This window comes from Ischnura elegans, chromosome 6, assembly GCF_921293095.1.
Source record: "Ischnura elegans chromosome 6, ioIscEleg1.1, whole genome shotgun sequence".
Classification (NCBI taxonomy): domain Eukaryota; kingdom Metazoa; phylum Arthropoda; class Insecta; order Odonata; family Coenagrionidae; genus Ischnura; species Ischnura elegans.
Window position 1 is genome coordinate 3,017,081 of NC_060251.1, and position 61,422 is coordinate 3,078,502.

A 61,422-nucleotide genomic window follows, 5' to 3' on the forward strand; every position below is an offset into this window, starting at 1 on the left:
GGCCATCCATGCTGAGGATGCAACTGGCATGAATGGTTCTGTGCCATTTGGATACTGTTCATCGTCGGCCTTGGCCAGTTCGTCTGCCTTTTCAATTTCTGTAATACCTGCATGTCCCGGTATCCAGAAAAGTTTTTATTTACTTCAGCTACCCGAATTATTAAGTGCCTTGTAGCATTCAGCTAATAGCTTAGACCTACACAAAGGTGAGTTCAGGGCTTTTCGAGTCACATGACTATTGGTGCATAAATGGATCGGTTTAATATAACTCATGAAGTTCCCGAATAAGTCTTATCTCTGGGTTTTCAGATGATGTCTGTCCCACTCTTCAAATACCAGATTGTTTCCACGATCGAGAATGAATGCCCATCATCTATTGTGCATGGGACACATTATATGCACTGATCCGCAACGCAATGCACTAAAATTTAAATAAATAACGCAATAAAATTTTCGGGAAAAGGAAAAACATTTTAGGTACAGGTTCGTCCGGTGAGGTTCAAATATTTCACCCCCTACCACTCTGGTGCGGCTATCGCCCACGCGCCATTGATATAATACCATATAGGTACTCATCTGATGAATTATTTCCTTCTTCCTGTACTTTTACTGTAAGCTGCCGGTAGATATTTCACTAGGCTTAAAAGCCTATTTCTCTCGGCTATTCCAAGTCCATACGGGATTGTGCAATTAATCGTAATATGATATGCTTGGCTGCTGATCGAAAGGTCCTCGGTTCAAATTCCGGGGAAAGCCTTTGGACACCCGGAGTGGGGGCTGGCGTACCATCCCGCGGGCTCGGGTTCAAATCCCGGCAATGGCAGAGAATGTTCATAAACAGTCCGATCCCTGCTTAAATGTTGTGTGGAGGACATTTCCAGCGCAACACACCGTCCGTCGGATGGGACGTTAAGCCGTGGACCTCTTGGCGCCGTTCTTGAGGAGCAGGCAAATGTCGGTGTATGGTTTCCCTCCACATTTCCTTACCTTCACTTCCCTCATGGCGCAAATGACCTCAGCTGTCGGTCGCCTCCTCCAATTACCGTATCATACCTTTTGGACATCCCCTAATAAAATCCTTGGGAGTCTAAGATGGCCGAGAGAAAGGAAGTGGCTTCCGGATACCCTGGATGTATGATGTTCACACGCGTACGGCTTAGTATGGGTTGAGCTCTGCCCTAACATATCGAAACCAAACCTCTAGTTCAACCACTTAGAGTATGATTGTAAAAATGGTGCTCACGCTGAATGGGGAAGTAAAAAAAAATCACTGTGGTGGTGCTTGAATTTGATCGGCCACTCATAACATTATCTTTCAATGTTCGCCTTCAATATTTCAAGGAGAAACTCTAAACTGAGGATGATTGAGGGAAGACTTGAATTATCCAGATAATATGAAGTACCACTCCCCTGTATTCCTGCCATACAATCTGTGTATTTCCTTCAGCGTTGCGCGAGCCACATGTAATATGTACCCCACAGTTGATAATTCGTCCGTGAAGATGCAGACGGACCATGCGTACTAGAGGTTCGCTGAAGTAGGTGCGCAATTCACTGCGTACAAGACGTAAGCTCCTCACAACGAATTGATCCACAGGTTCCCCTGGAAACAAAAAGATAATAGAAAAGATTATTTAAGAATACCATTATCATCCAAAAATTGACACACTTAACAACAGGTTAATATTACGCATCTTAAGTCACCCAATTACTTATCTTTATTCAGGGATACCACAAAAAAATGGTGGGGTTTTGAACATGATTTAAAGGAAGACAGAATTACTTACAGGTTATGTTTTTTTAAATTTTCGTCTCGACAGTATTTTTGCATAAATAATAAATTTCGAGACGTGCGCCCTCAGTCGCTCGGCGAGGAAGAAACCCGGCGTCGCTATTGGCCTACTCGTAATAAAAGGCACCAAGGGGATGACGACTTAACGTCCCATCCGACGGACGGAGTGTTGTACTTAAAGTGTTCTCGTCGAGGCACTCAAACTGCGATTGGCCAGCCTCTGATAAATCTCTGCTTCTCTATCCCTACTACCTTTCTATGAATTACTGAGGCTGCGCCATTCTTTCATGATAACCCGTTATTTTAAGACACGGATTTTTATTATTGATAGGAATACATGAGTACATTTTTGAGCCTTGGCGGACAAGTTGTGGTTTAACGGGTTCACTGCACATCCTATAATCAATGCCATTCGCGTAATAAAGCATCATGTTAGGGATTGTAAAAGTGAATCCTTATTTCCCTTGGTGAAATCAATTTCAATTATTTACTTTTTGTTTAATTTCAATGTTTGAAAAACATATCTTGAGGTAGCTAAGACGGAATATTCGTAACAAATAGCCGCTACTCATTTCGATGAAAATAGATCATGATTCGTTGCAAAGGCACGGAAAAAACATTCGTGGTCTGACGAAACGCACGGATCAGGCACGTTGAGTGGCAACAGACACAGAAGAAACATTGAGTGGCTAGTTATACCAAATTTTTAAATTCCCCGACAACTTACCAATTTTCCTGACTGATCACCAACTATTGGAATATTTTATTCGTCTTTAATAAAACTAATTTTACCTAGAATCACAAAAAAATGTAAAATCTTTCTTGAAAATTTCCCAACTCTTGCCTCGTAATAATTATTCTTGGCATTGATAACAATTGTCGAACATGTGGCGAATGACTCTCGATCATTCTGAGGAAAGGGCTTCCATTGCAACTCATAACTTAGTATTCCTTTTCACTCTAACGTTCAATAATAACAGAGCATTCCTCCTTTGAAAGGTCGTCAATTAAAGACGTCGATGTATGTCAAGGAAACTATAAGCTGGAAGACCTCTCGTAATTCCTCAATTATGCCGAGAACTCCTCTTCCATTGCGGGATAGAATTTTACTGGATAGATGACCCCAGGACAACGCTGACTTAATTAGTTTATTTTTAAAAAATCACTCGCAACTGGACTAAAACGCATTGTTTTAAGAAAAAAATGAGACGAATGTGAAAATTATAAGCAAGTGGCATTATATTATCATTTAAAGTTAATTGGGACATGATTGATTCTACCGGACCACCAGATCGCCACTATTATATCGAGTGCAATTCAGCAAATCCCGAACAAAGGGAATCATACATTATGACGGAACTTTTCAGGAGCCAAGAGAAGCTGAGGTAATTGGTTTCCACTCGCTTATCACAATCCAATTCCTTCTCTACGTACGACCAAATGCATTAAAGTTAGTGATTTTTCGCCGTGTCACGAAGATAATGCATTCTCTTAACCATAATTAGAGATATCAGGGTAAGGAGGGGGAAGGGAGTTCATTCGTGTATGTTAAGGAAAAGATCCGCAATCAAATATATCTCGAATAACATCATTAAAAGCGCGCCAAATTATAATTCCGATAAAAATACAAAACGTCTCCACCAATCGTATACCCCCTCTGCCAACCACCAAATAGAGTTCTTCCCCCACCCCTTCTCCTCGGGAAAGGATGACGGAACGGTGAGGCTGGGTTTGTGGTGAGGGAAGAAATAAAAATCAAGGAAGGTAGGAGAAAAAAATAGTAAAAAAGAAGCGGCTGTTCCTTCAGTGCTTTAAAAAACTTTTAGCAAAAAAAAAACGCTAAGAAAAAATAAACAAGCGAGGGAGGCTACTGCGCATTTGGGAAGGGGCAGAACGGAAGGGGAACTTCAGGGGAAACGTTTATATACTCCAGCGGATGAGAGGTGCTGGCTCGGTGTCTCATCAAGATCTCTGCTATCCGTGGAAGCAAAGGGTCTTCAAGGAGAGCCGCTCTCTAGTCCTACACGCCGGCATCCTACGAGGGACGATTCGCCAAATAGTGGCGGATATCTATTCGGAGAGTTTAGCCATCATTTTGGCTGAAGCCGTGTCCGCGAGTAATCGGCTGGCAGAGTGTTGACCGTGACCGCATTTTCGTCCAGCCACTTCTTCTGCCTGCAGCAAGGAGAGAAAACAAGATGAAGAGCAGAACGGTCGCCGCTTTCTTCTGTCTGGCGTCTGTGGTCACCATCACCTCGGGTGCCAGGATACCGCTCCGTAAGTACTCCATAATGCCCTGTGAAACGCGAAACGCACCTGCTATTGACAACCGTATAAGGAGACTCAGGAGAAGAACGACCCGCCCCCGATGGCGATCGAGTGCACGGAGAAAATCGGAGACAACAAAGTGAGAAATTAATTAAGTATTCTTTCTTTCCATTCAAGTGTAGTTTCACATAGACTAAAAAGTGAACTTTGTTGTAATGTACACAGTATTTATTTAAAAAACTCAACTAATTTCTCAAGGATCTCAACTAGAACTCAAGGATCGATTATTTTAAATCACTTTCAATGCAGCTGACTCCATCGGCAGCTTGCATAAATCGAGAATGAGGAAATGCCTCGCCTCCGGTGTCCAATAATGTCATGTCCCTTCGATATAATGTCTCACAGACAACGGAACAAGTGCTTTCCATCAACCTTACTCGACGACTTTGAGGATGATGAGCGATAGTGCGTTAGGTTAGTATATAGCCGGTAAAATGATGGCATAATATATGACATTGTTCCATATTTAACACTAGAACCGCGGACGGGACTTCTTTGTCCCATCGCCCTTTGCAAATGTTTGCCATTCATGTACGAGTGGTTTCACCTCTTTGAAATGTACTGACTTCTACTCATTTTTGCTCTTTCGAATGGTCATATCAAAAATATTGTACGATGTTTGGTTCGCGAGAAAAACGACGATTTACCTAGAACCGCGGGATGGGACTTTTTTTGTCCCATAAGGGGAAAACATACAATTTCAGTTTTTTTTGTACACTTATTTTGTATTTGGCATAATAACAGTTTATTAGGAAGGGGATCGATGCACAGATACCGTTATTCTGCCAGTTAGAAGCGCAGAAGGGAATAGTCTGTGCACTGCCGTCCGTACCGTCAATAAAACCGTCAATTATACCTAAACATGACAAGATCAACGTATTTTGTCAATGGGACAAAAAAGTCCCATGCCGCGGGGGTGGTGGTGGGGTTGGAAAGTTCAGCGGTTCTAGTGCTTATGCTCCAATATTTCTTTTCATTGACAGATTGGCAGTTAATACAGTCTTACCTTTTTCCCGAATTCTTACCAGAGTATAGATACTATTTTTTTCAGACTTAAGAAAGTAGTGATCAGTGTAAAGGTACTAAATTCCTCAGACTATTGGCAATGGTAAATATAAGGAGGTAATGAGCGTAAAATTCAATAATATTGGAGTATTATTACGTCGATATCATGTTATCTACACCACAGGCTTCACATCTTAAAATTTGAAACCAAGCACACATTGATATACTGTTTTTTATTTAATTTTGCTCCGCAATTTGAGACTTATGCACTAGTTAATTGCGACAAAAAACGAAGGCATATAGATAGCAATTTTTCACATCTTATTTTGAGCCGTTATCGATAAAGAACAAACAAATACTTTGGAAACAAAGAAAACTAAGTTTTACGACTCTAAATTTTAACAGCATTCTGTTGGTTTTAGTCAGTAAATTTTTCGTAGCAAAAACGTCAACTGATTTATCGGTCATCCCCAAAAATAGCAGTTGTTTTCATGCGAAAAGCCACCTGGAAATTTAATCTTTCATAATTAACAAAAGTATACATGGCATTTATTTCCCCTTTCATCGGCCTCAAAGATATTCAGAGGGATACATAATGCATTAATATATCTAGAAGTATGGATAAATTCCATGGCTTATGCTAGTAGCCGCGGGGAATTCTACTGTAATGTGGCTTCCAGATGGATGGGAAAGACTACTTTTACATTAGTCCCGCAAAATCTTTCAAGCTCAAGGTTTGCTGCAAATGCTGTTATCCAAGATTTTCAATGGCAATAAAAGTACCATATAGCTGAGCTAAAACCGCATTACGTAATACATATATTTTTTGCTACAGATATTCACACAGTGACAAAAATTCCAGAATTTCTGTAGCGAATGTGTGAAATTAGGCATTTATGTATACATTTCCAGTTATTTAATACTTAATAAATATCGCATATTGTTGCTTTAAATTCTAATAAAACTGTTGAAGAGATAGAGACAATGGTATGTAGGACATTAAAAATCCGGAAATATCGCTTTTGAATAACAGTAAATTATTTTCAGAGGTATTCCAAGGTATTGAACTGAATCAGGTCATTTGTTGTATTTTAGTATAATTATAAGCAATATATTATTAAGCATAACCAAGTTCGAAATACCAATGCATCGAAGGGTCTTTTAAATTAAAATCTGTGCCACCTGAGGAAGGGACATTTTTGGTGCTGGAGAATTGAAAAGGAATTGGAGAATTTCCCACAGGTAAATGTAAGGGAAAAATGTAACACTTCTTACATAAAAAAGGACGTCACCTCAGATCCGAAAGCATCGGATTTCCAGCTCACATCGGTGGGATGATTTGCTGGGAAATCTAGTGTGTAGATACACATGCCTGAATATTCGAGGTAATTTAAATACTGCTGCATTAACGGCAGTAAAATTCGTAGACAACTACGCTTTCCAAGTTCCTTAAACTCCGAGATAATTTCAAAGAGGATTGTACGTTCCGGTGACTTTTTCCCGTGGGAAACTCGCTGATACAAAACGCATTCTTTTAACACCAAATTAGAGATCACAAACTGGAAGAGAGCAGATTTAATGGTGGAGAGGTGAAATAGGGTGTCATCAAGGATGATTGCGAATTTTTCGCGGGATCTTAATGCCTAAGCATATCCTATGATTACGGATAATTTATGGATGAGCGATTTGTAGAAAAAAATCCTTCTATTTTAAACCAAGGCAGATAAAAATGACTGATTATTCCTTTTGTATAATTTCACCATTAAGATGCGAACGTGTAGCCGCATAATTATTGCCGCAGAGCTCAATTTCGAGTGAGATTCATCCCAAGCTCCACCTAGAGATATCAATCCACGATTTAAAACAGAAAAAGCGGGAAATTTTGTCTTTCAACGAGTAGGAACGCAGAGGATTAAACCTCAAGATCATATTTATAAGTTTCCAAGGTGATACGCTCAATTCTGCTTGGCAATTCACAAAGTATCATTTCATCTCTTGTGAAAGTAATTTATTAAAAATATAATCTAATTAAAAAAACATTTGTAGTAAGGGTGAAATTTAACACTGGAAAAGACATAAAGGTCTTCATGAAAGAATATCAGAAATAAGTAAACCAACCTGGATTTTCTGTCACCTGTGACCTGACAAGAATAACAAAGTATTGCAAACACATGCATAAAAACCCAAACATAACTCATATAATTTTTTTTACGCGTAACGTATTCAATATCAATAGCCCGCAGCACAATCAAATCAATCAATAATGAATGTGGTCTACTGCAGAGGGAAATAAACGTGAGCCGTTCTAACAATCGACGGGAGGAAACCCAAAAATAATTCTTTTCTACACCGCAATATTACTGGGGAACAAATCGGAATGATTTTTTAAAAAATTCCATGTTAACTATTCTTAACCGTTAATATACCTTGGACGGAAGCGGTTAAAATTTTCTAGAATTTCTTAAGCCAAAAACAATTGCGGAGTAAATATAGAATCCTTACACATAATAATTTATTTCTTGTCAATTCCATTCCCTTTTGCATGAACAAGCTGAAATTATTACAGAAACGTAAGTTGGAAAAAACACTATATCTCCCTTACATACACCTAACATGAGATTCGCCATGAAAAAGTAATTTGGATTGCCGGTCCGATACGCTATCAGTTACATCATCAAGCCATCTTCTTCCAAAGAGAATCTAAGGCTGGGTTTTACTGAACAAGTTGTTGCCTTCATCTACCTTCATCATTATCGGCCAAAGACAGCCTACCGTCTCCTGTCCAGCTTATTTCCACTCATTCCCTCGGTTCCATCTCCACCACTCCTCCAGAAGTGTTATCTTATTTGTATTCTTTGCCCACGGTGAAATGAACTGGTTCCGATGACATTAATTAGTTCATTATTTCTCAGTCGTACATCTACCAGTGATTTCATTTCATTGTTAACAATCTTCAACATGTTCTTTTCATGTGGAATTTTTCCTACTCAATGGAAAAAATCAAATGTAACCCCCATTTTGAAATCTGGCCCTAGGGACATCGTTTAGAACTATCGACCCATTTCAATATTACCAGTTTTATCTATTATCTTTGAACGTATTATCCATAACCACACGCATTATTTCACTCCCCCTTACACATCGCCTTCTCAGCATGGCTTTTTTCCTGGTGAGTCCTTCCTCACTAATCTCTCTATAATGCACCACCATACAATTACTGCCTTCAAAAAAGATCCCAGTAGTATGTCTGTTACATTGACCTTTCTAAAGCTTTTGATTCCGCCCATCATATCCTCCTCACCCACAAACTCCAGTCACGTTATAATATCCACGGCACTCTCTTCTGTTAATTCTATAATTTCCTGACTTTCCGCAACCAAAGAGTTCGAACTGAAGGTATTTCGTCGAACTACACACCTGTTTCTTCTGGCGTGCCTCAAGGCAGTGTATTAGGTCCACTACTGTTTACTCTCTACGTCGACGACATTGTTGAAGACATTCATCCCTCTAGCTGTGGTGTTCTCCTCTATGCCGACGATTGTAAAATATTTGAAAGGGTCAACACCGCGGCCGATTTCCTGGATTTAAAAACTGCTCTTCAAGCGGTGAATACTTGATGCAACAAATGGCAGTTGCGTATGAATCCTGGAAAATCCACTGCGATGTCTTTTTCGCTGAAGAAGAGCACTATCAACTCAGCTTATACTTTAATAATCAACACATTCCCTCTGTTATTTCCCACTCCGAATTAGGCGTCACTTAAAACAAAAAAATAACTCTCTACGATCATTTAAAAACCATTTTTAACAAGGCTATAGCAGTGGTTGGGACCCTATATCGTCTGAACGAGATATCTGAACCGAGTGCTTTAAAATCTGTCTTCATTGGATGTGTGCAACCCATCCTAGAATATTACTCTCGCATTTGGTCAACTGCTTTTCCCACCACACTAAAATATTCAATTGTCCACTCAATTTCTTCATAGCAATAGTACGACGTCACATGCCTCACCTCAGACGCTCTTCTCGTGAAGAAATACCACACTCACCTGGAATATTACACCCCACCCGCCGCCAATTGACATCCGACATCAAATTTCTTCGCTGCATCATGAATGGGTCCTTCGGATGATGATCTCCTGCCATTTTTTTCACTCCACGTTCCAGCAAAACCCGCAATACTGAAACTCTACACCAGCCCAAATACCGACTGTGCGTATCCTTTTCTACCGTTTACCTTTTCTTTTCAATTCCCTCTCAAATACTACTACTTTTCTTGACTTCTTTGCCCCCCGCACCAGTTTCAAAAGCCAATTTCAAAGACTTTCATTTTGATACCCACCATTTGTATGCATTTGTGCTAAAAATGTTTGTCATATATGAGATCATTTTTATACTTGTTTATATTATAGGAACAAAATACATTTTTATATATAACTCAATGTAAAGGCCTTAGTGCTATGTACGCTGTTATAATATTTCCTTGTGGCCTATGATATGCAAATAATGTAAATTACATCAGCACACTGTTCTCGTGGAGGATTTTTAATTTATCACAGTCGGGGATATGAAAAAGTAGAGTCAAGAATGCTGCCCGAGAAATTATTACCGGCATCAACTGCATGTGACTTATATGATGTACAGTTAATACAGTTAAGTGGAAAATCCCTGTCGCTGGCTATGAGTGAAATTTTTTGCCACTAGAAGTTTTATGATTTTTCTGTCGCATTGGAAATACAAATTTTCTTCCGCGCCGTGCCAGAAAGGGATGATGATGGTGACCGATGATTACAGCACTTCGGTGAAAATTGTTGACAGTCTCGAAAATGGTAACGTGGTGAAATCATTCGAAACCACAGTAAATTACTGAATATCCATCGCTCTACATCGATACATCGCTTTCCCACACACCGATCGGGCATATCACCACAGCCCAAAGGCGCACAAATTGACGTTGCGACGCGACGGCGGGATCACCAACCTCGTACGAATGCATGGCTCACATTCAGATGAAAATAACGAATACTAAAATTTAACAATTAAAAGTTTTAAAAAAATAATCGAAAAGTCATCGCTACCGGAGATTGGATTGCTTCAACTTCAATACTGCCCATCACTTATCTTTCTATGCTATTTTCCATTTTATGTAAAACCGCCATTGCTTGTTTATTTCCAGCAGATAAATATATAAAATAGCATATTTCTGGACCAAAACTTTTGAAAACACTGCATCTCAATTCTGCCTGACATCATTATCTTTTTGGTGGCTATTGACTGGTATATACATGTTCGCTGTATTTTATGGAGCTGTATTATCATTTTTCACTTTAAAATGTTTAGGATCATTAAAAGATAATACTGATTGTAGATAATTTTTGGCAAAAAATATGTACTATGCATACTTAATTCATTTTTTCAGCCGATTTCATCAAACCCTGTTCCCGGAACGACCCAAAATTGAATGAATGTGTCAGGAAGCAAGGACCTGCGGTGATTCCAAAGTTAAAGGATGGTAAGTGAAACTAAATGAAAGGGTTTTCCTACCAGTCACCTAATTAAAACGCTGCCACGCCAGTGACGGCCCTAAAATTCGCCGTGGTTGAACGAACGGTCTTCTGAGAAACGTACGGGGAAAAAACTAGGCACAATGCGAAAGTTTTTTGCTGACACCCTCGCGCAGTTAATCAACTTTTTGGAAACACGAGAAAAAAATTGTGGCGCAGCCCAGAAGAAGCCAGGGTTCATTAAGCTTGATGTAGGAAGATATCTGGACGAAAAAGTATAACAGAAGCGATATATCTCACTCGTAAGGCTAATTATCGAATATGCATTGAGCATATGGTGTCCGGCGTAGAAAGGCAACATCCGTGAACTTTATAAAATACAAAGGAAAGACGATCGATTCATGAAAAACTGCTTCGGACGAACAGAAAACCAATTCCTTTCCCCCCTAACGATAATGGACTTAAATACGTAAATGCTCGGCTGACCTTCGTAAGAGCAATTCCTTATTTTGCTGTCGATGAGTTTCTAAACATTTTGATCAATTATTTCTGTCGTTTAAGAAGTTGTTTTTTATACAATTATAGAGCGTATTGATTGGAAAATCGATAAAAATGTGTCAGAGTATTTTTGGAATCTTTACAATACTTATGGGCCACCATCAAAGTTGATATGTCAGTTACATTTTTTTAAATTCATAAACCATATATTTATGGTAACTGCATTGTATTGTTAATTAAGGACCTGAAATTCTGTATACTATACACGAAAAACGATTTTTTGCGCATAATTATTTGCACTCTCCACTTAAAGTTTCACATTAAGAAATACGCTTTTGAAATATAAATTATCAAGAGTCAGAGCTAGCGTGGACTTTTCGAGTAGCGGATAATTTTTCTTGTCAATAAATGCAATGCGACGTTAAAATTGATGAAAGAAAAAAGGTGCATCTAGCGGGCAACTATTTCAATTCTTTCAAAGAGTTTTATTTTTATTGTAAACTCGTCATGCCATCGTCAATGTATTCATTTACGAGGCATTTTTTGGAGGGTCAATGATGTAGAAATCGAATATGAAAACTGACTTCTATCCTCTCTTGCTTTATCCAATCAAGGCATTCGTAAATATCGCATCCCAAAGTTGGAGCCGCTGAGAGTTGAGCAGATTAAGGTGGACCAGGATGAATCAGCATCTGTGGGAATCAACTTGATCGCAAACGACATCGACCTTCACGGAGTATCGCAAGCCCAGCTGAAGGACATCGAGTAAGAACATAACCTACCGCAATTTCAACTACGCTGCTATTGATAATAAATAAATAATAAACGGCGATAAAGAGTTGTCTCCACAGCCGAACTGAAAGTATTCACTTCTCTTTACTCCATTGAATGGTTAAGGTTGATATTAAGCGTAAAAAGTCAATGGTTTAATATACAAAACATAATGAAATTAACACTTGCAATTTTCCACGACTATAAACATTTATTCCGACCTAGATTTCGCTGTTACTACATTATCTTCAAGGTTCAAAATTGTTGAAGAAAAGGAACCATTTTGTACCTTGAAGATGATGCAGTTAAATGGAAAATTGTGTTTATTTCTATCCGCAAAAAAATCCACTCCATCGCGCATGGTTTTCTGATTTTATGTACGTACGAAACAAGCCAAAAACACAGTTTTGATTAGACATTTAAACGCTAAAAACCCTCCACCACGAAAAAAATCTGCTATTAATAATTCAGGGTTAATCAAAATAATTTCAGGTACACATTCAGTAATAATAGCTATTGAACCATCGGTAATCAATTGATCAATACCAACATCCAAGTTCTTACCAACTAATTTGATATCAAGTTTGTTTTACGCGCTCAAATAAGATTAAGCTTTTTACTTGGCGGTTGAGCTAGAATAATAATATTTTTCAGGAGTAGCATAGCTCTTTTTACATAGGTACTATCTATAAAATGGAATTCAAAAACAAAATCATATTTTTCCTATTAACATGCTCAATGTTTGAACAAAAAGGATGCATCAAATGGGTAACTATTTCATTTATTTCGCCAAGGGTCAATGATGACTTCATCAGAACGTGAATCGGAACGAGGAGAGGTTCGTGGTCCATTTAATTGAAACAGTTAGTAGAAACACTTATTCTGTTAATAGCGATTTTGCAATCTATATTTCTAAGCACCCGAGCACTTCGACGTCGGACAACCATTGTTAATAAGTTAAAATTACACAAACACAGTTGTGCGTGAATTCTAGTGTTTTTAAGAGGCATGTCATTGCGCATGCCACGACCATGTCACACTGTATGTGCATGCCTGCCTCTTCGCAAGCGCAATGACGCTGGCAAGTGTTTTTTTGTTCCTTTCCAACAGCATCCACTTGACGCACATCACTCACCCCGCAGACACCCTCTCTCTGATCGCCCCTCAGCAGTTTCAACTCCCCTCCACCTTCTACGCCCACGATTACCTGTACCTTTCTCCTCTCTGTCCGCAATGCCTTCTCTTCTCTCACGCATTCCCGTATCTATATCACATTGGCTATGGAATCGTATTTGGTGGAGGCGACGGAGGTTATTTGGGTCACAGGGAAGTGTAGGGGAGGAAAGAAACCCCGCGACCCTGCTCTTGACGAAAGGCGCCAAGGGTACCACGGCTCAACGTCCCATCCGACGGACGGAGTACTTGCCCTCCACAAAGATCTCAAGAACATTCACATTAGTTTTCACTCAGTAGGTTTTAGCAGGTTTTTCACGTCCCCCTCCCTATGTGGGCGTTTTCCCGCAGTGGGTTTATTCCGATAAGGACGAAAGTCAATATCCTTGTGTTTATCCCACGTTTTTCACATATTTTTACACTTGCTAAATGTACCTTTGTTCACTTCGCATTTTTGTTTTTTTAAACATACTTCTAAGTCTCTTTATTTATAAGTTGACTAAATTTAACTTGAATAATAACTTGACACTGTATTCCTCCGAATGCATCACGAGGGGTTGGATGGGACTTTCTAGTCCCAATCTCGCCCATTAAACACGAATTATTATTATTATAGGAAGGATATGACAGTCTCCAAAAAATCCCTGACACCGCCGAGATTTGAACCCGGACCTGCAGGGTGGGAGGTCGACACCCTGGGCCCTAGACCAATCCGATCTCCCAACGCCTTTGCCCTTGCCTTCCTATTCCTTGCGTCCGATCCTTGGCTTCGGTCCTTCCTACTCTGCGACCACGTTTTGGCCCCGTTAGGTGCTATTCTCTACATCAGACTCTTCATTATGTTTTGACAAGTAAACTATTACGCGGCTACACCCTACACGAATCTTCATTATTCAGAAAGGATTATAGTTCCTTACTCTCATCTAATCCTGAAATTTCAACTGCTTCGTCCATCCATTACGCTGTACAAATACCTTAATTATACTACATGCTCAATGTTGTGATTATCTATCATTAAGACAAGCCTGAAATTAATAGGTGTCTAACTCAATGTAAGTCTCTAAAATGGGAAATGACTGGCGAATAACCTTTGCATTATTAGGTGAGTCCTGCACTCTCAGGGACACCTTAAAAAGCAAATGTTTTTTTTTGTTCCGTAGAGACGATCGTATCAACAATAATCTTTCCTGCCCCACTCAAACATAGATTTCAACTTTTTCTTCAGCATCCAGCTGGACCCTCCAGTCTTCAAGATGAAATTTTTATTCCCACGGGTAGAGTTGCTGGCCAAATACGACATCAACGGGAAAGTATTGATCCTCCCGATCCAAGGCAAAGGGGACGCCAACATCACAATGGGTGAGCAAGCCAACGACATTGAATTCAATTGAAAACTGGGAATATTTTCCCGGCTATAATAAATTACATTATCCACTGATTTAGATTATTTGTGGCATATTACTGACCTTCAAGAGTAGAAATAAAAAGACATTGTAATTGAAAGGGTAATAATTTGAAGAATTTAAAACGTCTGTGAAAATACGACCAATGAATTTATTTAGAAAAATAATTGCATTACTATCGGAACGCACCCTGTATAAAAATAACTATTATATTTTTAAACTTTTTATTATACACGGTACTTACAAATGATTATTACTTTTAGTACCCAAATAAATTATAGCACCCAATTTTCCTTGAGAGGTGACAACACCCTTCGGCGCATTCCGGCCGAAATTAAACGCTGGTATGGTTGATGAAAGCATCGGACAAATCAAGGTTTGAATCTCGAAATATGATTCGTAGAATGATGATGATGAAAAGAATAGATCTAGTAAGTTATGCCGAATTGAAGAAAAGTATGAGAGAAGTGAATTCTCTTGAAAACCTTGGGTAGAAGACGGAATAATTTAATCGTGCACATGATGGATTGATGAACGTTATCGTTGAAGGGCATGAGGAATGGAAGAACGGCAGAGGTAGGATGCGATACAGAGAGCGAGCGGGAGATGAATGACGTGAATCATAAGAATTATGTTCATGCTAAAAGATTAGTCGATATTAGAACTCAGAGGAGAGCTGCGTCAAACTAATCTTAGAATTGATGACTGTTGATTTTGATAATGAGACTCAAATATTTTGCCGTAAACGGACTTTTTAATTACATTATTCAATATTGTTATTATTTAATATCGTATCGATACAAATTTTGGGCCATTACTACTTTACCGACATTTTAAAATTTCCTGACCGTTGCCGAAGCACCAGCCGTAATAACACTGGAGTTTAGTGCTACAATAAGCCATAAATATTTTACTGGAACTTAAGAAATATAATATACTCCATGAGTACCTACATACTGCTATTTATCCTTTCAAGCTAGTCAATATAATCGTGTAAAATTCGTTACGGTTGTATTGAACTCTAAATGCAGAATCTGCAACTTCTTAACGACGAGGTCTAATTTTTTTCTGGAATCGATGTACCAAAATGTTTCAAATTCTTCACTCGTATTGCTTTGTAGATATTTATTACATATTTAAAATATATTTCCGCCACTGATTATCCCGTGGCTCAAACTTCAAACCTAGGTAAACTGGTCGCAGGCTTTCCCGAGGTATTGTATCGTGCAGGGTTATTGGGGATTTCCACCGCGTCAGGCACTCCATTTCGGCAAACGTTTCGATGAACGAGTCGCCCATCGTCATCAGGTAATGCTCTGTCCTGAATTGAATTACCCTGATAATGATGGACGACTCGTTCATCGAAACGACGGCCGTGGTGGAGAACCTGACCCGGTGGAAAACCCGGATAACCTTCCACGATTAACCGAGGTAGGCCAAAAACCTAAATCAATAGATATGACAGTCGCAAATTCAATAATTAAATTAATTCAAGACAATAATGTATGCCCCTACGCCACCTTTAATCTTCAACACCAAGGAGTTGATAATAGACCATCATTTTCACATCCCTAAGGATGCATACAGTAATTCCATCAAAAAATTCCAGGAAAAATATTTTAACGGAAGTTTAATTAGCCGGGTGCTATCTATATACAGATGTAATCTGAATACATATACCATAAAAATCAATGTATTAAATGAAATACCCAGTGTAAAATCTCCACGATTAATTCCCATTCGTATTGTTCGGTAGCAAAGAAGAAGAGCTAACCGAATTCTTACAATCTAGACTAAAATGAGAAAATAGAAAATTAGCATAACCACAGTAAGATATTGATTCCATTGAAACGGGAAATGGTGTACATATTTTAACAATGCATACACTACCAATACGAGGAAAATCTAGGTACTCTAAAAATTTCGACCAGGTATTGCCAAATATAATAATGAAATTTATTTTTATCTCCCTTTTCGCCGTTGCATCAAACAGTAAACCTTAACATTGACTTCGACTTTGACGGAGAGTGGGTCAAGAAGGAGGATGGCCTTCAATACCTGAAGATGAAGGATCACCACATCAAGTACGACATGGATAGGAACTACATCAAGTTGGATAACTTATTCAACGGAAATAAGGCCCTTGGTGAGACATTTTTATGACATTAGCAAAGCACTGCCACAGAATAAGAATAGGGGTGCATAGAAAATGCCTAGTAAAAGAGCAAAATGTTATACATTTGAATGTGAGCTATGATAACAGATATCTCCCAGTTGCCATGTAATAATATATTTCTCCTCGTTATAAAGATATTTCGAATAATCGATGCATATGTAATATCAAACAAGAAATTTATTTCTTTCTCGACGAATTATGAATTAAAGTATTCTACCGAATAAGGTAGGTTTCCATGGAGTGCTTAAGGAGAATTCTGGCAGCCTTCCTTTCCTTCCTGGACTTCCCTCTTCAATTCACAGTAAGACCTACTCCCTTTCGTTCTATTTAAAAATCCTAATTTTTTTCCTTCCTCTCCCTCGTTTACTTAACATTCCACCCCTAACACTGTTTTCAACATCCCCTCCCCGCTGACTACTCCCTCCATCCATACCTTCTGTCTTCTCCGTATCTCATCTAAAAGCTGCCTCTCCTCACCAACCATGTCCAGCACTTCGTTGTCCCACCCCCTCTCCGCCTACATGACCTTCTCCATTCTTCGCCACACCCAAATCTCGAATACCTCCAGTCTTCTCTCCTCCTTCCTAAATGTCCACGTTTCCTCACCGTAGAGCGCTGCACTCGTGGTCAAAATCTTCCCTAATCATTTCTTTCAGCTCTAAAATAATAATCCTCTCATAATCATCTTCTTGTTAATGAGCGCCTCCTTCGCTAATGCAATTCGCTTCCCGATGTCCTTGCTACTATGTCCGTTTTCCTCTAATGTTTTGCCTAAATAGTTGAATTGATCTACCTGCTCAAGTTTTCCCCACCTACTTTTATCTTGAGTCTCACATTCCTCGCTCGCGATGCTTAACAAAATCGCATCTTCTTTGTCTTCTTTTGATCAATCCTCATCCCATACTCCTCGCTACGCTTGTCTGACACATCCACTGCTTCCTGATCATCCGTTATATTCAGCAATCATTCCGACGAATTACATTCAGAAATAATTCCTTTACGGCTGGCAGAGTGGTCTGTAGATGTAGATATACCTACAGCAGCTCACGTTCTGATTCTATCTCTCTCTCTCTCTCGCAGGTGACCGCATGAACGAGTTTATGGACGTCAACTGGCGCGAGGTGACGCAGGAGCTGGGACCGCCAATCGCCGACGCCCTCGCCCTCGTCGTCAGGAGCATCGTGTCCGGAATCGTGGAGCAGGTGCCGCTGGTGAACATCTTCCCGGAGAAGGCCTAAGCAGCCAAGGGGCAATCGGGGGATGATAATTGGGGGGAAAAACAACTGATTCTACAGAGATAGATTGAAAATTCTTGACACGAATTGCGTCTGAATGAGGGAAGCCAATATTTTATGGAGGGGAATTTGGAAAAAAATATGCATCTTATAATGACATTTTAAATATGATCACTCAGGCGCAGATTAGACCCGAAGGTTATTAAGGTTAGTTAAAGGCAGAGGTGACCCCGAACTACCCCATATGCGTTTGAATATCACACATTCCTATCCATGGGCCGGGGAATTTGGAATAAATACATCTTAACATGGAATTTTGAAGATTACCCAAACAGAGTTTAGGCCCGAAGGTCTTTATGGTTAGGTGAGGGTAGAGTTCACCCCGGACTAACCCACTCGCGTTTCAATCTCACTCATTCCCTTTCCTGGGTCCCCTCGCACTAATGAAGGATTTTCTGTGTTGAATTTGTGCACAATGGCTTCACTCCAGATTGTACGAAGGACACTAGCGTTGAAACTCCCATAGTAACGGCATTTTTTGGAACAATGTAGTCGAAAAATTCGTCTTTTCTAACTACATATTCTAACTCGTTCTTTTTCGCCTGTGATTACAGCAGACACGAATTACATCCACCATCTAAGATTAAATACCACCCCATTGGTCCCACCCAAAAAGACCACCGCTTAGGTGATGGTCTTCTTATTATGGGTGTGGGTATAAAATAAAGTCATCTCATAGGATAATGCGTATAAATAACCTACTAACAGCATGCAGGTGTGCTTTGTGCCTTTAATTCTTTGTCTGCTCTTAGATACTCAATAAACTAAAGCTTTTCTCGTTGCCTATGCGTCTCCCATCTTCTGACTCTTGTAAAAGATCTCTAAAGCTTTCTGTTCGCTCGTAGTAGTGTTTGACGAACCACCGCCATTCTCCTGGCATTACATTTAGCTCTAGGATTAAAACTCTCCTTACCAAATCGCAACATTATACCTAAATAATTCGTTTCCAGCTTTTTAGGTAGCTATTGCTGTATTTTACATTTGACAAACTTCTTTCCTAGTAAAATAACCGCCATTATTCGCAAAAAAACGCAGAGATTATATGCGATATTATCAAGTCAACCTCTGACATGATGAGCTTTCTTTTAAGGTGCACCTCTACAATTTGGTGAGGCAAAATTTTCTATTCTTCCAGGATTTGAGACACTCCAAGTACCCCCCGTTATACCTACCCCAAGTACTCCGTTATAATGTCACCCTCCTTACTGCTGAAACAACAACCCCATTGTGGTACCAAGACTTTCAAACAAGTGCTGATGCCGCGCTTCCGTTGCCTAAAAAAAGACCGGGACCACAAAAATGATGACCTTCTCAACGACCCACCAATCCTCCTCTGTGGTTCTCCCTCCGTCTGAAATACCTCGGAAGAGAGGAGACACTTATTTATACGCTTCAGACTGGTTTTCAAAGCACCAGTCCCCCCAGTATCCTCACACACTGATTATCGAAAGTGGAAGGAGAAGAAAAAATAGTATGCTCGGATGAGATTGGATTTCACGTTATAAAAAAAAGAACGGGCAGAGCGTAATGGCCGTGTCTGGATTCATCAGTTACCTTTCTCTCCCTTTTAGGCTTTGTCCTTGAAAGATTTTGACCCTCAACAGGGTGTAAAAACTCTTCTCGGGATACCGCGCGAACAACAGGGAACTTCCTCAACAGGGTGTTTTCCTTCCAAAGGCCATTAGAAGCAGCTGCATTAAGAAAACGTTCAAATAATAAACGCTTCCCAATACAATGTTCGAGTTGATGAATAAAACGGTAAATGAGAATAAGATCTACGGGGCATACATCGAGGCTTTTACCACAAAGTAATGACTTCTATTATTAAGTATGCATATCTCACTTAGCTAGGAAAAATGATGCAATTTTTGCGAGAGCACTGCAAAATTACGCCTGCATAGACTTAAGAAATACAAGACTGCCTGCATTCGACTAGTGCCCAATGCGCAAGTCTGTCATCAAATATTAAAAAGTTCCTTTCGTAAGGTGGCTGGTATTTTTAAAATATCAGATCTCTTACGCAAAACGTGAGATTTATGTAAACATGTACTTTTTCCTGAAAGAATAAAAATCATGTGATGTTATGCAGCTATTCAAAAAGGTTTCTTCACATTTTTGTTCATATTATACTAGCTGACCCGGCGAACTTCGCACTGCCTAATAATCAATTAACAACGTCATTTGAATAATTTTTTGAATTGTTATAAAAAAGTATCGAAAAAAATCAATAAAACTTCAAAAATTAAAATTAAAATGGCTTGTTAGAAATACATTTTCTTTATTCGACCTACAAAGGGAAGACTGGGGCACGTATACGCAACTCGAATTGGAAATAGAATTCGATTAAACTAAAAGGGCGTTCAGGTTGAGAATATGGGAATCTTCGGAATAAGATGTTCCTCATTTTTCAATTTTCATTTGAGGATAGCGGCGTCATTCACGTTATCAGTTTTTTTATATCACCAAACGGGTTCCGTAGCATAGCTTTCGAAGCATCGAGATCACCGATACCAGCTTTCAGTTATAAATTGTGGGGTGGTTGCCCAGCACATCCAAGCAGTTAAAAAAATGCAGATGAATAGTAGGTGACTTCGTCTTGGTTTGTTACACAGTCAATAGATTTGAGTGAATACAGTGCACCTAAGTTTTGATGAATTAAGAAGTTTAAGTCATCGCCATATGTTCGTTCTTAGCCGCAAAAATTCCTCGCTCACTCAATCATTTGTGGTTTTTGTGGTTATCAATCATGTGTAATACCCAATTTTAGCTGCGACTTGAAAGACCAAGGCCCTAACAGCAGTCATGATATGGGACAAATGTTTGTACACAATGATTTCACTCGTTCTAAATTTAACCGTTTACCTTTTAAAATAATTTGCTCTAAAGCATGTTTCAATGACTACGAAATAAGATTTTTTATATCTACAAACATGCGACTTGGTGGAGGATAATGAGAATTATCGGTGGCTACCGATTGGATATCATCTCGGATGATTGCTTCCGCAGCTTCCAGGACCTTACGTCACCCATCTTTTCTTGATTTAATTGATCAAGATAATTATCAATTAAGCATATAAATGTTAATTTTCTGGGTTTTTCAGTGATAATAACCTTATTACCATATTTAATAGCAATTGCAGTTTAACACTTCTATTATCAAGATATGAATTTTTGCGAACATTTTTTAATTCCTCCAGTGTAGACTGACAGTCGTCACTACTCTCGATGTAGGCAAGTATTTATTCCATTGCCAGATTCAATGCTTCATCTTGGGGACGACCAGTTTTACTTCCAGTGGGCAGTTTTAAAAGGAAACTGCAATCATGACGATAACTAGCCTCAGTAGCTATTAAATTATGTTTAAACCTTATGCGAGCGATAATATATTTTAAATTATTATCAGAACGAATTATTATGAGCTATTTACGAAACAGATTCTTTGAATGAAAGTGAAGTGACTTTACAAATTCTAATTCGATTTTTCTCAGCTCGTTTCCTTTCTATTTTTAATTCCGTTCATCGTCGCAAAATAAGGAATGATTTTTAAAACAAAAAGCTGAGTCATTTACGTGTGCTCTTGTAACAGGAGGAGTTACTTGCGATGTACTGGCTCGATCCTCTTTTGTGATGTCTTTCCACTGAAGCAATAGTACTACTCCAAGTGTAGTTTTTCCGACATTGCACATGTTTTGCCACGGAATTTTGGATTTTTTGGTAGTTAATGAATCCATTACCTCTTTCAGCACTTGAATCAATCAACGTCTTTGAGCCACAATCAGCAGTAGCAATTTCACTTGCAGGAAAAAGTTTATTTTACAGATGAAGCCATGCCCGAAATTTGCTAAGGACTAAATATAGCACAAATGTTATGTTACAATACTAGCAATGATCAAATGTTTCCACTACGATGGAATATTTAAAACTACACCCTTGTCCCGATTGTTGGCGGAGGGACAGGTGAGATCTAGTAACCAATTTGCGTGTTAAATTTTTAGCACACACGGGATCGATGGGGACTTTTCAGTATTTCATCAGAGTGGTATCCTTAAGGTTCATGCAAATTTTCAGCTTGTCGGGAATTTATGCAAGGGTACCCCTATTTTTTTGGGCTAATGTGACTGGGCTATTAGTAAACTATTTAATTTAATCGTTACTTGTTATTGAAGTTAATTTTTAAACTCTTATTCATACTTGGGATAAGGGGTGGCGTTGACAAAAATACGTGTATCATATTCTGTGAGGATCAACTTCAGTCGGTATAATATATATCATAGCAATTCACTAGTTACTACAGCAACTTACAAACTACTTTATCACAACTCAATTTATGCCTTCAATATATTTATAATTCCATTATGTGATTTGAGTTCCATCAATAAAAATGGTAATCATACCTACGTACGTACCATATTCAACAGACTTTTATCTAAGAAAAATGAGAATATACTGACGCAGTAAACCGATCTTAGAGTAACATAGTTGGGATTAACGATTTAAAAAATACGATTAAAACAAATCTTATATCATGAAGTTAACTAATTCATTAAATTTTTCCTTTTTATTAAAGCTAATTTTTAACTTTTATACGCTAAAATTTTACATTAACTGGTACAAAAATTGTCTTCAGTTAATTTTATTCGTTCAACTTTAATGAGTATCGATAAGTTCGTATTTGAGCACGAAGCTTGTCGGAAAGACAAAGGAGAAAATTGAACGGTATTCAAGAATGTGACACAGTTGTGAAAGAATGCAATGAAAAATTGTCACAGGCGAATATATTCAAACAGACTCCGGAGTCGAGTGGATTGGCTGCCAAAGTTTCGGATTGCAACCTCAAGAGTCGAGAATACACGAAGAAACCACTCACGAGACAATGCCCGCGATGGTAATGAATACCTCGTCGGAGACAAGACGTAGTGTTACGTTATATATGCCAGAGTGACAAGGTGTTTGATGATAATTTTTTAAATAGACTGAAAAATAGCTTTTAACTTAGAAGTTACTTTGTGAACTTTATCTGGTTACTTTTTTTTACAGAGATTAACTCTAATCAGTTACTTTTTTTGGTTGCTATCCCAACTCCTGCTTGCCTGATCATACGTTCATTTTTTACATCCCTTTAAAGGGAAGGCGCCAGGGACTCTGTCTGTCCAGCGATGGCGGAAATAAGTGACTGCAAAATGCGATCATTTTACGCGAAGGCTGGAGGGATGCAGAGTCGCAGCTAGCAAATTAAGACAAGGGGCGTTTTGGGCGCAACTATTACTAAAGGGTCTGGGGTGTATGGAATACCGGCAGGGTAAGCTGGAGGTGTGAGTGCCCTCCCCAAGAAATTTTTTTAAGATAAATGGTTCAAAATTGTGAGTTTTACGGCTGTGTGAATATTTGGATATGTTTGGTTTGTGAGTCATCTTTCCACATAATATTAATTACAAAATTTTTCATGCTAAAATATTTTTATGAAAAAAATTCTCTGAGCATGGGGGGGGGGGGAGTTATCCCCCAAAACCCCATCCTCGCTGCGCCACTTAAGGGATGGGCTTATTATCCCTTTTTACATCCCTCGGCGCGTCCCTTATTCCGTAGGTGAAGCCATAGCTGGCACCGTCCTTCAGCCAACGCACTGCCGTTAAGAGCAACTGTTATGCCGCGCTACGCTTTAAATTGAATGACAGTGGTAAATACGGTAAGTGAGGGAATAAGCGATGGATAAAAGGACGGTGGGAATGACCGTGTGAGTCAGGAAATGTGCGATCATTATTTTGGTCCCTATGGCTGGAGCTGGATCATGACAGTGGGGACGGAAATAACACGATCGCGTGACTTTAGCGAAGACGCATAGTCACTCTGAAACAGAAACTGCAAATTTATCCCCCAGGCCTCAACTCCCTGGCAAAGATAGCCCAAAGTCGATTCCGATTCCATCGATTCCAGGAAGATAAGTAGTTTGAAAATAGACAATAAGCTTTGGGGAATATAGGCCACAACACACCTGAGCCATAGTACACTGTACATTATTAAGTTGTGCCTGAAATAGTTAAAAAAATTTATTATAGCTAAGGGATTAAGGATTACTATAAAAATGACAGTAATAGTGATGATAACAATAGTAATAATTCGATATTTGAAATAAATATTATTTTTGGGCCTCGATTGTATTTATTACGTTATTCCATTCAAATCTTAAATTTTAGAGACAGCAACGTACTGGATGGTTGAGACCTGAGCTTTGTAGAAATCCATTATAAGTTTAGGAAAAATAACAACTTTGCTTTTCTACAAACACACTTATATTGTCGTCAAATAGTTTCGATACACTGTATCATTCTCAAGACAAGTCAACTACTAATGTGACCGGTCTTGAGAATTATAAAGCGTATCGAAGCTAGTCGACGACAATACAAGTGTGTTTGTAGAAAAGCAAAGTTGTTATATTTCCTAACCTGACAGCAATACTACTGAAAAATCAATACCCCACCCGTTGGTATGAATAGGAATCGATGGAATCGATATAATTGGGAATCGATTTGTAAGAATCGGAATTGGAATCGAAATAAAGTGAAATGGACCTATCCGCACCCTATACCCGTTCTCCACTTCTCCTCTTTCACAGCCGCGTCCGCTTGAGAAACCACTCCACGAATGTAAATCCTGAACACGAAGAAGAGGAGTGCTTCGTCATGGTTGTAGATTCCACAAGGTCCTACGTGCTCGTACATGGCGAAAGCGATTGATAGTCTTTGATGAAGAAATAATCAAGGGTGACAAGGTGAATGGAGAAGAAATAAACATGCTACGATTCGTATAGATATAACATTTCAATTATCGCAGGTGATCGTTATCGAAATTTACAGAGACGTTTTGAACTTCCCAGAACCATGTGCATTTAGAAATCTATCATGTACAACATCACATCATCATCATCACCACTGGTTAGCAATCCTAGGATTGGTTTGACGAAGCTCTCCACTCATTTCTCCTATCAGCCAATCTTTTCCCACCTACATATTTCTTCCCTTTCACATTCTTCTTTACATGTTATGCTCTCTTCGCTTCCGCTAATTAAAGCTGGAAAAGAATGCGGCGACCCACCCTGAGTCTAAAATAATTATCCGTGTGCAATTTAGCAAAGAAACTGCGCAGAGAACTCAAATGGATAATTGAGAATTAATGATGATGAAGTCGACATAAAAATAAAACAAAAAAACTTATTTTTATTCAATGGTTCAAGAAGAAATTAAGGAAAAATTTAGTCTGCGGGACTTTGTGGGTATGTTTTCGTGACAATTCAATCATGCGTAATAACAAAGTGCCAACTAAAAACCGACTGAGTGACGCAAAGCCGAAAGACAATGGTGACAGCAGCGATAAAGGCCCTCATAAATCCAAGTCAATTACATTTTCCAATGACATCTCGTGTTTATCATTTCCTATATTCAGAAGTCTCTATAAATAATCATTATCCAATCAAAGATATCTATGTCATTCGTAAATCTAAGATATATGTTTTATTCAACAGGATGCTATTTGCATTTGTTACTGGTATTTGTCACGTATTTCGAATCTCACTACTTCATACTAACATAAGTACGTAAGCGAGAGCCAAGAGAAATTTTAACACGATATTGTTTTCATTTTTATGTTTTTAAACCGCATTAATGTGAAATCAAACAATTACACCCACACGAACATCCATGCCTTGGATATGAGCAACACACGCTATAAATATGCAATAAAAAGAGAACGAGCCTTAACAAAGACAGCACCGAATTCAAATGAAAGTGGTCATCGGTGATCTAATTTGGAGCTACGACAACTCCCGCCAACGATATTGCCTCTCAATGAATTGGACCAATTGAAAAATGGCAGAAAATTAGCTAACAAAAAGACTCTCCTTGATTTAGGAAGCCAAGGCCGGCATAAAACGAGATGTGTACTGCTACGCTAAAATAAGATAGTATAAAATATCCAGCACGAAGGGCATTACGGCCTCAGAGTAAATGGCAACAGGCAATGGCCGCCTCTACCAATAACCCTCAATCAACTCTACACTACGCCGTTGCATAATGCCCGCAGAACACTTAACAAAGGGTGGCAAATAGGTAGTAAAAACTTGAAGGCCATATCGGTGAGCAAGGATCTCACTTCACAGGCAAAAAAAACTCCATTGACACGAAATGAACTGTGAAAGTGGGAGATAAATTAAGGGTGGGATACGCTGGAATTGCGGCGCTCGAAATCGTCGAATGCGTAAAGCCGTAAGCTTTCAATAGGAAACCGAGGCCTTGCATGAAATATCTAGTCTCGAATGGGGAAGGAAGTAAGAGAGGATAATTACTTACACAGTGGAGTCCTCTTAACATCCGCTTAACTGGAATACCTCCGAGACGAAACTATTTTGAAGAAAATTAACTTTTCGTTATTTACAGTGCAGTCCTTTTTTAATACTTACGTCTTGAACACAGTACAATTAGTGATGAAAAAATCGATTTACATTAAATTCTAACATCGACTTTTAAAAGTCAAAGATCAAGCCTTGATCCTCGAGTTTCGATCAAAACTCGATAGCTAAAATGCGATCTTGACCACATCGTTTGATCTCATTGCCAGTAGAATCTCTATCGGCCTATGATAACGTCATCCGTCCCATGTGAAAGGCTTTTTTCTGAGGCCGGTAAAATTGGTAAGAACGTCCTCGATCATCAAAAAAGTATCTTACTCAGTTGACCTTTCTTAACAATTTTAGTGAAGTCGATTTGTTCCGAACTATAATGTGCGAGCATTTCTAATTTTTTACTTATGATAATTCACGCATTTATGTATTATTTCAGTATTTTTGGCGATTTTTTCTGTACCTTAAATGCGTATTTTGAGTATTTTGCGAATGCATAGAGAACATTATTTTGTCCGAACTGTATTTTTTTAAAAATAAACGATGTTTTTTTTTCAATCAATCGATCTTTCCGTTCAAATTTCGATTTTCGTTGAAAAGTCGAGCTTTTCATTTCAATTAAAATTCGATTTTGAGCGACATTTTTCCATCACCATGATCAGTAATTCCTTTGCGTAATAAATTTTAAATGCAGACCGCAATATGTGCTATGAAATACGTATATTACTAAATACTGAATTTTAAGTATATTATAGGAATTACGACTGCCGAACGTGCTGGGCGTACCCATGAAAAGTCAGCTTGAGTGTGGATCGCCGAGGAAGGAAAGGGTAAGAAATTCGAATTGGCCCGAATCACGTCCTTCGTCGCCGTTTTGGGCCTGCAGTACTCCACGATGGACCCATTTTAAGCCACGCAAATTGACATAGAAGTGTGAGTCTCAAGGTAATTGTGGAAGAAAGGTGCAGCCACAGATTGTTTGTTTTAGAATTTTTATGTTTCAGCTTGGAGGCAAATTATAATTGGCCAAAGTCCAAATAGATTTTCTCGATCACCAGGGGACATATTACTATTTTTCTCCTTTCCTAATGTGAATACACTTCTTCTAAATACAATAAAGATAACAGAAAGTCTCTATCTCTTCTAGTTGTCCCGCAATTGAGTGGTATGTGAACTCCGGCAGAGAGAAAAAAACGATGGGCATCGGTCGCCCAGAGCGGCTCCCAGCCACCGTCACCACCATAACGCCTTCAGTACAGTCTTGCCAAGTTACGCGGTCCTATGCACTACGAACGCTTATGATTCCTTCTTCCACTTGAAACAGTTTTTACTGCTATTATTTCGGCGACGCTGAACAATCAAGTCATCCGAATAGGGTCCGGTGCCAATAAGTGGCGGATACAGGATGTGGACTAAGGGGGCGGGGGGCGGGGGGGGGACGGGGGGGTCACGTACATTTTGATAATTTTGAGGCTTGTAACAACACTTTAAGCTTTCCTCATTAATAATTTTCCAAAAATTAAGTTAAAAAACATTACTGTACATTTCTAGTTCCTAAGTTTCCATAATGCATTACGTTTCCATTCCTTATTACAAAAGCTCGAAAGCAGAAATGCCGCGGCGCACGGATTAATCGGTGAACTGTTGGGTTGTCGAGGCTGTCTCCTCCTGCATGTATTCGAAAAATGTGCAAAATTACCATTTTTTCTCGTGTAAGTTGGATACCCGAGTGTGGGCAATATCCCTCCCTAGCCCCCCTCCGCATCCGCCACTGGTTGCAATTAGTTCAGATTAGCAAGACTTCGCTGCGTATAAAAAGATTATCTGAGAGCAGAGAGGAGTGGAGAGCATGAACAAGTCAAGGCTACGTAAACTCCCGCAAAGGACTAACATAACATTATTTCCCTTCACCTAAGAGAGCTTCTCAGAATAACTCCTACCTCTATGAAGCCTAACCTCAGGGTTGCTCACTAACAATGACGATGATGAAAAAATTAATCTAATCAATCGTAGCGGGCGTAACTTTGTGGAAATCCATAATCGCAGGAATAGAAGGATCAACAACTTTGCTGTTTCCAAATAGTAATTTATTGACACCGACCATGGTTTCGTTACAGAGTAACATTATCAAGGTGAATGATAATGATACTCCTTGATAATGTTACTCTGTAACGAAACCATGGTCGGTGTCAATAAATTTCTATGTGGAAATAGCAAGTTTATTTATTTATTAAATTATTCAAACACAGCCATAATGGCCTTTACATTGAATACAAAACATAAAATCTGCAGCTTTAACAAATATAAACTATAAAAAAACTATAAAAGGGATATAAAAAAGAAAAAAAGGGATTCAGTAGATGGCTTTTCGAAGTTGCCTTTGGAATAATCTAATGGGCATTGAAAGATCCAGGGAAGGGTGAGTACTCGAAATGGAATTGAAGGAGGTAGGGAGTCTGTAAAAAAGTGATCTTTGAGAGAGAGAAAGACGGAATTTAGGTTGGTGTTGTAGGTGGTTATTACGGACGGAGCGGGTGGGAATGTGGAGTGAAAAGAAAGGCAGCATATCTGAGGATCGGAACTTGCCATTTAAGGCATTGTAAATGAAGGAAATATCATGGAAATTCCTACGGGAGGATAGTGGGACCAATGACAGGGCAGACATTACTTCAGAGCGAGAAGAATTACGGAGGTGAGGTACACGGTGTCGGACTATTGAAATAAACAAATTAACTGGGCGTTCAAGAATTTTAAGGCTGTAGGGGCTGGCAGTGGAGTAAATAACGGAGCAGTACTCGAGGATTGGGAGAACGCAACCGGTGAAAATAGCTCTCATGGCGATTGGATCGGTAACAGAAGTGAGTCGATAAAGAACACCCACGACTGACATGGCCTTGGTTTTCATTTTATTTTGGTGCGGAAGAAAAGTTAGTTTGGGGTCGAAAGTAACACCCAGGTCATTGATGGTGGACTCTATCGGAACAATTTCATTAAAAATAGTATATTTATGAGGATTGAGGGTGCGTTTTAAAGAAAAGGGTATGTATTTTGATTTGCTTGTATTAATTTGGAGTTGCCACTGAAGGCACCAGGCCTCGAGGGAATGAAGGGAAGACTGCAAAGACTGAGAGTCAGAAGTATTCTCAACTCTTTTGAATATTTTACAGTCATCTGCAAAGAGGAGAATTCTACATGCGTTAGAAAGTGCACAGCTCGTAATATCGTCAATGAAGAGGGAAAAGAGAAGAAGTCCGAGAACACTGCCTTGGGGGACGCCTGAAAGGATGGGGGTGCTTGGAGAAGACGCTCCGTCATGAACAACTCGCTGAGTGCGGTCGGTTAGGAAATTCGATAGTATAGATAGGAAAGAGCCGTGGATATTGTAGCGATAAGACAGTTTGTGGATAAGAAGGGTGTGATTGACGGAGTCGAAGGCTTTAGCAAAGTCAATGTAGCAAACGTCTAGCTGAGAAGAGGCTTCGAAAGCAGCGGTGATGTGCTGATGTAGGATAGATAGGTTCGTAACAGTGGAGCTAGCAGGAAGGAAGCCATGCTGCTGGGGTGAGATGTAAGCGATAGTAAATGCTAGAAGTTGGTAATGAATAACACGTTCGAATAAAATAGAAAGAATAGGGAGGATAGACACTGGACGATAGTTACTTACATCATCTTTTTTGCCGGATTTTAAAATGGGAGTAACAAGTGTTGTTTTCCAAGCTGAAGGAAATGATCCCGCTGAAAAGAATCGGTTGAATAATTTACAGAGGGGGATGTGGAGAGTATCAGCTGTTCGGTGCAGAAAGAGTGATCCGAGGCCGTCGGCTCCAGTGGCTTTGTTGGGAGGCAAAGATTTAAGGAGGCGTAGAGTCTCCTCAGACGTAACAGAGGCCATAGTAAGTGAGTGAGAGCAAACCGGATAAAGTGTTGGAAGTTCGAATTGCGGAGTGGGAGGGGTGAAGTTTGAGGAAAAGTATTTGTTGAAAGCCGAAGGTCGCTCAACCCCCGAGAAAGACTCTTGGCCTGATTTAACGATGGTTGGTATTCGGGTTGATTTCCATTTCAAATTAAATAATGACCAGAATCGTTTAGGATTAGATGCCATGTCATCTGTAATTGATTTGATGCTATTGCTATAATCGCGGCGTAAGAGATTCCGTGACACTCTACGAAGGGAAGAAAATGAGGCATATGTGTGGGGATTGGGAAAAGACTTCCAAAGCTTCCAAGCAGCTCTTTTGTTTTGAAGAACTCGGGAGGTTTCAGCTGTGAGCCACATGGGTCTCTTCTTCGATATCCTTCGGGAGGGAACGAAGTCATTGGTGACACCGTGTACAAAGTCATAAAACACTTCCATAGCATCATCCGGGGACCCTCTCTCCAGGAGACCCCAGGGCAGGAGGGAGAGGGTGTAGTTGATGGCTTCCCAGTCGGCCTTCTTACAAGATTTCACTGACCGCGCTGGTGGTGAAGTTTGGGCAGAAGTGCGGTGGGGGAGGGACATGGGCAATGAGAACTCGAGCGAGGAGTGGTCGGAGTTGAAAATATTCCTGCATGTGGTGGGAGAGTTTACACTAAATGAGGAAAGGATGAGATCCAAGGATGCCAAATTTCTGGTGGGGAAAGGGTTACACTGGAAAAGGCCCATGCCGTCTAAGAAATTATCTATAAAAAACGTGCCATTGTTGTCGGCACTGATGCCGCTGGTCTGAGAATTCCATGTGATCGGGAGGTTAAAATCCCCAAGTAGAATCAGGTCGCCAAGGGTGTGAACGCGGAGGACCGACTCAAGGCATGCCTCTAACACTGATACATCACTTGAAGGGGGACGATAGAAGCAGCCAATGAAGAGTTTTTTCTGCCGGATTCCACAACCATCCTCAAGCCGAATTTCTACCCACACTATTTCGCACTCAGTTTCGAGATCGAAACGTCGAGTGGCCGGGATGGTGGGGTTAATCGCCAAAAGTACACCTCCACCACGAGAGCTCCGATCACGTCGAAATAACTGATGACTGTGTGATATTTCCAATTCACTATCGCCCACTCTATCGCTGAGCCAGGTTTCACACAGGGCTATCACGTCAAAATAGCAGAGGTCGGAATAGTGGGAGGAAAGTATGGAGAGTTTTATTCTGAAGACTCCGAACGTTCTGTTAATATAATTGAAGATCAGGGCCAGGGTTGAGGCTAACGTCCCCGGCTAAGAGAACAAGCAGGGCGAGTAGGTTCCACACAGAGAATGACTTACTCGGGGCAGCCCGACGGGAGCGTCGTCGTCTGGGCGGGCGGCCCAGCGGCTGCCGGCGTAGTTGGAGATGGCAGAAGTTGAAGCCACATGCGTAGAAAGCGTTGAAATGAAAATCACCATATCTGGCACAGTTGTTGGAACATCCATTCGTTTCGGAAAAATGCGGGAATGGGCTGCGTACACAAGACGACACACACACTGAGAGCACCACAACAGAGAGAATTACCACTGAAAACACCGCTGTTATATTAGACCTAGGAGTACGTGGGTGGATACCGGCGGCCATCTTGGCCCAGATTGGAGTTGTTGATCCTTCTATTCCTACGACGATGATAAAACTTACTCTTACTCACTACTGTCCATTTAAAAAGTAAATATACACAAGCTTGAAGGATAAAGTGACTTAATGGTGTAATACGCATCAAAATGAAGCTAATCGTATTCTGCATTGTATTTCCTCAATCAGAATATTTAATTAGTGTTTTTCAGGTATGTTTTTAAACCGAGAAAAAAAGAATTACAGCTTTTTGGCACTTTCAGCGCGATTATGGAGTTTGCGCCTTCATAAAAACGAAGTCACCATTGTATGAATTTGAAATAAATACCATTGGTATATAATTATTTTTTAAGCGGTTATCTGAAATTTCAATCATGAAATACCTTTCAAACAAATGATACCGTTAACTTGGTGAAGTGACTTTTTCTAGCAAACAAGAAGTTGGTAAAACTTGAGTGTTAAATCGTTGCCTGCGTCTCGATGTTCTCCGCGTTATATCACAACGAATTTTTATGTAGAAAAAGAAGTTTACTTTAAATTGGATTCGAATTCTTTCAAAAATTTCGCTCGACCACTGCGGGCCGGGTAGTGGGCGACTTCCTCTACACTGCCGCGGAAACATACGCTCCAAATGAAGTATGACCTAATTAACTAGCTGTTTTAGTGAAAAAATCGGCAGCTAAGACGAAAGATTGAAGACGAATCCACGCAATTTGGCGCAGAACAGTATATTCTTCGAGTAAACACGGTCCTTCATCAGGATGCCTGCAGGCTGTTACTTAAAGATGAGAGTCAATGAGGTCGTAGAGAAATTAACCTCGTAAATATATCGTCATTACAGGCTATTTTAACGAGAACTTTTTATGGAATTCCTCTAAGGTGGTCATGACTTTCCTAACTGAGGATTTTCAAGGAGGAAATAATATTGTAAACAAACAGAAGCTATTCTAGCAAGTAAAGATTGATTTATAGTGATGACAAGATAATTATCATAGCTATAATTAACGTAATCTAACGTTTAAGGATACTTTCGCAAAGTAATTTTTTCTATCACCAGGATTTGTATCCTTACCACAGCGAATCTCCTTTTACAAGAAAGATTATATATATATAAAAATATGGAAGTAGTGAGAGAATCACTAAACTAAATCGTCGATTTCATCAGCTGAAAGATTTATCACCAAGTGACGCCTTCAATCATTGACAACTTGATCGGCTACATCTTGAGACATGATGGCCCGATGAAGACAATCTTCGAGCGACAACTGAATGGCAAGAATGGAACAAGAAGGCCTTAAATGAAATAAACGGAGCACATAAAGAAGAATGTGAGAGAGAAGAAATACATGGGTGTGAAAAGAGCAGCTCATTGGAGAGTTGCGTCAAGCCAATTTTACAATATTTGACCAGTGATGATGATGAATTTATTGTTGAAGCTTTCTGAAAATACAGGGTGGGGCAGAATGGACTCCCTAGTTTCAGACAATCACTGTAGAGTGCGCAGGTGTGTTAGCGGGGTGGGAGTAGCGTCGTTTGGTGGGGGAAGCGATGCCATTTTTTAGTAATTGCCATGAAGTGGTCCGGTGAGCATCGAGGTTTTGTCATAGAAACGTTCTTTATAAACAATAATAGTGTATTGGCGACACAGAGGGCTTTTCGTAGGCAGTTTGGTTTGGCTCGTCATAAATAGGTTTCTGATGCAAAAACCATTAGGAAATGGATCACTAGTGTGCGGGCGATAGGATCTACACTTCCTAGAAAACCAGCAGGGCGACCTAAAAGTGTTAGGACACCTGAAATCACCGTGGCAGTGAGAGCGTCCATTGAGCAGTCCCCATCGCGCTCTGCGCGGAAACATGCTGCTGCCCTTGAAATATCGTCCAGAACAGTAAGGCGAATTTTACACACTGACCTTCACTTACACCCCTACAAGATGATGGTCGTTCAAGAATTGAGTCCACAAGACTGAAACGTATGGATGCTTGCAATGCAATTTTAACCTCTGTGCAACTCCACGCTATTCTGTGGTCTAGCGATGAAGCGCATTTTCACCTCTCCGGCACAGTTAGCAAGCAAAATTTTCGGTACTGGGCGACTGAAAATCCTCATGAACTTCACCAAAGACCTCTTCATAGCCCCAAAGTGACAGTTTGGTGCGCTGTGTCCTCCATAGGCATTATTGGGCCTCACTTTTTTGAATCTCGAGGTTTAGCTGTTACTGTTATCTCTAAGCGTTATTATGAAATGCTGGAGAACTTTTTTCAACCTGAAATGGAAGAGTATGGTCAGCAATATGGCACATAAGCCTTTTGGTTTCAAGAGGACAGTGCCACGGCTCATACCGCCCTTCGTTCACGCCAAGTTCTGCAAAGACAGTTTCCCGGCCGCCTGAACTCATTACGAGGCGAAGTTCCGTGGCCCCCTCGCTCCCCGGATTTGAGTCCATGCGATTTTTTTCTTTGGGGATATCTCAAAGCTGAGGTTTAAAAAGTCCGACCAAGGACCTTGGAAGCTCTTAAGGAGGCAATAACAGATATCATCGTTGGAATATCAGAAGATATGCTGAGAAGAGTTTTCGAAAACTTTTTTGAACGACTCAATATGTGCATCGCTCGCCAAGGTCGTCAACTGGATGAACAAATTTTCAAATTCAAATAAAAATAAAATGGCATTGAATGCAGTTTTGGGAAGTATAAACGTTTTAAAACTATCTTTGCTAGTTTTTTAACAATTTACCCGTCAAATCAGGGAGTCCATTCTGCCCCACCCTGTACTTGCATTTGTCAGGAAGCTTTCCAATTTTTAAGGAGTTTGAGGGTTATTTTATTCCTGCTTCAGCGGCCGTAATGGTATTTTTCATGGCGCATCACATGTTTAACACGTGCCGGGCGCAATGACCCACCACGGCTGGCCTATCCCCGTCGACGACATGACCCACCGGTGGGTCATGGGTTTCCAAGCTCTACGGGCGGCTCGACCCACCGGTCGTCACGTTTCCCATGCGTATTAAAGGAGCTTCTTAATTAAAGGAGCTTTTTAGTTAACAGAACTTAATTCAACTTCTTAGAGAATTTCAGAATGTATTGAGCACTATTATGCCCCAGCGAAATAGTTGACCACAAAGATAATTATGGAGCCAAATTGAAATATTTAAGCCACGGGCGAATGCTGAGAAGGGTTGATTGTCAAATGGGAAAACTTAGTCTACCTTCGGGTAACTTGTTGAAAAAAGTTGAAAGTGGCTCCATCTCTATCACCAGGTTAATATTTGAGTTCATTCTCACATATTCCCATACGTATGGCTAGCACTCCACTACGGGCAGTTACGTTGAGTTTCTATCTCATTAGATTTGAATCTGTGACCGCTTTCCCATTGATCACGTTAATGTGAGCTTCATATCACCTACAAATGTCCTTCCTTCAGTTCGGCGTCTATCTCAAAGAATGACGATAGTAAAGTAATGTTTACTATAGAGCACGTTGCCTTAAAGGATATTCAACAGTTAAGGATTTTTATATCCAACAATTGAAATATTTAGAAGATTGCGGGAATGTGCCATTTGTACTCCATTTGAGGCGACTTTGACTCATACTTTATAAACGATATTTTTTCCAGGCAAGTGAATTTTGATATTAGATTACATTGAAATTGGTGTTGCAAATGGTTATTTAGATAATTATTTGAAATATATGACTTGTGTTCTGACCTCTACATATGGGATACACTAGTTCTTGATCATGCCAATCGGATATTACTGCTTTCTTCTCAGCTGTAATACTTTTTGATGAATATGAAATATGAATGCTTTTTTGCGGCTATAAAACTGCCTCTCAGTGGCCTCTGAATAATAAAATTCGCGTAAATTTGACCTAGAAATTTTCCAACCCAGAAATTAAATGCAGTTTATGCTATGAGACAAAGGTACCGTTTTGGCGAGGTGAGATTGCTCTACTTACGAAAAAATACATAAGCCAACGGGAAATATATAAGTGCTTTACTACATATATTCTTCAAGGAAAAAACATATCTTACACACGAGACTAAAATGTACGGCGTTACTGAGCGTATTTTATATATTACCATCCAAACACTGAGACAATGTCACCCCAGTCGACGACACTCATTTACGTTTGAAAAATTCAGCGTGATAAAATATGTCTAAATGAGAAAGTAAGCGACGAAGGACAACCGACCTAGCGGGTTGGATGTAGTGACGGAAAAACGGCGCTTAAAATCGATTTTCTAAGAAATCAATTTTTAATCGAATAAAAAAACTCCACTTTTCAACAAATATCGAAATTTGAAGCTAAATATCGGTTAATGGAAAAAATCGACTGTTCTTTTCTTTCCATTCAGTTTGTTAAAAAAACAAATTTTTTAAGTGCTCGAAAAACGATCAAAATACACTTTTGAGATCCGGAAAAAAATCCAAAAACATTTGCATGAATTATAAGTAGCAAAAATTAACAAATGGAGGCAGGTTAAATTTTTGGAATTACCGCTTGCGATTACAATTCGGCTTCAGTGAAATTAAAGAATGACAAACTGATTGGGATGCTGTCTTGATGATCGAGGTTCTGCCTTTACAATTTTACCGGCGTTAATGAAAAGTATTTCACATAGGACGGTTGAAGTTATTATAGGCCGATAGTGGCGCAACTGAGATCTAGCGAAATGGCCCAGATCGAAGCCGAATTATCGAGTTTCGATCTCGACTTCCAATTAAAACTCTATTTCCGATTTTAATCGAAATCGAATTTTCCATCTCTACTCCCACCTCGCCTTTCCCTTAGGCTACAATCTTGTCGCGGTGGAAAGGCTTGCGCGTTCCTATGACCCCTAGAGCTGCACTGGCGGGATTAATTCGCAATTATTCCCGGTAGGGCCACCCATGCCAAATAGGTCGAAGGGTATGAGCCAGACGAAAGGTAGTCCACGTGATGGTGTCACGTGAAAAACACTGTTGGAATGGAAGTGGGAAACCCTACCAACTATCTCTTCCCTGAACACATGGAGTACAACCAAATGAGCCTCGGAATCTCATCGCCCGGGACCCGTCCGCAAAGGGCGGGTGTCGGGCACGGCAGCGAGGTCGGCAAGGTCCTCGGGGTCGTCAACATGCGAAATCCTTGCAGAGACTTATCATCAGCAGCAGCAATGAAGAAAGAAGAAAAGAAGACCAAGAAGATGGAGAAGAAGAAGTCGTCTATAAATGTAGGGACGTGGAAATTGAGTACAATGATGAGGGCGGGGAAGTTAGAAAACATTAAACGAAGTGCTGGATATGGTTGGTGAGGAGAGGCAGCTTTTAGATGAGATAATTATCGGGGAGGGGATGTTAAAAAGGGTGTTAGAGGGTAGAATGTTAGAGAAACGAGGGAGGGGAAGGAAAAGAGCAGGGATTTTAGATAGGTTGAAAGGGAGTAGGCCTTACAGTGAATTGAAGAAGGCAGTGCCGGAAGGAAAGAGAGGCTCCCAGATCACTTCTTCAGCACTTAATGGAAACCTACCTTAATCGGTAGAATACTGTAATAATAACTCCCACCTCATCACCAAGCGGAGGGCATTCATGAAATCCGATTAAATTTGCGCTCAAAGTGGAAACAAATATCAACCATCAACAGTAAAGACTGGTTCCTCCCCTATGCAGTTCCGATGAGCGCAGATCGATCCATTTATTTTCAATAATTCTAGTTTGGTGTTTGTAGTCGCAAGGAAAGTCATTGAAAATTTATAAATGCCATCGATGACGTCATCACTAATGCATATATCGGCTCACGGCCATAATTAAATCATGTCTTCTTTCCCCGTGACATTCGGGTCACTCTGCCCTCAAAAATGACTTTTTTTGTTGTTATGCCTTTTTTTTGATCCTTTTTAATTAATCGCAAGGTGAGAGCGTATTATTCGGGAGATAACATAATCAACTTCTCTAAAATTCGTGCTTACTACACGGCGTACGACTTCAAAGCTAGAATAAAAGGTCACGGCCAGATTGTGATAAGAATGGCCAAATGCCTTGGAGGTGAGGCGACGGATGAAGATATCGTAGGCCGGTAGTGACGCAACAGATAAAACGAAATGGTCAAGATCGCATTCGAAAAATCGAGTTTTCAGTGATACTCGAAGATTAAGCCTCGATCACGATATCCTCGATCATAAGCATTTAAATCTCGATTTTCTATTTTAATCGAAATCGGTTTATCCATCACTATTGGGATGCGTCACCTCAAAGATTCCACGCATCAGCGTTGACTTATGGAGAATTAACGCTTTAACGGACAGCGGAAGTTTATTCCTCCAGATCCGGGAAACTAAAATTAATTTGTGTAGGAAGGTCGGGCTCTGGAATTCTGGACCTTCACACGAAAAAAAAAACTCGCAAAAGCGCAAATTCGTGCATCGCGTCACGTAGGCAGAATCGATGAAAAAATAGGATAAAGGCAGTATGGAAAACGGGAGGAAAATGACGAGACCGAAGGAGGCGTTAATGAGCAGGAAAGAGGAGCTTTTCACTTTCTCACCACACAGTCATGCATGAATTAGAGACGAAAATAGATCATTGTACATGGTTTTATTTGATACAACCATTTTGGGGCAGGTCTACAACAGACAATGATCTTTAAGTAGATGTCTATAAAATTGGGGATTAGTTAAAAAGATCTGAGACAGGGTGGCAATGAACACTGTAGTTAAAAATATCTTCAACATGGTAATATCAATCACCTTGGCAATAAATTATATTCAGGATACAATAAAAATATAAAATATGAGTTCATAAACTATATCAGATAGAGCAATTTAACATTTGGAGAGCATATTACAGTAAAAACGGATACAACGGTAAGGACATCAGAAAGAGAATTGCGTAACCAAAGGAAGCGTTGGTGAATTGGAAGTAGCTTACAAGAGGATGGATAGTTATGCAAGAGTTAACTCATATAATAGGAATCAAATGAGATGTCAAATTTGAATTTGCCTCGCTTCTCAAATGCTGGAGGCAGTAGAAAATGAAAAATTTGTTCAGGTTGAATTATCCTCTTGTCTTCAATGCTGGGCCAATGAAATGTTGATGTTGAATTAATTCTTCGAGCAAATTTTACTGGCAAACATGCGTCCTTTTCCGTCAGCTGTCCAGCAAACATTTTTATTTCCTTCGTATGACAACATTTTGCAAGAATCCTGTCACTCACCTGCACTGTTTATAAATCTCTCTGCATTACACTCGTGAAATTCTCTTCTTTATCCATTTCTTTGATCTTGCCTTCTCGTTCACAATCATCCAAGTCATTTTAGAATTCCTCAACATTATCTTCATCACTACTTTCCTCATGATACACTTCTATCTTTTTGTTTTTTTCACCTCCTTTTTTCAGATTTTCTTCTTTCATTTTCTTTCAGTTTTACAAATGCCTCCTCTGTCGTGACATTTCCTCCTCTGATTCTGCCCCTCCACATATTCTTTTCCTTCCACGCGCAACCCTTGCTGCTTGTTTTACTTGCTCCAGAAGTAACTCCCCAAACGAGATCCCGCTCGTGCTTCATACTGGGAAAGCAAGGTCGTTCGAATCGGCAATGCCCTTGAAATTGGATGTTGTTGACGGCAGACGTGGATGAGGTACTTCATGCGACACTGCTAATGGCAGAGCTTGAGGAGTTTCTACACATGTCACTTCTGATGGTGGAGATGGAGGAGCTCGTACAAGTGTCACTGTTGATGAGCAATGAATGATATCGTTTTGGCTTTGTTGCAAATTTAACCATCTCCTATATACATGTGGTTCATAATTTTCCGTAGGAATCACCCTACCGCAAAAAGGAAATATTCCGACCTTTTCCGAAACAAATTATTTGAATGTTTATATTAGATAGGGGAAGAGGAAAATAATGGGTTACACTTGCCCCAATGACAATGTAATCTGGTGCAATAGGAACCTATACTGATTTCGTTCATAGTAACATAATTTAATGTACCACACTATAAAATCATGTCAATATATTCTTTGACTCGTACTTACTGATTTAATCTCAATGTAATCCGTAAATTTCTTGGTGTGGTAACCGTAAAACGATGTGCCTCACTTGTTCACTACATGAGCAGATATGATATACTTCCAATTAATGGTGTATTTCAGCATCTCTACTGAGAGTTTTGGGTAGGCAGCGATTCCCGCGTATTATCAAAAGTAGAATAATGAAAATCTTGCTAGGTGCGCCACTTTAAATATATTATTTATGAAACGAAAGCCGTAGGTTCCACTTTCCACAAATTTACACTCTCCCCGGAATACCTTGCTTGATTGTTGACTCATTATCATTATTATAATTTGAGATTGTTAGGAGAAGAAATTTTGAATCAATCGTTTCTGTACACATCAGTGGTGTAACCATGGGGGGAAATCTCCCCCCAAAGCCTCAGAGAAATAAAAAATATATTTATAACTATTGTCTAGTTTTGACATATAATAAATTCATCTCTTACAAGTTAAATTTTTAGCTAAATTCACTAACTCAAGATTAACTTTTTGGTATTCCATTATAAGTTTTCTTGGATATTACACAAATACTTATTATACCAGTTATTTTTTACTGAGCTCGACCTGGGTTTCGATGAATTATCATCGTCTTCAGGCACAAAACCCGGGTCGCGCTCTGTAAAAAAAAGTGGTATAAGTAATTGTGTAATATTCAATAAAACTTAAATTTTTAGCTCCAAAATTACGTAAAATTTCCCGGATCCCCCATTTCCGTCTGGGGGCGGGGGAGTCGCCACTCCAGGCCATCCCAGGCAATCCCATCCCCCCCCCAGAAGCATATTTCTAGTTACGCCACTGGTACACATTATATTGATACTTTATCAGAGTAAGGGGTAGAAGTCTCAAAGGCTTTTCCACCATATCTTTGATGAAGAAAATGGCAATTTTTCACTTATTCAACTTTTTATTCTCGACGACTGGTTTCAATGCACTGTTTTATTACCGATTCCGGGGCGAGTTTTCAATTACGATGTAGCAAGAGCACTTAGTCGTTGGAGATGGTAAGTAAAAAATTAGGAAATCGACAATTCCAATGCCAAGTATGTAATAGGACTGTTACGCCACGCCAAACGAGGTACTTCGTATTAATCTAGCGTGAGAGTTAAATTTTATAGATGGAATATATGTGTTCCCTTACCTCATCAAAAGGTATATGTAGTCAAGACTGATGCAGCATAATTTGACGAAAGGCAATTTTTACTAAGCAGGCCTATATATTTTCTACTTATTTCTTTGATAAGACGCATATCTACACATATGCTTCTTAGATTGTTAGGAAGATATGCAATTCGATTTCTTCAGAGCATGGGGTCTCATTGTCAGTATTTACTAATCCCTCAACAATAATCCTTAGTTTACACCTTCAAACTATATTTCTACCAGATAATTATACTCTAGTACTATTGGTCTATCTAACTAATGTATGTTTACATTTTTTTTCTTGACAGACATTCTATTTAAACTATCGTAAGATGATTCATAGAATTATTCCACAAATAATGCACCCGATGTTTTTTAAAGAAGATTATTAAGTAATAGAAATTCATTTCAATTCTCAGCATGCATCTTATGACCGTAACATAATTTCAGTTACAGTCTAGGATAATTACCGCTAGGTGAATTCTGCAAATATTTTCCAGTACGATATTTCTCGTATTGGAATCCGCACTTCTGCTTCGTTTTTCTGGTTGCAGTTAATCATCCTCTTACATATATATATATCAGTATGAAGAGGAAAGAAAAAAATTATATCAATTATTCTTAGCGAATATCCCTCCTAGCACTTTGTTTTTAGTGTGTGCATCCAGATGTTTACCTCCATTATCGAAAGTATTCATTTTCCGCATTAGCTTTATGTGACTTTAACCGTGAACCAAAGATTGTCGCATCTTCACCGGGGTTATTCCATTTTTATACTGTTTTTTAGAATGCCTTTTCGGAAGACTCTCCAGCCTTGTTAGCTTTTATCTGCCTTTTCCCACCACCTTTTCACGGCTATTTGAATCAGATGAAAGCCGAAAAGAATGGCGTCATAATTCTCAACAGATTCTCCCCATTATCTCTCTGTGGCAACTTAAACTTCAATTTTCTGTGGGAATTCGTGTCTACGAGGTCATTAAATACTTTTTTATAAATCGAAGGGATAGCGCAATCAAAGTTGCTCGCACACGAGGTGTTACACGTCAGAGGCGGGTTCTGCAAAGTTAACTTACTCTGAGAAATCGAATATACATTGGTATCAAAGACGTGTGAATTGTCCTCAGTTAATTCTCCGTTGCTATATTCGTGGATTTCACACAGAGGCAGAGTCGACCCAATACCTCGCTAATTTTCACGTTATTCAACCAGTTGATGAATTTATGTTTTTCTATCAACGCCACTGTTGACCTATTTGACCTTAGCTTAATTGACCTATGGGTACTGAATGGGGATGACTCGATTCCAAATGTTGATTCTCGATTCAACCGATTTTTGGGCATGGAATCGGAATTGAGAACCGATCGAACCTGAACTCGATTCCACCGATTCCATCGATTCAGGAAGATAAATATTTTGAAAATATACCATCAGTTTGGGAACTATAGGCCACAATAAACCTTAGCTATTGTACACTGTACATTATAAAGTTAACAAATTATATCTGAATCAGTTAAAGTGTTTATTATTATTATATCGAACTAAGGATGTATTACTATGATAACAATTCTCCGTTTTTAATAAGTAGGTACCTACACTTTTCGGGCCTCTTAAATGTCATTTGTAACTGTGCTACATTCAATTCTTAAATTTTAACGACAGCAATGCTACTGAAAATAAATATCCCACCTGTTAGTATGAATAACATTCGATGGAATCGGTATCCAAAAAATAAAAGTGGAATCGACTCATCCCTTCCACTGTGATTTCACCCTGAGTGCCACTTGCGGTTAATTTATTCTTGCATTTTCTCTCTCCTTAACCGGCCTTAAGTCTCTGCGAGCGAGCTCTACCCTCACCCCTCAAAACTAACCTCCAAATTGAATTCCTTCGTGAGTGAGAGAAAAAGAAGAGCATCGTAGAGTAATAGATTCCTGGGAGATGTTTCTCTAGGTGACGACAGTGTTACAAAATCGCTTCGACAATGGTCTCTGTCTAGGAGTTTGGTCCATATATGGAGCACGGCCATTTCTTAGTCGATGTCCCTCGTGTCACACTGGAGATCTTTCCTCGGCAGACATCCAGACAAAGGTGCAGCCTCTCCACCTTGCCCTCCGCGACTCGGAGAGAGCGTCGGAGGCGTTCCGAATGATCACGGCCGGCCGGCGCGCGACCGCATGAGGCTCCTCCTTCAACCGCACTATTGCCTCCACGATGTACATCGATCGCTGGTTGTATCTAGAATGAGGTCAATGGCGACCTGTTGCCCCCACACCACCGCAGAAGCGGAAGGAAATGGGGTGGTAGTGACTGCTCAAGAGGTTACAAGCTTCATTACTATCTTCCATACTACCAGGTAAGGTAAAAAAATTGGTACGACCAACTGGGGTAAATTTGGCTCTTTCCTGGCAACTTTGGCCCAGGGATGTAAAATGAGTTATAATTCTGTATTTTGTCATTTGCATTGAGTCATCGAATTAGTTCTTGCATCAGCCGACAGGTAGCAGAACTGGCTTCACACCTGACGCAGTCCTCTATATTGCCATGTAATAACTAAGAGAGTAGTGTTGAGGGAGAAATCTAGAGGGCTCTGCACACTTGAATTAGTTTGGGTTTTAGTCCCATAAATAGAAGGAATTTCGAACGATAACTATTATGTACATGTATACATTGATACAGGTACCTACACATACAGGTCATTGATGCAGGATACCTGTACATTGCGGTGTAATATGATTTTTCTTAGCGGATGTGCAGTTTTTTATTTTTAAATTGTACTTGAATGAAGTAAATTCACAGATTGAAATCAAGAAGCATTTGAAAACAGCACAGTAAGAGGTAATTTGTGAGGGGTATCTTCGCTACAACCAATGATTTAGAACCACATTCATACCTTTTTATTAGACTTGGCCTAAGTTACCCCAATTCAAGATAACTTTGACCTAATCTTTGAAAAATAATTCCTGTTTCTTTTTTAATTGTTAGAGGTTCAAAAAACAGGCATAAATTGAAGGTAAATGTTCTGCCAATAATTTTAACCACGTTATATTCATTATTCATTAGTTTTAATATTAGATAAGTTTGTTTATTTCTGAGAAATTATGAAAAGTTCGCCTAAGTGACCCCATTTGACGGTAAATTTACTCACATTCGTAATCTGATCATTGTCAGTAAGTTATGTAAAAGACACATAATTGATTGAAAGACACTAGATTGAAATTTAACCCCTGAATAATAAATGTAATCGTTGACAGTCTAGACATCATCGCCACAGCAGTACTATAGTCTTCGCATTCCACCGCTGTCTTCTTTTGTGGCGGAATTTGAACAATATTCACGAAGTCCTCCGGCCTGCATCCCTTCCAATGGATATTGCATGCTAGTTAGTCTACAAACCTTCTCTTACCATCCCTCCCTAGGTTCTTCAGAAGCTAGTACGTACATCATACATATTTCAATGTGTTTGTATTTATGAGTTATCTTTCTGCAAATTTTGTTCGTAAAACTGTCAATACCGGATGTCCCCAAATGTATAGCGTGGTTTTAACGCTTTATAGTATTTGTTACGATCAAATTATGGCTTTACCCTTGGGCTACAACCATACCGCAGAGGAGAGACTTGCGCGTTCCTATGACCCCTTAAGCGGCGCTGGCGGGATTAATTATCAATTACCCTGGGTAGGGCCACCCATGTCAAATAGGTCGAAGGGTAGGAGCCAGACGAAAGGTAGTCCACGTTATGGTGAGACGTAAAAAAAACGGTTGGAATGGAAGTGTGATAATCTACCAACAACTACTCCTACTACTAGTACAACTACTACTACAACTACTACTACAACTACTCATATGAGCCAAGGAAACTCATCGAACGGGACTCGTCTTCAAAGGGGGGTGTCGTTTACGGCAGCGAGGTCGGCAAGGTCCTCGGGGTCGTCAACATGCGAAATCCTTGCAGAGACTCATCATCATCATCGTCAGCAACAGCAGCAGCAATGAAGAGAGAAAGACCAAGAAGATGGAGAAGAACAAGTCGGCTATAAATGTAGGGAGGTGGAATGTACGGACTATGATGAGGGCGGGGAAGATAGAAAATATCAAAAGGGAAATGGAAAAAGGAGTATAGATATCTTAGGATCATGCGAAGCGAGGTGGAAGAATGGTGGGGAGTAACTGACATGTGCAGGTAAGTTTGTAACCATATTATTCTGTTACGTACAGCATTAAACTGAATTTACTACGATTTTTATGGTCCACTACGATTTCTATTTCCTCCCCAACAACAATATTTCCCCTATAAAACCTGGAAATCTCATGGTGAATTTTTGATTACTCAGTTAATTTATACCTCGTTAATTCTTTCATTATTAAATCACTTAAGGTGACCCAAATCCGTCTATTTTACCGTTTATTTTCAATTATATGTACTCTGATGCGGCCATGTTTATTTTATTGTTATTTGTTACATTTTACATAAGGGGTTTATTTGAAATCATTGCACAGCCGTGCTTGGTGTTTTTTTTATTTACTGGGTAGATTAAGAATTCGTGGAAGTATACCAAGTTAAGGCTTGGATAAAGTAAAGTGATCTACTGCTAGTTTTTTTAGTGGATGACATGACCTTCCCCTGGGTGTCGACTAACAGGAAAAGTTGGAATACTCGGGGAGTTTTCTGGAAAATTCAGGAATAAGTCCTCTTATTAGCCGTGGCAACCTGGACACTCCACCGGACGTTCCACCGGTGGAGTGTCTGCTTGCTTGGGTTTACTCCGCCTATGGCACCGGCGGCGCCATCAGTAACGGTTCTAAAAATAACCCGGCACCGAGCAGTAGTTAAAATGGTGTTTTGTTGTGAAGACGCACTATTGCTAGCTCTTCTCACAAAGAAGAGAAAGCGATGGATTGGGAGGCTTCGGAAGCATCCTATGTTGATGTCCAGACTTACCAAAAGGCTTTATTACACACTATAGGTTGATCTTTGTGCTAGTGGAAGTAAGTTTTTTTTAACTACTTCCGTATGGCAAAATCTACCTTTACGAGCTTCTTGGGAGCTATATTAAAGATGATATCACAGTGCCCGACACCCTTTTAAACAACAGTATCCCAGCCGGAGAAAAGCTGGCTCTTACACTGAGGTAAGTAAAATAAGTCAGTGTTGCTTCAAACAAGACCGCGCGCTTGAAGATAAGAAATAATAAGAAAAACTAAATTTGATAATACCGTTTCTAAAAAAAAACTCACCACTAGTTTGGACCGTGGCCTGAGATTGTGTCTGCCTGGAGTGTCGTGGTCAGGACAGTATGCATTATGCAACATTCAGTCACCGGTGGCGCGTCTGGTTGCCTCGGCTAATAGGCTACATATATACTCCAATGCCCCGGAACGATGCTGAGCTACCCAAAGTGAAAGCGCGTTTGCGGGGCTCAGGCGACTGGTTTCGGTGGAAAGTCTGGTGGCGCATCTGGTTGCCTCGGCTAATAGAGACCTAAATCAGGGAATTTGAAGTCTCCTGGAAATATCTGTTTTAGAAGAATATTGCATCCGTTGAGAATATGTCAATGCGTTCAGTTATCGCGATACACCAATAGTAAAAATACTTTTCTTTAATACTAATTTTCTTCTGAAATAAAAATCTCTGCATTGGAAGCCTGTCTTCGAATTTCTTTCAGATTCGTGAATTTTATGTCAGAACAGTTTTACTTTATTTACCCTCTTATACACATACTTGCAACATATTTTTGGAAGCTATTTTGCAGAACCTTTCCTTAGGGCTACAACCTTGTCGAGGTGGAAAGACTTGCGCGTTCCTATGACCCTTAGAGCTGCACTGGCGGGATTAATTCTTCTAAATTTTTCCCGGAAGGGCCACCCATGCCAAATAGGTCGAAGGGTAGGAGCCAGACGAAAGGTAGTCCACGTGATGGTGTCACGAAATAAAAGCTTTAGAATGAATGTAGGAATAGAAGTGGGAAACCCTACCAACTATTTCTTCCTTGAAAACATGGAGTACAAACAACTGAGCCTCGGAAACTCATCAAACGGGACAGATGTGATAGTTACAGGGTTATATAAAGTGGTGGGGAGGAAGGTCAGTGAGGGGTAGCTTTAGTATTAAACGGGAAGATGGGTAAACGTGTGGTAGGCAGAGAGCAGGTAAGCGATAGAATTCTGGTGGTAGAAATTGAGGCGCGACCCACCAACTTTGCGGTGGTTCATGTTTACATGCCCACTAGTAATTATAGGGAGTAAGAAGAAGATGAGGTGTATGAACAGCTGGAGGAAATAATTAAAGAAACCCCGGGTAAGAAAAATCTAGTAGTAATGGGAGACTGGAACGCCTCAGTCGGGGAAGGGAGGGATGGAAACGAAATAGGAGAATTTGGACTAGGGATTCGGAACGACAGGGGAGAGAAAGCAGCAGAATTTAACAGGAGAGACAAATTATTATTTTTATCACAAAAACTTGGAATGATCATCATAAAGGAAAAAGACACACTTGAAAAAGTCCACGGGATATGGGGAGATATCAGATAGATTAAATCACGGTAAGAAAGAGGTTTAGTGTGGAAAAATAGCGCAGCTTCCCTGCAGCGGATTCAGACTCAGTCCACGACCTAGTTCAAAGTATACCAGGACTAGCCACGGTGATGACATTTCCCGGTCAAGACGGATGATTTTTTCTCTGTGGATCTTTCGCACCACAACCTAGTACTTATGAAATGCAGCGTAAGACTCAAAAGACTTATGAAATTTGGGAAGGCGAGGAATAGATCGTAGAAACAGTGAAAAAGAGTTTGAGGAGAGAATATCAGGAACTTGTGGGAAATAGATGACAATTGATGACATGATTGATGGAACATAGACTGTAGAGGAAATATGGGATAATACTAAAACTGGAATAGAGTGGTTTCCTATAATTTTTTTATAACCTAAATTGAAAGGTTATTACTCCTGGAGTTCGTATTTCACGCTTTTAGATTTTTAAATGACGATATCTATTTTTCGCGATTAAATAATTTTCAAGCGCGCGAAAACGCGACGGCTAAGCATGAATCCTGGGAAATCTACATGTGACGTCGATCTGGTTCTCGCTGCCGCCTTGTAAGGTGACCTTGGGATGAGGCTTGAGCGCTGATACGACGCAGGCTGCCAGCAGGTAGCCGAGTACCATGCTAGCTGGTAGCGCTTGGCTTAAATAAGGATTATTATTCCCCTATCAAACGACGGAAATTTTCCGAACTTAAGTATTTTTAATGTGTGATTATTAAGAGATGTTTCCCGGAGCTCTGTGCCTCATCCATGCATTAGTAATCTCAGACGATGTAAAACTCCTATCTACTTGTATAGAAACTAGGTCCCTGTGACGTCACGTGGAGCAGAATCGCATTGGCGCCAATCTGGCCTTTTCCAAATGAGGTTAAAATTGATCGTTTCCATTCGTCTAAACTGGGATTTCTAAAACCAAATAATTTGTATATTATGAATACACTAATGGTGGGCAGGGAATCACAATCGATACATTTCGTTTTCTTTGATGAAGGAAACTACCCTATTGTGCAGGAATATTTCTCGGGTTTCCCACCGGGTGTCGTATCGGGTTGTAGTTCCCAACGTTTCCATGACTAAGTCCGTCATCGTCATCAGGGGTTAATGCGATTAATTAATGCGATCAGGGATTAACCCCTGATGACGATGACGGACTTAGTCATGGAAACGTTGGGAACTACAACCCGATACGACACCCGGTGGGAAACCCGAGAAATATTCCTGCAGAGCATACGCCGGGAAAAACTCAGATTCTACAACTACCCTATTGTCAAAGCGGCTGAGAAGTCAACTGCCTACGTTGACAGCATACGGATAAAGAAGCCTTGGGTTACGGAAGCAAATGGCGAAGAAATGGAAAAGAGTAGGAAGTGGAAGAATGTGGACACAAAGCATGGCAAAAGACTGTATAGGGCACTAAAAAATCGATTCGTTCAATTTTATAAGGCTCAACTATGTGGAAGTTAATTCTCGAAAATGAAAAGGAGATCAACGAAGTCTCCTTTTCATTTTAAATAATCGATTACGACGTGAAACTATGAGGGCAAGGGAGGCTTGGTGGAAAGGGCAGTGTGGGGAAATGGAAAAGTTCCAGAAGGATGGAGAAGTAGGCGCGTTGTACGCCAAAGTTAAGTCGCTAACGGGCGGATAAAAAGGACAAGCCATGACTAAAATTAAGGCTAGAGATGGGAGGATGCTAACCGAGCGAGAAGAGGTACAGAGTTGATGGAAGGAATACGTGGAGGATCTGTGTGACGAAAGAAAGAGACCAGAGATATTGCCTTTAGAGGATGAAAGTGAAGTGGAGGAAGATAATCTTAGGCCGGGGATATTAGATTCGGAAATAGAGAGAGCACTTCGTGATATGAAGGTCAGGATAGCAGTAGGCGTGGACAATATCCCATGTGAGCTGCTGAAGAATCTAGGGAGGGATAGCAAGAAAGCAGAAGGTTTTTCGAACTATAACGCAGGATCTATGAAGAGGGATGTTGGCCGGAGGATTTCGTGAAGACGGTTTTAATTCCCCTACCGAAAAAGAAGAAAGCTGTTGAATGCGGGGACTATAGCACTATTACCCTAATATCTCACGCGGTGAAAGTGGTAGTGAGGATATTGAACAGACGAATGGAGGCGAGGGCAAACGAGCATTTGGGCGAAGATCAGTTTGGTTTTATAAAAGGGAAGTCAACGTTTGATGTAATGGCGATAATGAGATCCTTGGTTGAGAGGAACCTAAAATATGACAAGAACGTGTATGCCTGCTTCGTGGATTTTGAAAAAACATTTGATAGAGTAAACTATGTAAAGTTAATGGATATCCTCAAGAAAATAGGTGTAAATTTGGAGAATAGGAGACTGATTCGTAATCTGTATATGGCCCGCAAGTGATGGTAGCGGACGGAGAATCTGGGTGGGCAAGAATGGGCCGCGGAGTGAGGGATGTGTTGGAAGCTGGAGTAAACGTGGGAGGAGTGATGTTCAAATCAGCGAGGTTCGCGGATGATAAGGCGTTGATTAGCTAGCCAGCGAGGGGGCTTCAGACTCAAGTGGACGCGTTAAATGAGCGTTGCAAGGAGTATGGGATGAGGATTAATCACAAGAAGACCAAGATTATGCGGTTTGTAAAGCATCACGAGCGAGGAATGTGAGACTAAAGATATAGGTGGATGGGAAAAGCTTGAGCAGGTAAAGCAATTCAAATATTTGGGCAGTACGTTCGAGGAAAACAGACACAGTATCAAAGACATCAGGAAGAGAACATCGCTAGCAAAGGAGGCGTTCATGAATAAGAAGGAGCTTAGCAGAGGATCATTATGTTAGAGTTCAAAGAAAAGATTAGCGAATAGTCTGTTCTGGAGTGTAGCGCATTACGGTGAGGAAACGTGGACATTGAGGAAAGACGACGAAAGAAGACTGGAGGCATTCGAATGTGGGTATGGAGAAAAATGGAGTGGGCGAAATGGGCAGAGAGGAGGAGGACCCTACGACGAAGTGCTGGAAATGGTGGGTGAGGAGAGGCAGCTTTCAGATGAGACAACTTAGTGGGGAGATGATGTTGAAAACAGCGTTAGAGGGAAGAATGTTGGGTAGACGAGGGAGAGGAAGGAAGAGAATAGGATTTTTAGATAAAATGAAAGAGAGTAGCGGAGCCTTTTGAATGGTAACTGCAAAATTCATCGAAAAACGTGCTTTCCGTTCCATATCTCAGTAACTAAGGAGTTGCGATTTTATTGTTGAAGGACGAAAAATGCTTACAATCGCCCCCCCCCCCTAACTACCTCCTGTAGTGTTGCAGATTCCTTTAAAACACCCTGTATGAATGTTCTATAGTATTTTGAATTGAGGTAATTTTAGTGTGGATCCAGTGAACGAAATGCGAGGCTGATCAATGAAGTTGTATGCTGTAAAAATCGGGATATCTAAAAGTGCATACCCTTCTTTGTTCATCGTTTTCCACTCAGACTATGAATTTTAAGCTCATTGCCGTTATTCTCTTCGCCCTGCTGCCTTGGTGGTCATGGAAATCTTGGGACACCATTCCTTCTTTTTTTAATATCCTGTTGGTGAAATCCATCTCTGAGGTGTTTGGTCGATGTTGCCGAAGGACCTTCGCTGCGGTCAACCTCCGGCAGACCAGTGTGGAAGGTCGCTGGCGTCGTGTTTGATTTTCAGGGTCATGCGGAATGAGGCGGGCTGATCATCTGGGGGCGATGACTTCATTTGCATTCTCTAACGTCTTTCAGAAATAAACCGTAGAAAAAGTTTCGAAAAGTGTCCATGCTCGGACAACATTGACGTCGTCTTGGCGCTTTGGATATTAGTTCTAGGCTGTTAACATAAAACTGAACCAAGAATGAACATGAATGTGCTTGGTTTCGTGGTGTTCAGTGTTGGGAAAAGCACCGAGAAAAAAAAATTGGGCTCGATTAAAGTTACTCAAACTTTAAAAAATAAGTCAATCGCGAGGATAAATTACTTATTTATGAAAGTAGTCGGTAACATAACAGCTACAAGTGCAAATACTTCTTGTAAGATTGTCTCCAATAGAGACCACATGGCAACTGTTGAATATTGCAGTAAAAATGTGTAATCTGACAATTTTCAATTACAATTTAACTTGCGATACTTATCACCATAACTGGTGTAGCATAACAAGGGTTGTCATATTTTGTGCTATCATAAGTAAACTACGACGTAAAAGTGTCTGAACCTAAACAAGCAAATTATGGTACCCAGGGACTCATAAATATTTAGGCATAGGTGTATATCACTGAAATCAGCAAAGCAATCGTCTATTACGACCAAGTAACGATTACAATGACTGTGAGGATTCCTCTGTCACCATAAGGAGTCAATTACAAATAAAAGTTACATTTTGTAAGAAGAAATCGTTACAAGTGATCCGGTTATTTCCACTCGATTACTTACCGACACTGGAGGTATTATTATAATTGTTGCTTGAAAGATAAGATTTGACGCTTCCCAGGAAAGTTGAGTGTGCGAAATTTCTTAGGCTCTTAGGCGTCTGGTCAATATCTTAAATATCCACGCAAGGTGACGATGAATGATATCGAACTGCCGGATTCTATGCAGTCAGGTTATGACTTTTCCATGGGGCCAATGGATGAGTTATATATGTATGGAAACTTCAATTGATCTGGGAGGGTTTTAGATCCTTTTAAGTCATTAGTGTGATGCCTGAGCATAATATTTGGCAAATCGTCACACCTTTTGGAGTAATTATTGGAGGCATTATTCCACTACCTCTACAGTAGTGCGTGAATTGATTGGGAAGCACAAGTTCACTCAACGAATATTATTGCAGACTCCACGGTCTTAATAACCGTAGCACAGAAAAAGCAAAATAATTCAAGGCCAAGGTAGAATTAAATAAGGAAAAAAAGCGTTATGCTGGGGTGAAAAAAATCAATTCATAATCCAACTTGCATTTCTCCAGAAGGACATAAGCTTTGTTTTCATCGTGAACGATACCAAAGAAAAAATTCTCGGGCACTTCCACGTAACCGATAACGTTATTCAGCTCTCGTCTGAGCTGTGCAGTGAAAAGAACGGAATAATTCACTCAGCATAACTGTTGATCTAGAATCTCCTCGTCGTTTGGTTTTCCTGACTATTTTTCTCTCATTTCTGTAACCAATGGGAAATGCGCTCTCTTGTACGCATCATACCAACAACTACAATCACAATAATACTGTAACGCCATAATGTAACCCTCTTACAACTACCCATGCTAAATCTCAGAACCCAAAAGACGAGGGTAGTTCCGCGTTACATAAATTTACTCGCGACTAGCTAGCAGTGGAGAAATCATTTGATTAAAACTAAAAGAACCACGAGGATTCGTCCGGGACACCTCACGCAAGGGATCAATAAACCAAAAAAAAGAATCATTTCTATAAAACAAATCGTACCACAACTTGGGCATTTATTTGACAAGTGCACCTTTTGGGTTTTCTACAAAATGACAATTCCATTAAACAAAATAAGATTTTCCCTGATCCACACTAACGACTCCAATCCACTGACATCACAATTACCCCTGCACTCGACGAACCTCACACACATGAATAAATAAATTGGAGACAAATGTCCACTGAATAGTCCCAAATATGGGTGCCCCCAAAATTACAACAATCAATTGATCTTTCCCCTTAAACCAAAATAAAACCAACAGCCACATACCTTACGCTAACACACACACAATCATACAACCCACATACTCCAAAGTCCATGCTTCAGCACTGAGAATTAATTCACGTCAGGAGAGTTCAAGTTAGGTGCGTCCAGCGGGAAGGTTGCAGACCGAGAGAGCGATCTCTTTTGCCTCGCTGACTAACGTAGATAATCAACGTGAGCAAATGATTTTTTTAATCGGAGTCTTTCGTATCCATGAGGTATGCACTAAAAGATTTGCATTAATTAACTTACTGTAACGAATATCAAGTTAAAAGGGGAATAATAAATAAAAAATTGGCTAGCACGCAAATTTAGACTTGAGTTTGACTTCGAAACCGTTACAACTAAGGGAGCCATACAGAGAAAGAATATGGTTCAGCAACGTTGAAAATTAGCAATCACATAACAATTAAGTTAAATTAAGGAATGAAATACATTTTAGTTGACACAGAACATCGTTTGAATGGAAGAGCATTCAATAAATTTGCAGAACTACATGAAATGCAAATAACTTCAGTAGGAAACACCATCAATGTCATTCTGAGCGGGGTGAGTGAGTATATTTGCTCTTTTTGGCTCAATAACTGTGAATACATCAACAAACTCTATGCGGATGACTTCTTAAGCAGTCGTGCTGCTTCCCAGCCAATGGCGAATGACTGCTTGTACCGTCACAGGGCCTATGACGCTTCTTTCGATTCCCCCACCCAGTGGCATAGCCAGGGGGGTCAGGGGTGTTCGGACCCCTCCGTGCTCCGAAATATAAAAACACAATTATTTTGCAGCATAAAAGAAAACAAAATATTTAAAATTCATGAATGTGCACAGTATTGTTTTAAACAAATAAAGTTTTTCCAATTATGAAAAGTGTTAAAATTAGTTTAAACCCCATTACTTAGTACCCAGTTTTTCAAAAAATTTCCCCCCTGGTTTTGCCCCCCCCCCCCCCCGAACGAAATTCCTGGCTGCGCCTCTGCCCCTACCCTGTCACCGCTGATTAGGATTCTCTTTTTGGCCCGTCGTCATCAATTGGACCCCTAGCGTCGCTAAGGAAGCACTCGTTTTTGGCGAATATATATATACATACAATATAATGTAAGCTATGGTGAAATACTGCTTAAGAAGTCAATATTTTTTTAAGAATTTTTTTTCGCAGAAATATTATTATATGACATAATTGTACGGTAATCAGTCTTTTAAACATGAAATTAGCTAAATAATAGATTCGCCATTGAATATGAACACACCCGCACTGAAAGCGTAACGAGGCATGGAAATTTCAATCAGCAAATCTTGGGATGCTCAAATATCGAGGTCAAATACACCAATGCCTGACTTACTCACTCGATGATTCAATCTGGAGGTTGACCTGGATAGGTGAGGGCAGATGCCATCTCGAACTTAGGTAGGTACTGGCGTGAATGAATATCACACAGAAACAGGGGCTTCTTTCTTTCCTGATGCCACCGCGTACGGCATGAGGAAAGAAACTGACCCCATTGACTGACAGCATAGACATTATTCCATTCCGCAGTTGGTTCGATACAAGTTTTAATCATGCTACCAGTAAGGCCGCTTTAAAATCGGTTTTTAAAAATTTATGCAGCGCTACCACGAACATTACAATGATAGAGAATTCTCAAGTTGACCCCAAAATATGTCGTCACCCACCGCGCATTTAAATTGGTTGATTGAAGTTGCCCCTCGCGTCGCTGGCGGTCAAAGCGATCCGAATTTCACAAAGATATATGTTATAATTAGGGCGATTAACTGGAGTTTATATAACCGCCTAATGACTGCGAAAGCATATTATGCACGCGATTAGATTTCACACATTTGTAATATTCGTACTCTCAAAGCTGCGGAAGACTTCGAAGCTAGAAAAAAAAGGACGTGGGCAGATTGTGAAAATAATGGCCAAATGCTTTGGAAGTGAGGCAATCTTTTTAAATTGGAAACATGAGGAAACTGTCGAGCAATGCACCATCACCAAGTTATGCGACGCTTCGCCGATTTAAGGAATTGAGGGTCGGAGGCTTCGTTAGAGCGCCCTCGGCTGGGAAGCGCGTAAATCTCCCCTTCAAGTGCTGACAACAAAACCCAGAGCGGCAAGCCGAATTGTATTCCCCCGGGACCAAGGGGGAAAATATTTCCTTGATGTTCTCATCGGGTGCGGAGTCCATGGGAAGGGCAGTTGGCAATTATTAGGGATGAGTCGATTCCAAATTTCGACTCTCGAATCCACCTATTATCGGGCAAGGAATCGGAATCGAGAATAGTCGCCTAGAGTCGATAACGATTCCATCGGTCCCAGGAAGATAATTATTTGGAAAATAGACTCTAAGGTTGAGGCAAAAAAGGCCGCCATACATATGAGCCATAGTGCACTCAATTCACAATGTTGCATTGGCTCTTGTGATCACTTGGTGATTTAAAATAATGGGAATTAAGTGAGTCCAGATATAAATAAGTAAAATAGTTGAAGTGCAAAACATATACAGTGCAATGAATGAAAGTAAAGGGAAAGTGAGGAGCAGAATAGTAATATAGTGTGGTTAGACATCGATTTCAGGACATCAGGACAAGGCAGGTTGGCAAGATGAACAGTTTAATTACACAATAATATCAGATTAGCGCTCTCAGGCCAACATGTTTTGACACATTTTGGCATAACAAAGAGTGCATGGTGTTTTTTAACGGAATATCCATACGAATCTCTGTTGATGAAACTGTTGCATTAACTCTTTATTTCTCTTGTTGATTTATAATAATAAAAATTTTACTGTCAGTTAAAAGATGAGGTAAAGCGAATATAAATCTACGCATTTTTAAAGAAAAATGGAAATGAATCTTTATTTGCTTGATTCAAAAAATGAAGTGAACATTTATAAATAAGGAAATTATGACAATAATAATTATCCTACTTGATTTCAAGTGCTGGTATCAGTTAAAGATCATACTTTCTTCCCAACGAAGTAGGCTCAGGCATTTTGTTTGGGATGGATAATGGATTAGAAAACTTTTCTTGCTGCTTTAAATTATAATAATATTTATCGCTGTCGGGTATAAAAGACAATATTTGAAAGAACCACTTATTTGTTGTACTAAAAATGTTAATCGATTGCAAAATTCCTCTCTAACAAAACTAAAAAGAACAAAATTATATTAAAGTACAAAAATAACACTTTTATAAAATCCACGTTTTGTTATAAAGGAGAAAATAACTACCCAGGGCCCCATAAATTATCGAAAATTTCAAATATGGAAATATTTATAAGAAGAACATTTCAGACATCAAAAACGACAAATGTGATTCGCATATGAGATTAAACTATTAATAATTGCTGGTCAATATATATCAGAGATGCTCCTACCGAAAGCAAATGTAATCTTACACGCGCTTCGAGTTTTTCGTTTTTTGATACCTGAAATGTTCTTCTAAAACATGTTTTACTTTCTCATCGATCATATTTGAAAATTTCAATAATTTAAGGGGCCCTAGGTAGCCATTTTCTCATCTTACACTTTCCCGGCGAACAAAATATTTAAACTTTCCTCGGGATTCCGCGGGGTAAGATTTTCTAAGAGTGCCGACGTTTCGGGTTCCGAATCGTTACCCATTCTCAAGGCTACTGAGGATACTCGTTCCTCATGCTCACCAGTAGCCTTGAGAATGGGTAACGATTCGGAACCCGAAACGTCGGCGCTCTTAGAAAATCTTTCCCCTGCGGAATCCCGATAAATGTTAAAATAGTAATTTTCTCCTTTTTAACAAAACGTGGATTTTATGTAAAATGTCATTTTTCTACTTTAATATTATTTTATTCCATTCAATTCTTAATTTTAAATGGCAGCAATGCTACAAATCAATATTCCACCTGTTGTTATGATTAATAGTCGATGGAATCGGAATCGATTTGAAAGAATCGGAATCAGAAATGGGGTCAGGAAAAAAGTGGAATCGACTCATTCCATTCGCTCAGTTTGACTTCATCTCAGGGCAAACCGAAGGGACTTACAAAGATAACTCCCCAGCATAGCATCATGGTTTCTCTTCTACTGCTCTGTGAGAGCCTTCCAAGTACCATGGACCGAAAAAAGTTTCTCAAAAAATGGAATGGGGTCATTAATGCTCTTCGGATAAATTATGCCTTCTCTGCAAGGCCACGTTTTTGAAGCTCGTTAATGCAGCAACACATCATGCATTTACTCCTAAAGCAGACATTTAAAATTAGGAAGAACATACATGTTTATTTGATGTTCTTCCGCCATGTTGGAAAACGAATAATAGTTAATCATCAATCAACTATCCTCGGATTGGTTCGACGCAGTTCTCCATTCCGCTATCCTATCCATTGGTCTCTTCATACATGATCACTCCTTCGCCCTTGATTGAATGCTAAAAAGAAAACTTTGATAAGGTTGAAAACATCCGAGAGGATTGGCACTGCAAACGATTTTGATCGTCAAGGGCGTCGCCATGAATAACCAAAAACAGTAAAGATAAACGAATTCCTTGAAAGAGCTGACGTGGTACCATTCCATTTGTTCGTAAAAACTTTTTTTTACCCCTTTTTACATTGATAAAGGTGATCTCTTACCTCTTTCGTTGTTGGTAGCGATAGAGTTTGAAAAAAAAATTGACCAGGAATTGAGCTCAAGAAATAAAGAGACCAATATTTTTCCATACTCAATCCGCATTCCACATCTCGAGCTATTAAAGATAAAAAAATTGACGTCTACAACCCCGTCTGACTATATTAACATTTGGACTCACAGTGTCTATGCCATAAGGCTTGGCTCCGTAGCTGAGTGGGTTAATCCTGTACGCGGTGATAGTAGTGAATTTCTGTTTGGCTTCGAATCCGTAAGAAGTATACTCTTTCATTTTGCGATTCACTCAAAATAAAGGTGACACTCAATTTTTTAAAACGACTAAATTTATTAAAAGTATGACTCTATTTACATTGACACATAAATTTCCGAGAATATTAATTCAAAAAGAGGAAACATGCAGGGGAAGTGGCAGTGTTCGCATTTTAGTGTCCTTACAGCTAATTACGGTTGCATATCCATCGGATAAAATTCCTACTCGTAGTATTGACAATTGGCCAACATAACATTGGACAACAACATAATGGCCAGGTAAGCACGTAAATAAAATCATTTTAATGCCCCTAGAGTATGAGAAATTATTGTAATTCGATAAATAATCATAGTGTTCATATTTATAATCCTTGGTGAAGGAAAAATGTGGGAAATTACGTGAGCAAAAGCACCAACGCCGTCCTTCCAGTGGGTGTGCGAACCATAATTAGTTCTACGGACCAGAGGGAAATAAATTGGTGAATGAATTCTTTTACCCTAAACAATCCGACGACTATTAAAATAATAAATTTACGAGAGAATGGATATCATCCATTTCATCAATGCATCAAAAATTTGGAGTAATCATACCGAACTATTTCAATTTGTAAATCTCATGGCCTCACGTTTGTTTTCACCATAAGTCACGTAGGAAGAACACCATGCCGGCTCATTCACGCGAACCATAGAGAAGTTATGGGGAATTATGGCAAAAGAATAGAAACCGAGGAATAGCACAATATAGAGGTCCACGATTTCGGTCTCACATGCGTGAGAGATTAGTTCGATCAATGCCTGTCTGCAGAAAGTTGTAGGGAGAGCGAGTGACGCTACTAAATATTAATTAACCGAAAAAAATGTAGTTTTATTATTAACCCATTAATGCCCAGACGTATCTTTAGATACGTCACACTTTAAAAATTCCTAAATACTCTGTTGTTTGTTTTTAATGCGATTTCTTTACGTAATATGACAGAATAAAGTCTTCAAATGGTATACAAGTGATTTAGATTATTTAAGCCAATATTTGCAATTGTTATGCTTACTTACACATGGCTGGTCATGAACTACTCAGAAATCGCTACGCTATAGTCATGTGAAAATTAAATTTTCACATAAACCATTGATTTATCTGAGTCCAGTTTTTACCTGTTTTATTTTAAATGTATAAGGAATATTATCTTTTTAAAGAGATTCATTTTTCTTTCAAGCTCATCACAAAACTAATCAGTAAAGTTTTGACGTATCTAAAGATACGTCTGGGCACTTGTGGCACTAAAAATTCAAGTTTTGACTTATAGGTATGTTTCATTCTATTCATTGATTAGATGAATAAGTAATACTTTTATAAACCTAATTATGTGATAGATCGAAGATAGTTTTATATTCCTGCCATTTCATGAAGTATAATATTGAACAATTTGGTAAATGCAGCAAAACAGGAATTTTCTCAGAATTGTTGTGCATCCTCATTTGAATTGTGATAAAGTACCTTCATTGGAAGCAGAAAATGAGTCAGTATTGGATTTCTGGAAATGCAAATACTCGCAATATCAAGTTTCCTATCCTGGCACAGTAGCGGATGCAGAAAAGAATTCAAGGGGGGCACAAAAGATATCTTGAGCTATCTCTACTTGTATCGTAATGAAAAATAATCAAGCCACGTGCGAAGTTTAGGAAAGTTTTATTTAAAATGATTATAAACAAGGCATTATTATTATTATATATATTATATAATTATTATATATACAAGGCAATGCCATCTTATGATATGAAAGAGTTACAATTGTAGTTCTGCCCTGTTACGCAATGCGGGCGGCCACGTAAGAGGGGGGCACGCTCCCCCTTCGCCCCCCATATGTATATGCCACTGTCATGGCATCACTTGTATTCTGTATCGCCGACGGTGGAATGGATTGATTACTTTGTTTCTCGTTCAACTTTCCCCAGGCAATAATATCCTATTTGCAAGCCGGAAATCAGTGTACGAAATAAGCAACTTTGGTGAACATTGATAAAGAAACTTTGTACTACGCTCCATCGCCAAAAACTCTGTACTTTGTATTCAAGTTCGAATCTCTGAAAGATATACCTGACATAAGGAGGAATATGCGCTTTAAAGACTTTTTAACCGTCTCTTCTGTAAATACTTTTTTGTTACTTCTGTTGCACACCCCTTGCTATATAAGTCAAGAAAACAGCATAGGGGCTCCCATTTACCGCTGAGAAGAGAAGACGTACCTTAGTGATGGAGCAGACGTGAAACAAATCTGAAATAGCTCTAACATCAGCGCTGTCAGCAGAAAAAATTCAAGACAAATTTTATGAACAATTGTTAAAAATGTTAGTACATTCTTCGTACGTACAAATCGAAGTGATTTATGAAGTGTTTGGAATATTGCTTCTCTTAGGTCACCGTCTACTTAGTTGATGGCTTTATCGGTGGTCATCTCCAGACTGCACCATCGAAATACTTTCTCAGTCAATGCGAAGGAACAGGTTTGAAGAAATGTTAAGGTTTCTGCATATGGCAGGTAATTATTATAATGGGAAGAATGATAGCAAGGATAGGCTATATACAGTTCAACCTTAGTTTGAGGTTTTGAACTAGACTTTCAAAATTGTAAGCGCTGGAGAATACTGTTTGGTGGATGAATCAATCAACCTCTACTATGGTAGATATGGCTGAAAGCAATGTATTAGAGGGAAACGAGTAAGATTATGGTTAAAATTATGGTGTATTTTCGAATCAAGTCAACCTTTATCATGCTGTAGCCAACCTTCAGAGAACAGATCTTGGTCAAAGAGATGTACTTTTAGGACTAGTGGATGAGTGAAATATACCACCAGGTACAAACATATTTGCTGACAACTTATTCATTTCAGAATTGATTAATATGAGCATACATAAAAAAATGAAAACTCCTGTTCGTTATTCTGTTTCCGAAATGCCAGTGGCGATCGCGGACTTCAATTCTCACATGGGTGGAGTGGATATCTGTGATCAGTTCGTGGCAAATTACCGGACAACAATCAGGAATAAAAATGGTGGTTCAAATATTTCAGATGAGACTTGGATGGCTTGGATGTATCAGTTGTACAGGGATGGTTACGGTATAAAAAAACTCGGATACAGTATCACACTGCTGTAAACTTTCAAAATGCAAATGTAAATTGTTCACGCTATAATACTATAATAATACTCAAATTTTATATTAATTGATGCATAATAATTCAAACTCAAGTATTAAAAACTACTGATGAAGGCATGGGTAATGAAT

The 61,422-nt window shown here is 39.6% G+C and overlaps 1 protein-coding gene across 2 annotated transcripts; it reads left to right on the forward strand.

Moving 5' to 3' along the window:
- The first annotated feature begins 3,710 nt into the window (after window positions 1–3,710).
- LOC124161492 (protein takeout-like) lies at window positions 3,711–20,028 on the forward strand. Of its 2 annotated transcripts, XM_046537820.1 has the most exons (6): window positions 3,713–4,069; window positions 10,544–10,636; window positions 11,741–11,891; window positions 14,296–14,429; window positions 16,467–16,619; window positions 17,730–20,028. In XM_046537820.1, exons 1-6 carry the CDS (start codon window positions 3,991–3,993, stop codon window positions 17,885–17,887), a joined length of 768 nt encoding a protein of 255 aa, XP_046393776.1. In that variant the 5' UTR covers window positions 3,713–3,990; the 3' UTR covers window positions 17,888–20,028. The 2 variants fall into 2 exon arrangements, with proteins under 2 accessions (XP_046393777.1, XP_046393776.1); XM_046537821.1 differs by lacking the exon at window positions 16,467–16,619 and having other exon boundaries at window positions 3,711–4,069.
- Window positions 20,029–61,422: the final 41,394 nt, after the last annotated feature.

Excerpts from the sequence above, each read along its gene's own strand:
- LOC124161492 (XM_046537820.1), top strand. The coding sequence starts at position 3,991 with ATGAAGAGCAGAACGGTCGCCGCTTTCTTCTGTCTGGCGTCTGTGGTC. Across the intron at positions 4,070-10,543 it reads GGGTGCCAGGATACCGCTCC|CCGATTTCATCAAACCCTGT; the intron begins GTAAGTACTCCA and ends TCATTTTTTCAG. Across the intron at positions 11,892-14,295 it reads GCCCAGCTGAAGGACATCGA|CATCCAGCTGGACCCTCCAG; the intron begins GTAAGAACATAA and ends CTTTTTCTTCAG.